The sequence below is a fragment of the Diachasmimorpha longicaudata genome, unplaced genomic scaffold, assembly GCF_034640455.1.
Source record: "Diachasmimorpha longicaudata isolate KC_UGA_2023 unplaced genomic scaffold, iyDiaLong2 ctg00000069.1, whole genome shotgun sequence".
NCBI lineage: Eukaryota > Metazoa > Arthropoda > Insecta > Hymenoptera > Braconidae > Diachasmimorpha > Diachasmimorpha longicaudata.
In genome coordinates, this window is record NW_026973900.1 from 761,963 (window position 1) to 834,051 (window position 72,089).

Sequence of the window (72,089 nt, forward strand, 5' to 3'; positions counted from 1 at the left end):
GTACACATTGTCGTAGGCCGATGAGACCGCGTGCAATGGCTTCGTCTCGTCGAACTACACGAGTGCAATGCGCTAAGTTTGCGTTTGAACGATTTGTCTTCGAGAAAAAGTCGATTATACATATCCGTTTTTACGACATCGTGGGAATCACTTTTTTTTGGCTGCACCTAGAGAAAATCTGGCATCATATTCGGTTTCAGCACGTCGAATAACCAAGGAAACTGATGCAACATCGTTTTCTTCGCGACCACAGCTCACGAAAAACTCAATCATAGAAGTTGATATTCGCGTTCGATATGATGGCATATAACTTGAGTACACATTGTCGTAGGCCGATGAAACCGCGTGCAATAGCTTCATCTCGTCGAACTACACGAGTGCAATGCGCTAAGTTTGCGTTTGAACGATTTGTCTTCGAGAAAAAGTCGATTATACATATGCGTTTTTACGACATCGTCGGAATCACTTTTTTTTGGCTGCACCTAGACAAAATCTGGCATCATATTCGGTTTCAGCACGTCGAATAACCAAGGAAACTGATGCAACATCGTTTTCTTCGCGACCACCGCTCACGAAAAACTCAATCATAGAAGTTGATATTCGCGTTCGATATGATGGCATATAACTTTAGTACACATTGTCGTAGGCCGATGAAACCGCGTGCAATAGCTTCGTCTCGTCGAACTACACGAGTGCAATGCGCTGAGTTTGCGTTTTAACGATTTGTCTTCAAGAAAAAGTCGATTATACATATCCGTTTTTACGACATCGTGGGAATCACTTTTTTTTTGGCTGCACCTAGACAAAATCTGACATCATATTCGGTTTCAGCACGTCGAATAACCAAGGAAACTGATGCAACATCGTTTTCTTCGCGACCACAGCTCACGAAAAACTCAATCATAGAAGTTGATATTCGTGTTCGATATGATGGCATATAACTTGAGTACACATTGTCGTAGGCCGATGAAACCGCGTGCAATGGCTTCGTCTCGTCGAACTACACGAGTGCAATGCGCTAAGTTTGCGTTTGAACGATTTGTCTTCGAGAAAAAGTCGATTATACATATGCGTTTTTACGACATCGTGGGAATCACTTTTTTTTGGCTGCACCTAGACAAAATCTGGCATCATATTCGGTTTCAGCACGTCGAATAACCAAGGAAACTGATGCAACATCGTTTTCTTCGCGACCACAGCTCACGAAAAACTCAATCATAGAAGTTGATATTCGTGTTCGATATGATGGCATATAACTTTAGTACACATTGTCGTAGGCCGATGAAACCGCGTGCAATAGCTTCGTCTCGTCGAACTACACGAGTGCAATGCGCTAAGTTTGCGTTTGAACGATTTGTCTTCGAGAAAAAGTCGATTATACATATGCGTTTTTACGACATCGTGGGAATCACTTTTTTTTGGCTGCACCTAGACAAAATCTGGCATCATATTCGGTTTCAGCACGTCTAATAACCAAGGAAGCTGATGCAACATCGTTTTCTTCGCGACCACAGCTCACGAAAAACTCAATCATAGAAGTTGATATTCGTGTTCGATATGATGGCATATAACTTGAGTACACATTGTCGTAGGCCGATGAGACCGCGTGCAATGGCTTCGTCTCGTCGAACTACACGAGTGCAATGCGCTAAGTTTGCGTTTGAACGATTTGTCTTCGAGAAAAAGTCGATTATACATATCCGTTTTTACGACATCGTGGGAATCACTTTTTTTTGGCTGCACCTAGACAAAATCTGGCATCATATTCGGTTTCAGCACGTCGAATAACCAAGGAAACTGATGCAACATCGTTTTCTTCGCGACCACAGCTCACGAAAAACTCAATCATAGAAGTTGATATTCGCGTTCGATATGATGGCATATAACTTGAGTACACATTGTCGTAGGCCGATGAAACCGCGTGCAATAGCTTCATCTCGTCGAACTACACGAGTGCAATGCGCTAAGTTTGCGTTTGAACGATTTGTCTTCGAGAAAAAGTCGATTATACATATGCGTTTTTACGACATCGTGGGAATCACTTTTTTTGGCTGCACCTAGACAAAATCTGGCATCATATTCGGTTTCAGCACGTCGAATAACCAAGGAAACTGATGCAACATCGTTTTCTTCGCGACCACAGCTCACGAAAAACTCAATCATAGAAGTTGATATTCGCGTTCGATATGATGGCATATAACTTTAGTACACATTGTCGTAGGCCGATGAAACCGCGTGCAATAGCTTCGTCTCGTCGAACTACACGAGTGCAATGCGCTAAGTTTGCGTTTGAACGATTTGTCTTCGAGAAAAAGTCGATTATACATATGCGTTTTTACGACATCGTGGGAATCACTTTTTTTTGGCTGCACCTAGACAAAATCTGGCATCATATTCGGTTTCAGCACGTCGAATAACCAAGGAAGCTGATGCAACATCGTTTTCTTCGCGACCACAGCTCACGAAAAACTCAATCATAGAAGTTGATATTCGTGTTCGATATGATGGCATATAACTTGAGTACACATTGTCGTAGGCCGATGAGACCGCGTGCAATGGCTTCGTCTCGTCGAACTACACGAGTGCAATGCGCTAAGTTTGCGTTTGAACGATTTGTCTTCGAGAAAAAGTCGATTATACATATCCGTTTTTACGACATCGTGGGAATCACTTTTTTTTGGCTGCACCTAGACAAAATCTGGCATCATATTCGGTTTCAGCACGTCGAATAACCAAGGAAACTGATGCAACATCGTTTTCTTCGCGACCACAGCTCACGAAAAACTCAATCATAGAAGTTGATATTCGCGTTCGATATGATGGCATATAACTTGAGTACACATTGTCGTAGGCCGATGAAACCGCGTGCAATAGCTTCATCTCGTCGAACTACACGAGTGCAATGCGCTAAGTTTGCGTTTGAACGATTTGTCTTCGAGAAAAAGTCGATTATACATATGCGTTTTTACGACATCGTGGGAATCACTTTTTTTTGGCTGCACCTAGACAAAATCTGGCATCATATTCGGTTTCAGCACGTCGAATAACCAAGGAAACTGATGCAACATCGTTTTCTTCGCGACCACAGCTCACGAAAAACTCAATCATAGAAGTTGATATTCGCGTTCGATATGATGGCATATAACTTTAGTACACATTGTCGTAGGCCGATGAAACCGCGTGCAATAGCTTCGTCTCGTCGAACTACACGAGTGCAATGCGCTGAGTTTGCGTTTTAACGATTTGTCTTCAAGAAAAAGGCGATTATACATATCCGTTTTTACGACATCGTGGAAATCACTTTTTTTTGGCTGCACCTAGACAAAATCTGGCATCATATTCGGTTTCAGCAAGTCGAATAACCAAGGAAACTGATGCAACATCGTTTTCTTCGCGACCACAGCTCACGAAAAACTCAATCATAGAAGTTGATATTCCTGTTCGATATGATGGCATATAACTTGAGTACACATTGTCGTAGGCCGATGAAACCGCGTGCAATAGTTTCGTCTCGTCGAACTACACGAGTGCAATGCGCTAAGTTTGCGTTTGAACGATTTGTCTTCGAGAAAAAGTCGATTATACATATGCGTTTGTACGACATCGTGGGAATCACTTTTTTTTGGCTGCACCTAGACATAATCTGGCATCATATTCGGTTTCAGCACGTCGAATAACCAAGGAAACTGATGCAACATCGTTTTCTTCGCGACCACAGCTCACGAAAAACTCAATCATAGAAGTTGATATTCGCGTTCGATATGATGGCATATAACTTTAGTACACATTGTCGTAGGCCGATGAAACCGCGTGCAATAGCTTCGTCTCGTCGAACTACACGAGTGCAATGCGCTGAGTTTGCGTTTGAACGATTTGTCTTCGAGAAAAAATCGATTATACAAATGCGTTTGTACGACATCGTGGGAATCACTTTTTTTTGGCTGCACCTAGACTAAATCTGACATCATATTCGGTTTCAGCACGTCGAATAACCATGGAAACTGATGCAACATCGTTTTCTTCGCGACGACAGCTCACGAAAAACTCAATCATAGAAGTTGATATTCGCGTTCGATATGATGGCATATAACTTTAGTACACATTGTCGTAGGCCGATGAAACCGCGTGCAATAGCTTCGTCTCGTCGAACTACACGAGTGCAATGCGCTAAGTTTGCGTTTGAACGATTTGTCTTCGAGAAAAAGTCGATTATACATATGCGTTTTTACGACATCGTGGGAATCACTTTTTTTTGGCTGCACCTAGACAAAATCTGGCATCATATTCGGTTTCAGGACGTCGAATAACCAAGGAAACTGATGCAACATCGTTTTCTTCGCGACCACAGCTCACGAAAAACTCAATCATAGAAGTTGATATTCGTGTTCGATATGATGGCATATAACTTGAGTACACATTGTCGTAGGCCGATGAAACCGCGTGCAATAGCTTCGTCTCGTCGAACTACACGAGTGCAATGCGCTAAGTTTGCGTTTGAACGATTTGTCTTCGAGAAAAAGTCGATTATACATATGCGTTTTTACGACATCGTGGGAATCACTTTTTTTTGGCTGCACCTAGACAAAATCTGGCATCATATTCGGTTTCAGCACGTCGAATAACCAAGGAAACTTATGCAACATCGTTTTCTTCGCGACCACAGCTCACGAAAAACTCAATCATAGAAGTTGATATTCGCGTTCGATATGATGGCATATAACTTGAGTACACATTGTCGTAGACCGATGAAACCGCGTGCAATAGCTTCGTCTCGTCGAACTACACGAGTGCAATGCGCTAAGTTTGCGTTTGACCGATTTGTCTTCGAGAAAAATTCGATTATACATATGCGTTTTTACGACATCGTGGGAATCACTTTTTTTTGGCTGCACCTAGACAAAATCTGGCATCATATTCGGTTTCAGCACGTCGAATAACCAAGGAAACTGATGCAACATCGTTTTCTTCGCGACCACAGCTCACGAAAAACTCAAACATAGAAGTTGATATCCGCGTTCGATATGATGGCATATAACTTGAGTACACATTGTCGTAGGCCGATGAAACCGCGTGCAATAGCTTCGTCTCGTCGAACTACACGAGTGCAATGCGCTAAGTTTGCGTTTGAACGATTTGTCTTCGAGAAAAAGTCGATTATACATATGCGTTTGTACGACATCGTGGGAATCACTTTTTTTTGGCTGCACCTAGACATAATCTGGCATCATATTCGGTTTCAGCACGTCGAATAACCAAGGAAACTGATGCAACATCGTTTTCTTCGCGACCACAGCTCACGAAAAACTCAATCATAGAAGTTGATATTCGCGTTCGATATGATGGCATATAACTTGAGTACACATTGTCGTAGACCGATGAAACCGCGTGCAATAGCTTCGTCTCGTCGAACTACACGAGTGCAATGCGCTAAGTTTGCGTTTGACCGATTTGTCTTCGAGAAAAATTGCATTATACATATGCGTTTGTACGACATCGTGGGAATCACTTTTTTTTGGCTGCACCTAGACTAAATCTGACATCATATTCGGTTTCAGCACGTCGAATAACCATGGAAACTGATGCAACATCGTTTTCTTCGCGACGACAGCTCACGAAAAACTCAATCATAGAAGTTGATATTCGTGTTCGATATGATGGCATATAACTTTAGTACACATTGTCGTAGGCCGATGAAACCGCGTGCAATAGCTTCGTCTCGTCGAACTACACGAGTGCAATGCGCTAAGTTTGCGTTTGAACGATTTGTCTTCGAGAAAAAGTCGATTATACATATGCGTTTTTACGACATCGTGGGAATCACTTTTTTTTGGCTGCACCTAGACAAAATCTGGCATCATATTCGGTTTCAGCACGTCGAATAACCAAGGAAACTGATGCAACATCGTTTTCTTCGCGACCACAGCTCACGAAAAACTCAATCATAGAAGTTGATATTCGCGTTCGATATGATGGCATATAACTTTAGTACACATTGTCGTAGGCCGATGAAACCGCGTGCAATAGCTTCGTCTCGTCGAACTACACGAGTGCAATGCGCTGAGTTTGCGTTTTAACGATTTGTCTTCAAGAAAAAGGCGATTATACATATCCGTTTTTACGACATCGTGGAAATCACTTTTTTTTGGCTGCACCTAGACAAAATCTGGCATCATATTCGGTTTCAGCAAGTCGAATAACCAAGGAAACTGATGCAACATCGTTTTCTTCGCGACCACAGCTCACGAAAAACTCAATCATAGAAGTTGATATTCGCGTTCGATATGATGGCATATAACTTTAGTACACATTGTCGTAGGCCGATGAAACCGCGTGCAATAGCTTCGTCTCGTCGAACTACACGAGTGCAATGCGCTAAGTTTGCGTTTGAACGATTTGTCTTCGAGAAAAAGTCGATTATACATATCCGTTTTTACGAGATCGTGGGAATCACTTTTTTTTGGCTGCACCTAGACAAAATCCGACATCATATTCGGTTTCAGCACGTCGAATAACCAAGGAAACTGATGCAACATCGTTTTCTTCGCGACCACAGCTCACGAAAAACTCAATCATAGAAGTTGATATTCGTGTTCGATATGATGGCATATAACTTTAGTACACATTGTCGTAGGCCGATGAAACCGCGTGCAATAGCTTCGTCTCGTCGAACTACACGAGTGCAATGCGCTAAGTTTGCGTTTGAACGATTTGTCTTCGAGAAAAAGTCGATTATACATATGCGTTTTTACGACATCGTGGGAATCACTTTTTTTTGGCTGCACCTAGACAAAATCTGGCATCATATTCGGTTTCAGCACGTCGAATAACCAAGGAAACTGATGCAACATCGTTTTCTTCGCGACCACAGCTCACGAAAAACTCAATCATAGAAGTTGATATTCGTGTTCGATATGATGGCATATAACTTGAGTACACATTGTCGTAGGCCGATGAAACCGCGTGCAATAGCTTCGTCTCGTCGAACTACACGAGTGCAATGCGCTAAGTTTGCGTTTTAACGATTTGTCTTCGAGAAAAAGTCGATTATACATATGCGTTTTTACGACATCGTGGGAATCACTTTTTTTTGGCTGCACCTAGACAAAATCTGGCATCATATTCGGTTTCAGCACGTCGAATAATCAAGGAAACTGATGCAACATTGTTTTCTTCGCGACCACAGCTCACGAAAAACTCAATCATAGAAGTTGATATTCGCGTTCGATATGATGGCATATAACTTTAGTACACATTGTCGTAGGCCGATGAAACCGCGTGCAATAGCTTCGTCTCGTCGAACTACACGAGTGCAATGCGCTGAGTTTGCGTTTTAACGATTTGTCTTCAAGAAAAAGGCGATTATACATATCCGTTTTTACGACATCGTGGAAATCACTTTTTTTTGGCTGCACCTAGACAAAATCTGGCATCATATTCGGTTTCAGCAAGTCGAATAACCAAGGAAACTGATGCAACATCGTTTTCTTCGCGACCACAGCTCACGAAAAACTCAATCATAGAAGTTGATATTCGCGTTCGATATGATGGCATATAACTTTAGTACACATTGTCGTAGGCCGATGAAACCGCGTGCAATAGCTTCGTCTCGTCGAACTACACGAGTGCAATGCGCTAAGTTTGCGTTTGAACGATTTGTCTTCGAGAAAAAGTCGATTATACATATCCGTTTTTACGACATCGTGGGAATCACTTTTTTTTGGCTGCACCTAGACAAAATCCGACATCATATTCGGTTTCAGCACGTCGAATAACCAAGGAAACTGATGCAACATCGTTTTCTTCGCGACCACAGCTCACGAAAAACTCAATCATAGAAGTTGATATTCGTGTTCGATATGATGGCATATAACTTTAGTACACATTGTCGTAGGCCGATGAAACCGCGTGCAATAGCTTCGTCTCGTCGAACTACACGAGTGCAATGCGCTAAGTTTGCGTTTGAACGAATTGTCTTCGAGAAAAAGTCGATTATACATATGCGTTTTTACGACATCGTGGGAATCACTTTTTTTTGGCTGCACCTAGACAAAATCTGGCATCATATTCGGTTTCAGCACGTCGAATAACCAAGGAAACTGATGCAACATCGTTTTCTTCGCGACCACAGCTCACGAAAAACTCAATCATAGAAGTTGATATTCGTGTTCGATATGATGGCATATAACTTGAGTACACATTGTCGTAGGCCGATGAGACCGCGTGCAATGGCTTCGACTCGTCGAACTACACGAGTGCAATGCGCTAAGTTTGCGTTTGAACGATTTGTCTTCGAGAAAAAGTCGATTATACATATCCGTTTTTACGACATCGTGGGAATCACTTTTTTTTGGCTGCACCTAGACAAAATGTGGCATCATATTCGGTTTCAGCACGTCGAATAACCAAGGAAACTGATGCAACATCGTTTTCTTCGCGACCACAGCTCACGAAAAACTCAATCATAGAAGTTGATATTCGCGTTCGATATGATGGCATATAACTTGAGTACACATTGTCGTAGGCCGATGAAACCGCGTGCAATAGCTTCATCTCGTCGAACTACACGAGTGCAATGCGCTAAGTTTGCGTTTGAACGATTTGTCTTCGAGAAAAATTCGATTATACATATGCGTTTTTACGACATCGTGGGAATCACTTTTTTTTGGGTGCACCTAGACAAAATCTGGCATCATATTCGGTTTCAGCACGTCGAATAACCAAGGAAACTGATGCAACATCGTTTTCTTCGCGACCACAGCTCACGAAAAACTCAATCATAGAAGTTGATATTCGCGTTCGATATGATGGCATATAACTTTAGTACACATTGTCTCAGGCCGATGAAACCGCGTGCAATAGCTTCGTCTCGTCGAACTACACGAGTGCAATGCGCTGAGTTTGCGTTTTAACGATTTGTCTTCATGAAAAAGTCGATTATACATATCCGTTTTTACGACATCGTGGAAATCACTTTTTTTTGGCTGCACCTAGACAAAATCTGGCATCATATTCGGTTTCAGCAAGTCGAATAACCAAGGAAACTGATGCAACATCGTTTTCTTCGCGACCACAGCTCACGAAAAACTCAATCATAGAAGTTGATATTCGTGTTCGATATGATGGCATATAACTTGAGTACACATTGTCGTAGGCCGATGAAATCGCGTGCAATGGCTTCGTCTCGTCGAACTACACGAGTGCAATGCGCTAAGTTTGCGTTTGAACGATTTGTCTTCGAGAAAAAGTCGATTATACATATGCGTTTTTACGACATCGTGGGAATCCCTTTTTTTTGGCTGCACCTAGACAAAATCTGGCATCATATTCGGTTTCAGCACGTCGAATAACCAAGGAAACTGATGCAACATCGTTTTCTTCGCGACCACAGCTCACGAAAAACTCAATCATAGAAGTTGATATTCGTGTTCGATATGATGGCATATAACTTGAGTACACATTGTCGTAGGCCGATGAAACCGCGTGCAATAGCTTCGTCTCGTCGAACTACACGAGTGCAATGCGCTAAGTTTGCGTTTTAACGATTTGTCTTCGAGAAAAAGTCGATTATACATATGCGTTTTTACGACATCGTGGGAATCACTTTTTTTTGGCTGCACCTAGACAAAATCTGGCATCATATTCGGTTTCAGCACGTCGAATAATCAAGGAAACTGATGCAACATTGTTTTCTTCGCGACCACAGCTCACGAAAAACTCAATCATTGAAGTTGATATTCGCGTTCGATATGATGGCATATAACTTTAGTACACATTGTCGTAGGCCGATGAAACCGCGTGCAATAGCTTCGTCTCGTCGAACTACACGAGTGCAATGCGCTGAGTTTGCGTTTTAACGATTTGTCTTCAAGAAAAAGGCGATTATACATATCCGTTTTTACGACATCGTGGAAATCACTTTTTTTTGGCTGCACCTAGACAAAATCTGGCATCATATTCGGTTTCAGCAAGTCGAATAACCAAGGAAACTGATGCAACATCGTTTTCTTCGCGACCACAGCTCACGAAAAACTCAATCATAGAAGTTGATATTCGCGTTCGATATGATGGCATATAACTTTAGTACACATTGTCGTAGGCCGATGAAACCGCGTGCAATAGCTTCGTCTCGTCGAACTACACGAGTGCAATGCGCTAAGTTTGCGTTTGAACGATTTGTCTTCGAGAAAAAGTCGATTATACATATCCGTTTTTACGACATCGTGGGAATCACTTTTTTTTGGCTGCACCTAGACAAAATCCGACATCATATTCGGTTTCAGCACGTCGAATAACCAAGGAAACTGATGCAACATCGTTTTCTTCGCGACCACAGCTCACGAAAAACTCAATCATAGAAGTTGATATTCGTGTTCGATATGATGGCATATAACTTTAGTACACATTGTCGTAGGCCGATGAAACCGCGTGCAATAGCTTCGTCTCGTCGAACTACACGAGTGCAATGCGCTAAGTTTGCGTTTGAACGATTTGTCTTCGAGAAAAAGTCGATTATACATATGCGTTTTTACGACATCGTGGGAATCACTTTTTTTTGGCTGCACCTAGACAAAATCTGGCATCATATTCGGTTTCAGCACGTCGAATAACCAAGGAAACTGATGCAACATCGTTTTCTTCGCGACCACAGCTCACGAAAAACTCAATCATAGAAGTTGATATTCGTGTTCGATATGATGGCATATAACTTGAGTACACATTGTCGTAGGCCGATGAGACCGCGTGCAATGGCTTCGTCTCGTCGAACTACACGAGTGCAATGCGCTAAGTTTGCGTTTGAACGATTTGTCTTCGAGAAAAAGTCGATTATACATATCCGTTTTTACGACATCGTGGGAATCACTTTTTTTTGGCTGCACCTAGACAAAATGTGGCATCATATTCGGTTTCAGCACGTCGAATAACCAAGGAAACTGATGCAACATCGTTTTCTTCGCGACCACAGCTCACGAAAAACTCAATCATAGAAGTTGATATTCGCGTTCGATATGATGGCATATAACTTGAGTACACATTGTCGTAGGCCGATGAAACCGCGTGCAATAGCTTCATCTCGTCGAACTACACGAGTGCAATGCGCTAAGTTTGCGTTTGAACGATTTGTCTTCGAGAAAAATTCGATTATACATATGCGTTTTTACGACATCGTGGGAATCACTTTTTTTTGGGTGCACCTAGACAAAATCTGGCATCATATTCGGTTTCAGCACGTCGAATAACCAAGGAAACTGATGCAACATCGTTTTCTTCGCGACCACAGCTCACGAAAAACTCAATCATAGAAGTTGATATTCGCGTTCGATATGATGGCATATAACTTTAGTACACATTGTCTCAGGCCGATGAAACCGCGTGCAATAGCTTCGTCTCGTCGAACTACACGAGTGCAATGCGCTGAGTTTGCGTTTTAACGATTTGTCTTCATGAAAAAGTCGATTATACATATCCGTTTTTACGACATCGTGGAAATCACTTTTTTTTGGCTGCACCTAGACAAAATCTGGCATCATATTCGGTTTCAGCAAGTCGAATAACCAAGGAAACTGATGCAACATCGTTTTCTTCGCGACCACAGCTCACGAAAAACTCAATCATAGAAGTTGATATTCGTGTTCGATATGATGGCATATAACTTGAGTACACATTGTCGTAGGCCGATGAAATCGCGTGCAATGGCTTCGTCTCGTCGAACTACACGAGTGCAATGCGCTAAGTTTGCGTTTGAACGATTTGTCTTCGAGAAAAAGTCGATTATACATATGCGTTTTTACGACATCGTGGGAATCCCTTTTTTTTGGCTGCACCTAGACAAAATCTGGCATCATATTCGGTTTCAGCACGTCGAATAACCAAGGAAACTGATGCAACATCGTTTTCTTCGCGACCACAGCTCACGAAAAACTCAATCATAGAAGTTGATATTCGTGTTCGATATGATGGCATATAACTTGAGTACACATTGTCGTAGGCCGATGAGACCGCGTGCAATGGCTTCGTCTCGTCGAACTACACGAGTGCAATGCGCTAAGTTTGCGTTTGAACGATTTGTCTTCGAGAAAAAGTCGATTATACATATCCGTTTTTACGACATCGTGGGAATCACTTTTTTTTGGCTGCACCTAGACAAAATCTGGCATCATATTCGGTTTCAGCACGTCGAATAACCAAGGAAACTGATGCAACATCGTTTTCTTCGCGACCACAGCTCACGAAAAACTCAATCATAGAAGTTGATATTCGCGTTCGATATGATGGCATATAACTTGAGTACACATTGTGGTAGGCCGATGAAACCGCGTGCAATAGCTTCGTCTCGTCGAACTACACGAGTGCAATGCACTAAGTTTGCGTTTGAACGATTTGTCTTCGAGAAAAAGTCGATTATACATATGCGTTTTTACGACATCGTGGGAATCACTTTTTTTTGGCTGCACCTAGACAAAATCTGGCATCATATTCGGTTTCAGCACGTCGAATAACCAAGGAAACTGATGCAACATCGTTTTCTTCGCGACCACAGCTCACGAAAAACTCAATCATAGAAGTTGATATTCGTGTTCGATATGATGGCATATAACTTGAGTACACATTGTCGTAGGCCGATGAGACCGCGTGCAATGGCTTCGTCTCGTCGAACTACACGAGTGCAATGCGCTAAGTTTGCGTTTGAACGATTTGTCTTCGAGAAAAAGTCGATTATACATATCCGTTTTTACGACATCGTGGGAATCACTTTTTTTTGGCTGCACCTAGACAAAATCTGGCATCATATTCGGTTTCAGCACGTCGAATAACCAAGGAAACTGATGCAACATCGTTTTCTTCGCGACCACAGCTCACGAAAAACTCAATCATAGAAGTTGATATTCGCGTTCGATATGATGGCATATAACTTGAGTACACATTGTGGTAGGCCGATGAAACCGCGTGCAATAGCTTCGTCTCGTCGAACTACACGAGTGCAATGCACTAAGTTTGCGTTTGAACGATTTGTCTTCGAGAAAAAGTCGATTATACATATGCGTTTTTACGACATCGTGGGAATCACTTTTTTTTGGCTGCACCTAGACAAGATCTGGCATCATATTCGGTTTCAGCACGTCGAATAACCAAGGAAACTGATGCAACATCGTTTTCTTCGCGACCACAGCTCACGAAAAACTCAATCATAGAAGTTGATATTCGTGTTCGATATGATGGCATATAACTTGAGTACACATTGTCGTAGGCCGATGAGACCGCGTGCAATGGCTTCGTCTCGTCGAACTACACGAGTGCAATGCGCTAAGTTTGCGTTTGAACGATTTGTCTTCGAGAAAAAGTCGATTATACATATCCGTTTTTACGACATCGTGGGAATCACTTTTTTTTGGCTGCACCTAGACAAAATCTGGCATCATATTCGGTTTCAGCACGTCGAATAACCAAGGAAACTGATGCAACATCGTTTTCTTCGCGACCACAGCTCACGAAAAACTCAATCATAGAAGTTGATATTCGCGTTCGATATGATGGCATATAACTTGAGTACACATTGTCGTAGGCCGATGAAACCGCGTGCAATAGCTTCATCTCGTCGAACTACACGAGTGCAATGCGCTAAGTTTGCGTTTGAACGATTTGTCTTCGAGAAAAAGTCGATTATACATATGCGTTTTTACGACATCGTGGGAATCACTTTTTTTTGGGTGCACCTAGACAAAATCTGGCATCATATTCGGTTTCAGCACGTCGAATAACCAAGGAAACTGATGCAACATCGTTTTCTTCGCGACCACAGCTCACGAAAAACTCAATCATAGAAGTTGATATTCGCGTTCGATATGATGGCATATAACTTTAGTACACATTGTCTCAGGCCGATGAAACCGCGTGCAATAGCTTCGTCTCGTCGAACTACACGAGTGCAATGCGCTGAGTTTGCGTTTTAACGATTTGTCTTCATGAAAAAGTCGATTATACATATCCGTTTTTACGACATCGTGGAAATCACTTTTTTTTGGCTGCACCTAGACAAAATCTGGCATCATATTCGGTTTCAGCAAGTCGAATAACCAAGGAAACTGATGCAACATCGTTTTCTTCGCGACCACAGCTCACGAAAAACTCAATCATAGAAGTTGATATTCGTGTTCGATATGATGGCATATAACTTGAGTACACATTGTCGTAGGCCGATGAAATCGCGTGCAATGGCTTCGTCTCGTCGAACTACACGAGTGCAATGCGCTAAGTTTGCGTTTGAACGATTTGTCTTCGAGAAAAAGTCGATTATACATATGCGTTTTTACGACATCGTGGGAATCCCTTTTTTTTGGCTGCACCTAGACAAAATCTGGCATCATATTCGGTTTCAGCACGTCGAATAACCAAGGAAACTGATGCAACATCGTTTTCTTCGCGACCACAGCTCACGAAAAACTCAATCATAGAAGTTGATATTCGTGTTCGATATGATGGCATATAACTTGAGTACACATTGTCGTAGGCCGATGAGACCGCGTGCAATGGCTTCGTCTCGTCGAACTACACGAGTGCAATGCGCTAAGTTTGCGTTTGAACGATTTGTCTTCGAGAAAAAGTCGATTATACATATCCGTTTTTACGACATCGTGGGAATCACTTTTTTTTGGCTGCACCTAGACAAAATCTGGCATCATATTCGGTTTCAGCACGTCGAATAACCAAGGAAACTGATGCAACATCGTTTTCTTCGCGACCACAGCTCACGAAAAACTCAATCATAGAAGTTGATATTCGCGTTCGATATGATGGCATATAACTTGAGTACACATTGTCGTAGGCCGATGAAACCGCGTGCAATAGCTTCATCTCGTCGAACTACACGAGTGCAATGCGCTAAGTTTGCGTTAGAACGATTTGTCTTCGAGAAAAAGTCGATTATACATATGCGTTTTTACGACATCGTGGGAATCACTTTTTTTTGGGTGCACCCAGACAAAATCTGGCATCATATTCGGTTTCAGCACGTCGAATAACCAAGGAAACTGATGCAACATCGTTTTCTTCGCGACCACAGCTCACGAAAAACTCAATCATAGAAGTTGATATTCGCGTTCGATATGATGGCATATAACTTTAGTACACATTGTCTCAGGCCGATGAAACCGCGTGCAATAGCTTCGTCTCGTCGAACTACACGAGTGCAATGCGCTGAGTTTGCGTTTTAACGATTTGTCTTCATGAAAAAGTCGATTATACATATCCGTTTTTACGACATCGTGGAAATCACTTTTTTTTGGCTGCACCTAGACAAAATCTGGCATCATATTCGGTTTCAGCAAGTCGAATAACCAAGGAAACTGATGCAACATCGTTTTCTTCGCGACCACAGCTCACGAAAAACTCAATCATAGAAGTTGATATTCCTGTTCGATATGATGGCATATAACTTGAGTACACATTGTCGTAGGCCGATGAAACCGCGTGCAATAGCTTCGTCTCGTCGAACTACACGAGTGCAATGCGCTAAGTTTGCGTTTGAACGATTTGTCTTCGAGAAAAATTCGATTATACATATCCGTTTTTACGACATCGTGGGAATCACTTTTTTTTTGGCTGCACCTAGACAAAATCTGACATCATATTCGGTTTCAGCACGTCGAATAACCAAGGAAACTGATGCAACATCGTTTTCTTCGCGACCACAGCTCACGAAAAACTCAATCATAGAAGTTGATATTCGTGTTCGATATGATGGCATATAACTTGAGTACACATTGTCGTAGGCCGATGAAACCGCGTGCAATGGCTTCGTCTCGTCGAACTACACGAGTGCAATGCGCTAAGTTTGCGTTTGAACGATTTGTCTTCGAGAAAAAGTCGATTATACATATGCGTTTTTACGACATCGTGGGAATCACTTTTTTTTGGCTGCACCTAGACAAAATCTGGCATCATATTCGGTTTCAGCACGTCGAATAACCAAGGAAACTGATGCAACATCGTTTTCTTCGCGACCATAGCTCACGAAAAACTCAATCATAGAAGTTGATATTCGTGTTCGATATGATGGCATATAACTTTAGTACACATTGTCGTAGGCCGATGAAACCGCGTGCAATAGCTTCGTCTCGTCGAACTACACGAGTGCAATGCGCTAAGTTTGCGTTTTAACGATTTGTCTTCGAGAAAAAGTCGATTATACATATGCGTTTTTACGACATCGTGGGAATCACTTTTTTTTGGCTGCACCTAGACAAAATCTGGCATCATATTCGGTTTCAGCACGTCGAATAACCAAGGAAACTGATGCAACATCGTTTTCTTCGCGACCACAGCTCACGAAAAACTCAATCATAGAAGTTGATATTCGCGTTCGATATGATGGCATATAACTTTAGTACACATTGTCGTAGGCCGATGAAACCGCGTGCAATAGCTTCGTCTCGTCGAACTACACGAGTGCAATGCGCTGAGTTTGCGTTTTAACGATTTGTCTTCAAGAAAAAGGCGATTATACATATCCGTTTTTACGACATCGTGGAAATCACTTTTTTTTGGCTGCACCTAGACAAAATCTGGCATCATATTCGGTTTCAGCAAGTCGAATAACCAAGGAAACTGATGCAACATCGTTTTCTTCGCGACCACAGCTCACGAAAAACTCAATCATAGAAGTTGATATTCCTGTTCGATATGATGGCATATAACTTGAGTACACATTGTCGTAGGCCGATGAAACCGCGTGCAATAGCTTCGTCTCGTCGAACTACACGAGTGCAATGCGCTAAGTTTGCGTTTGAACGATTTGTCTTCGAGAAAAATTCGATTATACATATCCGTTTTTACGACATCGTGGGAATCACTTTTTTTTTGGCTGCACCTAGACAAAATCTGACATCATATTCGGTTTCAGCACGTCGAATAACCAAGGAAACTGATGCAACATCGTTTTCTTCGCGACCACAGCTCACGAAAAACTCAATCATAGAAGTTGATATTCGTGTTCGATATGATGGCATATAACTTGAGTACACATTGTCGTAGGCCGATGAAACCGCGTGCAATAGCTTCGTCTCGTAGAACTACACGAGTGCAATGCGCTAAGTTTGCGTTTGAACGATTTGTCTTCGAGAAAAATTCGATTATACATATCCGTTTTTACGACATCGTGGGAATCACTTTTTTTTTGGCTGCACCTAGACAAAATCTGACATCATATTCGGTTTCAGCACGTCGAATAACCAAGGAAACTGATGCAACATCGTTTTCTTCGCGACCACAGCTCACGAAAAACTCAATCATAGAAGTTGATATTCGTGTTCGATATGATGGCATATAACTTGAGTACACATTGTCGTAGGCCGATGAAACCGCGTGCAATAGCTTCGTCTCGTCGAACTACACGAGTGCAATGCGCTAAGTTTGCGTTTTAACGATTTGTCTTCGAGAAAAAGTCGATTATACATATCCGTTTTTACGACATCGTGGGAATCACTTTTTTTTGGCTGCACCTAGACAAAATCTTGCATCATATTCGGTCTCATCACGTCGAATAACCAAGGAAACTGATGCAACATCGTTTTCTTCGCGACCACAGCTCACGAAAAACTCAATCATAGAAGTTGATATTCGTGTTCGATATGATGGCATATAACTTGAGTACACATTGTCGTAGGCCGATGAAACCGCGTGCAATAGCTTCGTCTCGTCGAACTACACGAGTGCAATGCGCTAAGTTTGCGTTTTAACGATTTGTCTTCAAGAAAAAGTCGATTATACATATCCGTTTTTACGACATCGTGGGAATCACTTTTTTTTGGCTGCACCTAGACTAAATCTGGCATCATATTCGGTTTCAGCACGTCGAATAACCAAGGAAACTGATGCAACATCGTTTTCTTCGCGACCACAGCTCACGAAAAACTCAATCATAGAAGTTGATATTCGCGTTCGATATGATGGCATATAACTTTAGTACACATTGTCGTAGGCCGATGAAACCGCGTGCAATAGCTTCGTCTCGTCGAACTACACGAGTGCAATGCGCTGAGTTTGCGTTTTAACGATTTGTCTTCAAGAAAAAGGCGATTATACATATCCGTTTTTACGACATCGTGGAAATCACTTTTTTTTGGCTGCACCTAGACAAAATCTGGCATCATATTCGGTTTCAGCAAGTCGAATAACCAAGGAAACTGATGCAACATCGTTTTCTTCGCGACCACAGCTCACGAAAAACTCAATCATAGAAGTTGATATTCGCGTTCGATATGATGGCATATAACTTGAGTACACATTGTCGTAGACCGATGAAACCGCGTGCAATAGCTTCGTCTCGTCGAACTACACGAGTGCAATGCGCTAAGTTTGCGTTTGAACGATTTGTCTTCGAGAAAAAGTCGATTATACATATGCGTTTTTACGACATCGTGGGAATCACTTTTTTTGGCTGCACCTAGACAAAATCTGAAATCATATTCGGTTTCAGCAAGTCGAATAACCAAGGAAACTGATGCAACATCGTTTTCTTCGCGACCACAGCTCACGAAAAACTCAATCATAGAAGTTGATATTCGCGTTCGATATGATGGCATATAACTTGAGTACACATTGTCGTAGACCGATGAAACCGCGTGCAATAGCTTCGTCTCGTCGAACTACACGAGTGCAATGCGCTAAGTTTGCGTTTGACCGATTTGTCTTCGAGAAAAATTCGATTATACATATGCGTTTTTACGACATCGTGGGAATCACTTTTTTTTGGCTGCACCTAGACAAAATCTGGCATCATATTCGGTTTCAGCACGTCGAATAACCGAGGAAACTGATGCAACATCGTTTTCTTCGCGACCACAGCTCACGAAAAACTCAATCATAGAAGTTGATATTCGCGTTCGATATGATGGCATATAACTTTAGTACACATTGTCGTAGGCCGATGAAACCGCGTGCAATAGCTTCGTCTCGTCGAACTACACGAGTGCAATGCGCTGAGTTTGCGTTTTAACGATTTGTCTTCAAGAAAAAGGCGATTATACATATCCGTTTTTACGACATCGTGGAAATCACTTTTTTTTGGCTGCACCTAGACAAAATCTGGCATCATATTCGGTTTCAGCAAGTCGAATAACCAAGGAAACTGATGCAACATCGTTTTCTTCGCGACCACAGCTCACGAAAAACTCAATCATAGAAGTTGATATTCGCGTTCGATATGATGGCATATAACTTGAGTACACATTGTCGTAGACCGATGAAACCGCGTGCAATAGCTTCGTCTCGTCGAACTACACGAGTGCAATGCGCTAAGTTTGCGTTTGAACGATTTGTCTTCGAGAAAAAGTCGATTATACATATGCGTTTTTACGACATCGTGGGAATCACTTTTTTTGGCTGCACCTAGACAAAATCTGAAATCATATTCGGTTTCAGCAAGTCGAATAACCAAGGAAACTGATGCAACATCGTTTTCTTCGCGACCACAGCTCACGAAAAACTCAATCATAGAAGTTGATATTCGCGTTCGATATGATGGCATATAACTTGAGTACACATTGTCGTAGACCGATGAAACCGCGTGCAATAGCTTCGTCTCGTCGAACTACACGAGTGCAATGCGCTAAGTTTGCGTTTGACCGATTTGTCTTCGAGAAAAATTCGATTATACATATGCGTTTTTACGACATCGTGGGAATCACTTTTTTTTGGCTGCACCTAGACAAAATCTGGCATCATATTCGGTTTCAGCACGTCGAATAACCGAGGAAACTGATGCAACATCGTTTTCTTCGCGACCACAGCTCACGAAAAACTCAATCATAGAAGTTGATATTCGCGTTCGATATGATGGCATATAACTTTAGTACACATTGTCGTAGGCCGATGAAACCGCGTGCAATAGCTTCGTCTCGTCGAACTACACGAGTGCAATGCGCTAAGTTTGCGTTTGAACGATTTGTCTTCGAGAAAAAGTCGATTATACATATGCGTTTTTACGACATCGTGGGAATCACTTTTTTTTGGCTGCACCTAGACAAAATCTGGCATCATATTCGGTTTCAGGACGTCGAATAACCAAGGAAACTGATGCAACATCGTTTTCTTCGCGACCACAGCTCACGAAAAACTCAATCATAGAAGTTGATATTCGTGTTCGATATGATGGCATATAACTTGAGTACACATTGTCGTAGGCCGATGAAACCGCGTGCAATAGCTTCGTCTCGTCGAACTACACGAGTGCAATGCGCTAAGTTTGCGTTTGAACGATTTGTCTTCGAGAAAAAGTCGATTATACATATGCGTTTTTACGACATCGTGGGAATCACTTTTTTTTGGCTGCACCTAGACAAAATCTGGCATCATATTCGGTTTCAGCACGTCGAATAACCAAGGAAACTGATGCAACATCGTTTTCTTCGCGACCACAGCTCACGAAAAACTCAATCATAGAAGTTGATATTCGCGTTCGATATGATGGCATATAACTTGAGTACACATTGTGGTAGGCCGATGAAACCGCGTGCAATAGCTTCGTCTCGTCGAACTACACGAGTGCAATGCGCTAAGTTTGCGTTTGAACGATTTGTCTTCGAGAAAAAGTCGATTATACATATGCGTTTTTACGACATCGTGGGAATCACTTTTTTTTGGCTGCACCTAGACAAAATCTGGCATCATATTCGGTTTCAGCACGTCGAATAACCAAGGAAACTGATGCAACATCGTTTTCTTCGCGACCACAGCTCACGAAAACTCAATCATAGAAGTTGATATTCGCGTTCGATATGATGGCATATAACTTTAGTACACATTGTCGTAGGCCGATGAAACCGCGTGCAATAGCTTCGTCTCGTCGAACTACACGAGTGCAATGCGCTAAGTTTGCGTTTGAACGATTTGTCTTCGAGAAAAAGTCGATTATACATATGCGTTTTTACGACATCGTGGGAATCACTTTTTTTTGGCTGCACCTAGACAAAATCTGGCATCATATTCGGTCTCAGGACGTCGAATAACCAAGGAAACTGATGCAACATCGTTTTCTTCGCGACCACAGCTCACGAAAAACTCAATCATAGAAGTTGATATTCGTGTTCGATATGATGGCATATAACTTGAGTACACATTGTCGTAGGCCGATGAAACCGCGTGCAATAGCTTCGTCTCGTCGAACTACACGAGTGAAATGCGCTAAGTTTGCGTTTGAACGATTTGTCTTCGAGAAAAAGTCGATTATACATATGTGTTTTTACGACATCGTGGGAATCACTTTTTTTTGGCTGCACCTAGACTAAATCTGGCATCATATTCGGTTTCAGCAAGTCGAATAACCAAGGAAACTGATGCAACATCGTTTTCTTCGCGACCACAGCTCACGAAAAACTCAATCATAGAAGTTGATATTCGCGTTCGATATGATGGCATATAACTTTAGTACACATTGTCGTAGGCCGATGAAACCGCGTGCAATAGCTTCGTCTCGTCGAACTACACGAGTGCACTGCGCTAAGTTTGCGTTTGAACGATTTGTCTTCGAGAAAAAGTCGATTATACATATCCGTTTTTACGAGATCGTGGGAATCACTTTTTTTTGGCTGCACCTAGACAAAATCCGACATCATATTCGGTTTCAGCACGTCGAATAACCAAGGAAACTGATGCAACATCGTTTTCTTCGCGACCACAGCTCACGAAAAACTCAATCATAGAAGTTGATATTCGTGTTCGATATGATGGCATATAACTTTAGTACACATTGTCGTAGGCCGATGAAACCGCGTGCAATAGCTTCGTCTCGTCGAACTACACGAGTGCAATGCGCTAAGTTTGCGTTTGAACGATTTGTCTTCGAGAAAAAGTCGATTATACATATGCGTTTTTACGACATCGTGGGAATCACTTTTTTTTGGCTGCACCTAGACAAAATCTGGCATCATATTCGGTTTCAGCACGTCGAATAACCAAGGAAACTGATGCAACATCGTTTTCTTCGCGACCACAGCTCACGAAAAACTCAATCATAGAAGTTGATATTCGTGTTCGATATGATGGCATATAACTTGACTACACATTGTCGTAGGCCGATGAAACCGCGTGCAATAGCTTCGTCTCGTCGAACTACACGAGTGCAATGCGCTAAGTTTGCGTTTTAACGATTTGTCTTCGAGAAAAAGTCGATTATACATATGCGTTTTTACGACATCGTGGGAATCACTTTTTTTTGGCTGCACCTAGACAAAATCTGGCATCATATTCGGTTTCAGCACGTCGAATAACCAAGGAAACTGATGCAACATCGTTTTCTTCGCGACCACAGCTCACGAAAAACTCAATCATAGAAGTTGATATTCGCGTTCGATATGATGGCATATAACTTTAGTACACATTGTCGTAGGCCGATGAAACCGCGTGCAATAGCTTCGTCTCGTCGAACTACACGAGTGCAATGCGCTGAGTTTGCGTTTTAACGATTTGTCTTCAAGAAAAAGGCGATTATACATATCCGTTTTTACGACATCGTGGAAATCACTTTTTTTTGGCTGCACCTAGACAAAATCTGGCATCATATTCGGTTTCAGCAAGTCGAATAACCAAGGAAACTGATGCAACATCGTTTTCTTCGCGACCACAGCTCACGAAAAACTCAATCATAGAAGTTGATATTCGCGTTCGATATGATGGCATATAACTTTAGTACACATTGTCGTAGGCCGATGAAACCGCGTGCAATAGCTTCGTCTCGTCGAACTACACGAGTGCAATGCGCTAAGTTTGCGTTTGAACGATTTGTCTTCGAGAAAAAGTCGATTATACATATCCGTTTTTACGACATCGTGGGAATCACTTTTTTTTGGCTGCACCTAGACAAAATCCGACATCATATTCGGTTTCAGCACGTCGAATAACCAAGGAAACTGATGCAACATCGTTTTCTTCGCGACCACAGCTCACGAAAAACTCAATCATAGAAGTTGATATTCGTGTTCGATATGATGGCATATAACTTTAGTACACATTGTCGTAGGCCGATGAAACCGCGTGCAATAGCTTCGTCTCGTCGAACTACACGAGTGCAATGCGCTAAGTTTGCGTTTGAACGATTTGTCTTCGAGAAAAAGTCGATTATACATATGCGTTTTTACGACATCGTGGGAATCACTTTTTTTTGGCTGCACCTAGACAAAATCTGGCATCATATTCGGTTTCAGCACGTCGAATAACCAAGGAAACTGATGCAACATCGTTTTCTTCGCGACCACAGCTCACGAAAAACTCAATCATAGAAGTTGATATTCGCGTTCGATATGATGGCATATAACTTTAGTACACATTGTCGTAGGCCGATGAAACCGCGTGCAATAGCTTCGTCTCGTCGAACTACACGAGTGCAATGCGCTAAGTTTGCGTTTGAATGATTTGTCTTCGAGAAAAAGTCGATTATACATATGCGTTTTTACGACATCGTGGGAATCACTTTTTTTTGGCTGCACCTAGACAAAATCTGGCATCATATTCGGTTTCAGCACGTCGAATAACCAAGGAAACTGATGCAACATCGTTTTCTTCGCGACCACAGCTCACGAAAAACTCAATCATAGAAGTTGATATTCGTGTTCGATATGATGGCATATAACTTGAGTACACATTGTCGTAGGCCGATGAAACCGCGTGCAATAGCTTCGTCTCGTCGAACTACACGAGTGCAATGCGCTAAGTTTGCGTTTTAACGATTTGTCTTCGAGAAAAAGTCGATTATACATATGCGTTTTTACGACATCGTGGGAATCACTTTTTTTTGGCTGCACCTAGACAAAATCTGGCATCATATTCGGTTTCAGCACGTCGAATAACCAAGGAAACTGATGCAACATCGTTTTCTTCGCGACCACAGCTCACGAAAAACTCAATCATAGAAGTTGATATTCGCGTTCGATATGATGGCATATAACTTTAGTACACATTGTCGTAGGCCGATGAAACCGCGTGCAATAGCTTCGTCTCGTCGAACTACACGAGTGCAATGCGCTAAGTTTGCGTTTGAACGATTTGTCTTCGAGAAAAAGTCGATTATACATATGCGTTTTTACGACATCGTGGGAATCACTTTTTTTTGGCTGCACCTAGACAAAATCTGGCATCATATTCGGTTTCAGCACGTCGAATAACCAAGGAAACTGATGCAACATCGTTTTCTTCGCGACCACAGCTCACGAAAAACTCAATCATAGAAGTTGATATTCGCGTTCGATATGATGGCATATAACTTGAGTACACATTGTGGTAGGCCGATGAAACCGCGTGCAATAGCTTCGTCTCGTCGAACTACACGAGTGCAATGCGCTAAGTTTGCGTTTGAACGATTTGTCTTCGAGAAAAAGTCGATTATACATATGCGTTTTTACGACATCGTGGGAATCACTTTTTTTTGGCTGCACCTAGACAAAATCTGGCATCATATTCGGTTTCAGCACGTCGAATAACCAAGGAAACTGATGCAACATCGTTTTCTTCGCGACCACAGCTCACGAAAAACTCAATCATAGAAGTTGATATTCGCGTTCGATATGATGGCATATAACTTTAGTACACATTGTCGTAGGCCGATGAAACCGCGTGCAATAGCTTCGTCTCGTCGAACTACACGAGTGCAATGCGCTAAGTTTGCGTTTGAACGATTTGTCTTCGAGAAAAAGTCGATTATACATATGCGTTTTTACGACATCGTGGGAATCACTTTTTTTTGGCTGCACCTAGACAAAATCTGGCATCATATTCGGTTTCAGCACGTCGAATAACCAAGGAAACTGATGCAACATCGTTTTCTTCGCGACCACAGCTCACGAAAAACTCAATCATAGAAGTTGATATTCGCGTTCGATATGATGGCATATAACTTGAGTACACATTGTGGTAGGCCAATGAAACCGCGTGCATTAGCTTCGTCTCGCCGAAATACACGAGTGCAATGCGCTAAGTTTGCGTTTGAACGATTTGTCTTCGAGAAAAAGTCGATTATACATATGCGTTTTTACGACATCGTGGGAATCACTTTTTTTTGGCTGCACCTAGACAAAATCTGGCATCATATTCGGTTTCAGCACGTCGAATAACCAAGGAAACTGATGCAACATCGTTTTCTTCGCGACCACAGCTCACGAAAAACTCAATCATAGAAGTTGATATTCGTGTTCGATATGATGGCATATAACTTGCGTACACATTGTCGTAGGCCGATGAGACCGCGTGCAATGGCTTCGTCTCGTCGAACTACACGAGTGCAATGCGCTAAGTTTGCGTTTGAACGATTTGTCTTCGAGAAAAAGTCGATTATACATATCCGTTTTTACGACATCGTGGGAATCACTTTTTTTTGGCTGCACCTAGACAAAATCTGGCATCATATTCGGTTTCAGCACGTCGAATAACCAAGGAAACTGATGCAACATCGTTTTCTTCGCGACCACAGCTCACGAAAAACTCAATCATAGAAGTTGATATTCGTGTTCGATATGATGGCATATAACTTTAGTACACATTGTCGTAGGCCGATGAAACCGCGTGCAATAGCTTCGTCTCGTCGAACTACACGAGTGCAATGCGCTAAGTTTGCGTTTTAACGATTTGTCTTCGAGAAAAAGTCGATTATACATATGCGTTTTTACGACATCGTGGGAATCACTTTTTTTTGGCTGCACCTAGACAAAATCTGGCATCATATTCGGTTTCAGCACGTCGAATAACCAAGGAAACTGATGCAACATCGTTTTCTTCGCGACCACAGCTCACGAAAAACTCAATCATAGAAGTTGATATTCGCGTTCGATATGATGGCATATAACTTTAGTACACATTGTCGTAGGCCGATGAAACCGCGTGCAATAGCTTCGTCTCGTCGAACTACACGAGTGCAATGCGCTGAGTTTGCGTTTTAACGATTTGTCTTCAAGAAAAAGGCGATTATACATATCCGTTTTTACGACATCGTGGAAATCACTTTTTTTTGGCTGCACCTAGACAAAATCTGGCATCATATTCGGTTTCAGCAAGTCGAATAACCAAGGAAACTGATGCAACATCGTTTTCTTCGCGACCACAGCTCACGAAAAACTCAATCATAGAAGTTGATATTCCTGTTCGATATGATGGCATATAACTTGAGTACACATTGTCGTAGGCCGATGAAACCGCGTGCAATAGCTTCGTCTCGTCGAACTACACGAGTGCAATGCGCTAAGTTTGCGTTTGAACGATTTGTCTTCGAGAAAAATTCGATTATACATATCCGTTTTTACGACATCGTGGGAATCACTTTTTTTTTGGCTGCACCTAGACAAAATCTGACATCATATTCGGTTTCAGCACGTCGAATAACCAAGGAAACTGATGCAACATTGTTTTCTTCGCGACCACAGCTCACGAAAAACTCAATCATAGAAGTTGATATTCGTGTTCGATATGATGGCATATAACTTGAGTACACATTGTCGTAGGCCGATTAAACCGCGTGCAATAGCTTCGTCTCGTCGAACTACACGAGTGCAATGCGCTAAGTTTGCGTTTGAACGATTTGTCTTCGAGAAAAAGTCGATTATACATATGCGTTTTTACGACATCGTGGGAATCACTTTCTTTTGGCTGCACCTAGACAAAATCTGGCATCATATTCGGTTTCAGCACGTCGAATAACCAAGGAAACTGATGCAACATCGTTTTCTTCGCGACCACAGCTCACGAAAAACTCAATCATAGAAGTTGATATTCGTGTTCGATATGATGGCATATAACTTGAGTACACATTGTCGTAGGCCGATGAAACCGCGTGCAATAGCTTCGTCTCGTCGAACTACACGAGTGCAATGCGCTGAGTTTGCGTTTTAACGATTTGTCTTCAAGAAAAAGGCGATTATACATATCCGTTTTTACGACATCGTGGAAATCACTTTTTTTTGGCTGCACCTAGACAAAATCTGGCATCATATTCGGTTTCAGCAAGTCGAATAACCAAGGAAACTGATGCAACATCGTTTTCTTCGCGACCACAGCTCACGAAAAACTCAATCATAGAAGTTGATATTCCTGTTCGATATGATGGCATATAACTTGAGTACACATTGTCGTAGGCCGATGAAACCGCGTGCAATAGCTTCGTCTCGTCGAACTACACGAGTGCAATGCGCTAAGTTTGCGTTTGAACGATTTGTCTTCGAGAAAAATTCGATTATACATATCCGTTTTTACGACATCGTGGAAATCACTTTTTTTTGGCTGCACCTAGACAAAATCTGGCATCATATTCGGTTTCAGCAAGTCGAATAACCAAGGAAACTGATGCAACATCGTTTTCTTCGCGACCACAGCTCACGAAAAACTCAATCATAGAAGTTGATATTCGTGTTCGATATGATGGCATATAACTTGAGTACACATTGTCGTAGGCCGATGAAACCGCGTGCAATAGCTTCGTCTCGTCGAACTACACGAGTGCAATGCGCTAAGTTTGCGTTTGAACGATTTGTCTTCGAGAAAAAGTCGATTATACATATGCGTTTTTACGACATCGTGGGAATCACTTTTTTTTGGCTGCACCTAGACAAAATCTGGCATCATATTCGGTTTCAGCACGTCGAATAACCAAGGAAACTGATGCAACATCGTTTTCTTCGCGACCACAGCTCACGAAAAACTCAATCATAGAAGTTGATATTCGTGTTCGATATGATGGCATATAACTTGAGTACACATTGTCGTAGGCCGATGAAACCGCGTGCAATAGCTTCGTCTCGTCGAACTACACGAGTGCAATGCGCTGAGTTTGCGTTTTAACGATTTGTCTTCAAGAAAAAGGCGATTATACATATCCGTTTTTACGACATCGTGGAAATCACTTTTTTTTGGCTGCACCAAGACAAAATCTGGCATCATATTCGGTTTCAGCAAGTCGAATAACCAAGGAAACTGATGCAACATCGTTTTCTTCGCGACCACAGCTCACGAAAAACTCAATCATAGAAGTTGATATTCGCGTTCGATATGATGGCATATAACTTTAGTACACATTGTCGTAGGCCGATGAAACCGCGTGCAATAGCTTCGTCTCGTCGAACTACACGAGTGCAATGCGCTAAGTTTGCGTTTGAACGATTTGTCTTCGAGAAAAAGTCGATTATACATATCCGTTTTTACGACATCGTGGGAATCACTTTTTTTTGGCTGCACCTAGACAAAATCCGACATCATATTCGGTTTCAGCACGTCGAATAACCAAGGAAACTGATGCAACATCGTTTTCTTCGCGACCACAGCTCACGAAAAACTCAATCATAGAAGTTGATATTCGTGTTCGATATGATGGCATATAACTTTAGTACACATTGTCGTAGGCCGATGAAACCGCGTGCAATAGCTTCGTCTCGTCGAACTACACGAGTGCAATGCGCTAAGTTTGCGTTTGAACGATTTGTCTTCGAGAAAAAGTCGATTATACATATGCGTTTTTACGACATCGTGGGAATCACTTTTTTTTGGCTGCACCTAGACAAAATCTGGCATCATATTCGGTTTCAGCACGTCGAATAACCAAGGAAACTGATGCAACATCGTTTTCTTCGCGACCACAGCTCACGAAAAACTCAATCATAGAAGTTGATATTCGTGTTCGATATGATGGCATATAACTTGAGTACACATTGTCGTAGGCCGATGAGACCGCGTGCAATGGCTTCGTCTCGTCGAACTACACGAGTGCAATGCGCTAAGTTTGCGTTTGAACGATTTGTCTTCGAGAAAAAGTCGATTATACATATCCGTTTTTACGACATCGTGGGAATCACTTTTTTTTGGCTGCACCTAGACAAAATCTGGCATCATATTCGGTTTCAGCACGTCGAATAACCAAGGAAACTGATGCAACATCGTTTTCTTCGCGACCACAGCTCACGAAAAACTCAATCATAGAAGTTGATATTCGCGTTCGATATGATGGCATATAACTTGAGTACACATTGTCGTAGGCCGATGAAACCGCGTGCAATAGCTTCATCTCGTCGAACTACACGAGTGCAATGCGCTAAGTTTGCGTTTGAACGATTTGTCTTCGAGAAAAAGTCGATTATACATATGCGTTTTTACGACATCGTGGGAATCACTTTTTTTTGGGTGCACCTAGACAAAATCTGGCATCATATTCGGTTTCAGCACGTCGAATAACCAAGGAAACTGATGCAACATCGTTTTCTTCGCGACCACAGCTCACGAAAAACTCAATCATAGAAGTTGATATTCGCGTTCGATATGATGGCATATAACTTTAGTACACATTGTCTCAGGCCGATGAAACAGCGTGCAATAGCTTCGTCTCGTCGAACTACACGAGTGCAATGCGCTGAGTTTGCGTTTTAACGATTTGTCTTCATGAAAAAGTCGATTATACATATCCGTTTTTACGACATCGTGGAAATCACTTTTTTTTGGCTGCACCTAGACAAAATCTGGCATCATATTCGGTTTCAGCAAGTCGAATAACCTAGGAAACTGATGCAACATCGTTTTCTTCGCGACAACAGCTCACGAAAAACTCAATCATAGAAGTTGATATTCGTGTTCGATATGATGGCATATAACTTGAGTACACATTGTCGTAGGCCGATGAAATCGCGTGCAATGGCTTCGTCTCGTCGAACTACACGAGTGCAATGCGCTAAGTTTGCGTTTGAACGATTTGTCTTCGAGAAAAAGTCGATTATACATATGCGTTTTTACGACATCGTGGGAATCCCTTTTTTTTGGCTGCACCTAGACAAAATCTGGCATCATATTCGGTTTCAGCACGTCGAATAACCAAGGAAACTGATGCAACATCGTTTTCTTCGCGACCACAGCTCACGAAAAACTCAATCATAGAAGTTGATATTCGTGTTCGATATGATGGCATATAACTTGAGTACACATTGTCGTAGGCCGATGAAACCGCGTGCAATAGCTTCGTCTCGTCGAACTACACGAGTGCAATGCGCTAAGTTTGCGTTTGAACGATTTGTCTTCGAGAAAAAGTCGATTATACATATGCGTTTTTACGACATCGTGGGAATCACTTTCTTTTGGCTGCACCTAGACAAAATGTGGCATCATATTCGGTTTCAGCACGTCGAATAACCAAGGAAACTGATGCAACATCGTTTTCTTCGCGACCACAGCTCACGAAAAACTCAATCATAGAAGTTGATATTCGTGTTCGATATGATGGCATATAACTTGAGTACACATTGTCGTAGGCCGATGAAACCGCGTGCAATAGCTTCGTCTCGTCGAACTACACGAGTGCAATGCGCTGAGTTTGCGTTTTAACGATTTGTCTTCAAGAAAAAGGCGATTATACATATCCGTTTTTACGTCATCGTGGAAATCACTTTTTTTTGGCTGCACCTAGACAAAATCTGGCATCATATTCGGTTTCAGCAAGTCGAATAACCAAGGAAACTGATGCAACATCGTTTTCTTCGCGACCACAGCTCACGAAAAACTCAATCATAGAAGTTGATATTCCTGTTCGATATGATGGCATATAACTTGAGTACACATTGTCGTAGGCCCATGAAACCGCGTGCAATAGCTTCGTCTCGTCGAACTACACGAGTGCAATGCGCTAAGTTTGCGTTTGAACGATTTGTCTTCGAGAAAAATTCGATTATACATATCCGTTTTTACGACATCGTGGGAATCACTTTTTTTTTGGCTGCACCTAGACAAAATCTGACATCATATTCGGTTTCAGCACGTCGAATAACCAAGGAAACTGATGCAACATCGTTTTCTTCGCGACCACAGCTCACGAAAAACTCAATCATAGAAGTTGATATTCGTGTTCGATATGATGGCATATAACTTGAGTACACATTGTCGTAGGCCGATGAAACCGCGTGCAATAGCTTCGTCTCGTCGAACTACACGAGTGCAATGCGCTAAGTTTGCGTTTGAACGATTTGTCTTCGAGAAAAAGTCGATTATACATATGCGTTTTTACGACATCGTGGGAATCACTTTTTTTTGGCTGCACCTAGACAAAATCTGGCATCATATTCGGTTTCAGCACGTCGAATAACCAAGGAAACTGATGCAACATCGTTTTCTTCGCGACCACAGCTCACGAAAAACTCAATCATAGAAGTTGATATTCGTGTTCGATATGATGGCATATAACTTGAGTACACATTGTCGTAGGCCGATGAAACCGCGTGCAATAGCTTCGTCTCGTCGAACTACACGAGTGCAATGCGCTGAGTTTGCGTTTTAACGATTTGTCTTCAAGAAAAAGGCGATTATACATATCCGTTTTTACGACATCGTGGAAATCACTTTTTTTTGGCTGCACCTAGACAAAATCTGGCATCATATTCGGTTTCAGCAAGTCGAATAACCAAGGAAACTGATGCAACATCGTTTTCTTCGCGACCACAGCTCACGAAAAACTCAATCATAGAAGTTGATATTCGCGTTCGATATGATGGCATATAACTTTAGTACACATTGTCGTAGGCCGATGAAACCGCGTGAAATAGCTTCGTCTCGTCGAACTACACGAGTGCAATGCGCTAAGTTTGCGTTTGAACGATTTGTCTTCGAGAAAAAGTCGATTATACATATCCGTTTTTACGACATCGTGGGAATCACTTTTTTTTGGCTGCACCTAGACAAAATCCGACATCATATTCGGTTTCAGCACGTCGAATAACCAAGGAAACTGATGCAACATCGTTTTCTTCGCGACCACAGCTCACGAAAAACTCAATCATAGAAGTTGATATTCGTGTTCGATATGATGGCATATAACTTTAGTACACATTGTCGTAGGCCGATGAAACCGCGTGCAATAGCTTCGTCTCGTCGAACTACACGAGTGCAATGCGCTAAGTTTGCGTTTGAACGATTTGTCTTCGAGAAAAAGTCGATTATACATATGCGTTTTTACGACATCGTGGGAATCACTTTTTTTTGGCTGCACCTAGACAAAATCTGGCATCATATTCGGTTTCAGCACGTCGAATAACCAAGGAAACTGATGCAACATCGTTTTCTTCGCGACCACAGCTCACGAAAAACTCAATCATAGAAGTTGATATTCGTGTTCGATATGATGGCATATAACTTGAGTACACATTGTCGTAGGCCGATGAAACCGCGTGCAATAGCTTCGTCTCGTCGAACTACACGAGTGCAATGCGCTAAGTTTGCGTTTTAACGATTTGTCTTCGAGAAAAAGTCGATTATACATATGCGTTTTTACGACATCGTGGGAATCACTTTTTTTTGGCTGCACCTAGACAAAATCTGGCATCATATTCGGTTTCAGCACGTCGAATAACCAAGGAAACTGATGCAACATCGTTTTCTTCGCGACCACAGCTCACGAAAAACTCAATCATAGAAGTTGATATTCGCGTTCGATATGATGGCATATAACTTTAGTACACATTGTCGTAGGCCGATGAAACCGCGTGCAATAGCTTCGTCTCGTCGAACTACACGAGTGCAATGCGCTAAGTTTGCGTTTGAACGATTTGTCTTCGAGAAAAAGTCGATTATACATATCCGTTTTTACGACATCGTGGGAATCACTTTTTTTTGGCTGCACCTAGACAAAATCCGACATCATATTCGGTTTCAGCACGTCGAATAACCAAGGAAACTGATGCAACATCGTTTTCTTCGCGACCACAGCTCACGAAAAACTCAATCATAGAAGTTGATATTCGTGTTCGATATGATGGCATATAACTTTAGTACACATTGTCGTAGGCCGATGAAACCGCGTGCAATAGCTTCGTCTCGTCGAACTACACGAGTGCAATGCGCTAAGTTTGCGTTTGAACGATTTGTCTTCGAGAAAAAGTCGATTATACATATGCGTTTTTACGACATCGTGGGAATCACTTTTTTTTGGCTGCACCTAGACAAAATCTGGCATCATATTCGGTTTCAGCACGTCGAATAACCAAGGAAACTGATGCAACATCGTTTTCTTCGCGACCACAGCTCACGAAAAACTCAATCATAGATGTTGATATTCGCGTTCGATATGATGGCATATAACTTGAGTACACATTGTGGTAGGCCGATGAAACCGCGTGCAATAGCTTCGTCTCGTCGAACTACACGAGTGCAATGCGCTAAGTTTGCGTTTGAACGATTTTTCTTCGAGAAAAAGTCGATTATACATATGCGTTTTTACGACATCGTGGGAATCACTTTTTTTTGGCTGCACCTAGACAAAATCTGGCATCATATTCGGTTTCAGCACGTCGAATAACCAAGGAAACTGATGCAACATCTTTTTCTTCGCGACCACAGCTCACGAAAAACTCAATCATAGAAGTTGATATTCGCGTTCGATATGATGGCATATAACTTTAGTACACATTGTCTCAGGCCGATGAAACCGCGTGCAATAGCTTCGTCTCGTCGAACTACACGAGTGCAATGCGCTGAGTTTGCGTTTTAACGATTTGTCTTCATGAAAAAGTCGATTATACATATCCGTTTTTACGACATCGTGGAAATCACTTTTTTTTGGCTGCACCTAGACAAAATCTGGCATCATATTCGGTTTCAGCAAGTCGAATAACCAAGGAAACTGATGCAACATCGTTTTCTTCGCGACCACAGCTCACGAAAAACTCAATCATAGAAGTTGATATTCGTGTTCGATATGATGGCATATAACTTGAGTACACATTGTCGTAGGCCGATGAAATCGCGTGCAATGGCTTCGTCTCGTCGAACTACACGAGTGCAATGCGCTAAGTTTGCGTTTGAACGATTTGTCTTCGAGAAAAAGTCGATTATACATATGCGTTTTTACGACATCGTGGGAATCCCTTTTTTTTGGCTGCACCTAGACAAAATCTGGCATCATATTCGGTTTCAGCACGTCGAATAACCAAGGAAACTGATGCAACATCGTTTTCTTCGCGACCACAGCTCACGAAAAACTCAATCATAGAAGTTGATATTCGTGTTCGATATGATGGCATATAACTTGAGTACACATTGTCGTAGGCCGATGAGACCGCGTGCAATGGCTTCGTCTCGTCGAACTACACGAGTGCAATGCGCTAAGTTTGCGTTTGAACGATTTGTCTTCGAGAAAAAGTCGATTATACATATCCGTTTTTACGACATCGTGGGAATCACTTTTTTTTGGCTGCACCTAGACAAAATCTGGCATCATATTCGGTTTCAGCACGTCGAATAACCAAGGAAACTGATGCAACATCGTTTTCTTCGCGACCACAGCTCACGAAAAACTCAATCATAGAAGTTGATATTCGCGTTCGATATGATGGCATATAACTTGAGTACACATTGTCGTAGGCCGATGAAACCGCGTGCAATAGCTTCATCTCGTCGAACTACACGAGTGCAATGCGCTAAGTTTGCGTTAGAACGATTTGTCTTCGAGAAAAAGTCGATTATACATATGCGTTTTTACGACATCGTGGGAATCACTTTTTTTTGGGTGCACCTAGACAAAATCTGGCATCATATTCGGTTTCAGCACGTCGAATAACCAAGGAAACTGATGCAACATCGTTTTCTTCGCGACCACAGCTCACGAAAAACTCAATCATAGAAGTTGATATTCGCGTTCGATATGATGGCATATAACTTTAGTACACATTGTCTCAGGCCGATGAAACCGCGTGCAATAGCTTCGTCTCGTCGAACTACACGAGTGCAATGCGCTGAGTTTGCGTTTTAACGATTTGTCTTCATGAAAAAGTCGATTATACATATCCGTTTTTACGACATCGTGGAAATCACTTTTTTTTGTCTGCACCTAGACAAAATCTGGCATCATATTCGGTTTCAGCAAGTCGAATAACCAAGGAAACTGATGCAACATCGTTTTCTTCGCGACCACAGCTCACGAAAAACTCAATCATAGAAGTTGATATTCGTGTTCGATATGATGGCATATAACTTGAGTACACATTGTCGTAGGCCGATGAAATCGCGTGCAATGGCTTCGTCTCGTCGAACTACACGAGTGCAATGCGCTAAGTTTGCGTTTGAACGATTTGTCTTCGAGAAAAAGTCGATTATACATATGCGTTTTTACGACATCGTGGGAATCCCTTTTTTTTGGCTGCACCTAGACAAAATCTGGCATCATATTCGGTTTCAGCACGTCGAATAACCAAGGAAACTGATGCAACATCGTTTTCTTCGCGACCACAGCTCACGAAAAACTCAATCATAGAAGTTGATATTCGTGTTCGATATGATGGCATATAACTTGAGTACACATTGTCGTAGGCCGATGAAACCGCGTGCAATAGCTTCGTCTCGTCGAACTACACGAGTGCAATGCGCTAAGTTTGCGTTTTAACGATTTGTCTTCGAGAAAAAGTCGATTATACATATGCGTTTTTACGACATCGTGGGAATCACTTTTTTTTGGCTGCACCTAGACAAAATCTGACATCATATTCGGTTTCAGCACGTCGAATAACCAAGGAAACTGATGCAACATCGTTTTCTTCGCGACCACAGCTCACGAAAAACTCAATCATAGAAGTTGATATTCGCGTTCGATATGATGGCATATAACTTTAGTACACATTGTCGTAGGCCGATGAAACCGCGTGCAATAGCTTCGTCTCGTCGAACTACACGAGTGCAATGCGCTGAGTTTGCGTTTTAACGATTTGTCTTCAAGAAAAAGGCGATAATACATATCCGTTTTTACGACATCGTGGAAATCACTTTTTTTTGGCTGCACCTAGACAAAATCTGGCATCATATTCGGTTTCAGCAAGTCGAATAACCAAGGAAACTGATGCAACATCGTTTTCTTCGCGACCACAGCTCACGAAAAACTCAATCATAGACGTTGATATTCCTGTTCGATATGATGGCATATAACTTGAGTACACATTGTCGTAGGCCGATGAAACCGCGTGCAATAGCTTCGTCTCGTCAAACTACACGAGTGCAATGCGCTAAGTTTGCGTTTGAACGATTTGTCTTCGAGAAAAATTCGATTATACATATCCGTTTTTACGACATCGTGGGAATCACTTTTTTTTGGCTGCACCTAGACAAAATCTGACATCATATTCGGTTTCAGCACGTCGAATAACCAAGGAAACTGATGCAACATCGTTTTCTTCGCGACCACAGCTCACGAAAAACTCAATCATAGAAGTTGATATTCGTGTTCGATATGATGGCATATAACTTGAGTACACATTGTCGTAGGCCGATGAAACCGCGTGCAATGGCTTCGTCTCGTCGAACTACACGAGTGCAATGCGCAAAGTTTGCGTTTGAACGATTTGTCTTCGAGAAAAAGTCGATTATACATATGCGTTTTTACGACATCGTGGGAATCACTTTTTTTTGGCTGCACCTAGACAAAATCTGGCGTCATATTCGGTTTCAGCACGTCGAATAACCAAGGAAACTGATGCAACATCGTTTTCTTCGCGACCATAGCTCACGAAAAACTCAATCATAGAAGTTGATATTCGTGTTCGATATGATGGCATATAACTTTAGTACACATTGTCGTAGGCCGATGAAACCGCGTGCAATAGCTTCGTCTCGTCGAACTACACGAGTGCAATGCGCTAAGTTTGCGTTTTAACGATTTGTCTTCGAGAAAAAGTCGATTATACATATGCGTTTTTACGACATCGTGGGAATCACTTTTTTTTGGCTGCACCTAGACAAAATCTGGCATCATATTCGGTTTCAGCACGTCGAATAACCAAGGAAACTGATGCAACATCGTTTTCTTCGCGACCACAGCTCACGAAAAACTCAATCATAGAAGTTGATATTCGCGTTCGATATGATGGCATATAACTTTAGTACACATTGTCGTAGGCCGATGAAACCGCGTGCAATACCTTCGTCTCGTCGAACTACACGAGTGCAATGCGCTGAGTTTGCGTTTTAACGATTTGTCTTCAAGAAAAAGGCGATTATACATATCCGTTTTTACGACATCGTGGAAATCACTTTTTTTTGGCTGCACCTAGACAAAATCTGGCATCATATTCGGTTTCAGCAAGTCGAATAACCAAGGAAACTGATGCAACATCGTTTTCTTCGCGACCACAGCTCACGAAAAACTCAATCATAGAAGTTGATATTCCTGTTCGATATGATGGCATATAACTTGAGTACACATTGTCGTAGGCCGATGAAACCGCGTGCAATAGCTTCGTCTCGTCGAACTACACGAGTGCAATGCGCTAAGTTTGCGTTTGAACGATTTGTCTTCGAGAAAAATTCGATTATACATATCCGTTTTTACGACATCGTGGGAATCACTTTTTTTTTGGCTGCACCTAGACAAAATCTGACATCATATTCGGTTTCAGCACGTCGAATAACCAAGGAAACTGATGCAACATCGTTTTCTTCGCGACCACAGCTCACGAAAAACTCAATCATAGAAGTTGATATTCGCGTTCGATATGATGGCATATAACTTTAGTACACATTGTCGTAGGCCGATGAAACCGCGTGCAATAGCTTCGTCTCGTCGAACTACACGAGTGCAATGCGCTAAGTTTGCGTTTGAACGATTTGTCTTCGAGAAAAATTCGATTATACATATCCGTTTTTACGACATCGTGGGAATCACTTTTTTTTTGGCTGCACCTAGACAAAATCTGACATCATATTCGGTTTCAGCACGTCGAATAACCAAGGAAACTGATGCAACATCGTTTTCTTCGCGACCACAGCTCACGAAAAACTCAATCATAGAAGTTGATATTCGTGTTCGATATGATGGCATATAACTTGAGTACACATTGTCGTAGGCCGATGAAACCGCGTGCAATAGCTTCGTCTCGTCGAACTACACGAGTGCAATGCGCTAAGTTTGCGTTTGAACGATTTGTCTTCGAGAAAAAGTCGATTATACATATGCGTTTTTACGACATCGTGGGAATCACTTTTTTTTGGCTGCACCTAGACTAAATCTGGCATCATATTCGGTTTCAGCACGTCGAATAACCAAGGAAACTGATGCAACATCGTTTTCTTCGCGACCACAGCTCACGAAAAACTCAATCATAGAAGTTGATATTCGTGTTCGATATGATGGCATATAACTTGAGTACACATTGTCGTAGGCCGATGAAACCGCGTGCAATAGCTTCGTCTCGTCCAACTACACGAGTGCAATGCGCAAAGTTTGCGTTTTAACGATTTGTCTTCGAGAAAAAGTCGATTATACATATCCGTTTTTACGACATCGTGGGAATCACTTTTTTTTGGCTGCACCTAGACAAAATCTGGCATCATATTCGGTCTCATCACGTCGAATAACCAAGGAAACTGATGCAACATCGTTTTCTTCGCGACCACAGCTCACGAAAAACTCAATCATAGAAGTTGATATTCGTGTTCGATATGATGGCATATAACTTGAGTACACATTGTCGTAGGCCGATGAAACCGCGTGCAATAGCTTCGTCTCGTCGAACTACACGAGTGCAATGCGCTAAGTTTGCGTTTTAACGATTTGTCTTCAAGAAAAAGTCGATTATACATATGCGTTTTTACGACATCGTGGGAATCACTTTTTTTTGGCTGCACCTAGACAAAATCTGGCATCATATTCGGTTTCAGCACGTCGAATAACCAAGGAAACTGATGCAACATCGTTTTCTTCGCGACCACAGCTCACGAAAAACTCAATCATAGAAGTTGATATTCGCGTTCGATATGATGGCATATAACTTGAGTACACATTGTCGTAGGCCGATGAAACCGCGTGCAATAGCTTCGTCTCGTCGAACGAGACGAGTGCAATGCGCTAAGTTTGCGTTTGAACGATTTGTCTTCGAGAAAAATTCGATTATACATATCCGTTTTTACGACATCGTGGGAATCACTTTTTTTTTGGCTGCACCTAGACAAAATCTGACATCATATTCGGTTTCAGCACGTCGAATAACCAAGGAAACTGATGCAACATCGTTTTCTTCGCGACCACAGCTCACGAAAAACTCAATCATAGAAGTTGATATTCGTGTTCGATATGATGGCATATAACTTGAGTACACATTGTCGTAGGCCGATGAAACCGCGTGCAATGGCTTCGTCTCGTCGAACTACACGAGTGCAATGCGCTGAGTTTGCGTTTTAACGATTTGTCTTCAAGAAAAAGGCGATTATACATATCCGTTTTTACGACATCGTGGAAATCACTTTTTTTTGGCTGCACCTAGACAAAATCTGGCATCATATTCGGTTTCAGCAAGTCGAATAACCAAGGAAACTGATGCAACATCGTTTTCTTCGCGACCACAGCTCACGAAAAACTCAATCATAGAAGTTGATATTCCTGTTCGATATGATGGCATATAACTTGAGTACACATTGTCGTAGGCCGATGAAACCGCGTGCAATAGCTTCGTCTCGTCGAACTACACGAGTGCAATGCGCTAAGTTTGCGTTTGAACGATTTGTCTTCGAGAAAAATTCGATTATACATATCCGTTTTTACGACATCGTGGGAATCACTTTTTTTTTGGCTGCACCTAGACAAAATCTGACATCATATTCGGTTTCAGCACGTCGAATAACCAAGGAAACTGATGCAACATCGTTTTCTTCGCGACCACAGCTCACGAAAAACTCAATCATAGAAGTTGATATTCGTGTTCGATATGATGGCATATAACTTGAGTACACATTGTCGTAGGCCGATGAAACCGCGTGCAATAGCTTCGTCTCGTCGAACTACACGAGTGCAATGCGCTAAGTTTGCGTTTGAACGATTTGTCTTCGAGAAAAAGTCGATTATACATATGCGTTTTTACGACATCGTGGGAATCACTTTTTTTTGGCTGCACCTAGACTAAATCTGGCATCATATTCGGTTTCAGCACGTCGAATAACCAAGGAAACTGATGCAACATCGTTTTCTTCGCGACCACAGCTCACGAAAAACTCAATCATAGAAGTTGATATTCGTGTTCGATATGATGGCATATAACTTGAGTACACATTGTCGTAGGCCGATGAAACCGCGTGCAATAGCTTCGTCTCGTCGAACTACACGAGTGCAATGCGCAAAGTTTGCGTTTTAACGATTTGTCTTCGAGAAAAAGTCGATTATACATATCCGTTTTTACGACATCGTGGGAATCACTTTTTTTTGGCTGCACCTAGACAAAATCTGGCATCATATTCGGTCTCATCACGTCGAATAACCAAGGAAACTGATGCAACATCGTTTTCTTCGCGACCACAGCTCACGAAAAACTCAATCATAGAAGTTGATATTCGTGTTCGATATGATGGCATATAACTTGAGTACACATTGTCGTAGGCCGATGAAACCGCGTGCAATAGCTTCGTCTCGTCGAACTACACGAGTGCAATGCGCTAAGTTTGCGTTTTAACGATTTGTCTTCAAGAAAAAGTCGATTATACATATGCGTTTTTACGACATCGTGGGAATCACTTTTTTTTGGCTGCACCTAGACAAAATCTGGCATCATATTCGGTTTCAGCACGTCGAATAACCAAGGAAACTGATGCAACATCGTTTTCTTCGCGACCACAGCTCACGAAAAACTCAATCATAGAAGTTGATATTCGCGTTCGATATGATGGCATATAACTTGAGTACACATTGTCGTAGGCCGATGAAACCGCGTGCAATAGCTTCGTCTCGTCGAACGAGACGAGTGCAATGCACTAAGTTTGCGTTTGAACGATTTGTCTTCGAGAAAAAGTCGAATATACATATCCGTTTTTACGACATCGTGGGAATCACTTTTTTTTGGGTGCACCTAGACCAAATCTGACATCATATTCGATTTCAGCACGTCGAATAACCAAGGAAACTAATGCAACATCGTTTTCTTCGCGACCACAGCTCACGAAAAACTCAATCATAGAAGTTGATATTCGTGTTCGATATGATGGCATATAACTTGAGTACACATTGTCGTAGGCCGATGAAACCGCGTGCAATAGCTTCGTCTCGTCGAACTACACGAGTGCAATGCGCTAAGTTTGCGTTTGAACGATTTGTCTTCGAGAAAAAGTCGATTATACATATGCGTTTTTACGACATCGTGGGAATCACTTTTTTTTGGCTGCACCTAGACAAAATCTGGCATCATATTCGGTTTCAGCACGTCGAATAACCAAGGAAACTGATGCAACATCGTTTTCTTCGCGACCACAGCTCACGAAAAACTCAATCATAGAAGTTGATATTCGTGTTCGATATGATGGCATATAACTTGAGTACACATTGTCGTAGGCCGATGAAACCGCGTGCAATAGCTTCGTCTCGTCGAACTACACGAGTGCAATGCGCTAAGTTTGCGTTTTAACGATTTGTCTTCGAGAAAAAGTCGATTATACATATGCGTTTTTACGACATCGTGGGAATCACTTTTTTTTGGCTGCACCTAGACAAAATCTGGCATCATATTCGGTTTCAGCACGTCGAATAACCAAGGAAACTGATGCAACATCGTTTTCTTCGCGACCACAGCTCACGAAAAACTCAATCATAGAAGTTGATATTCGCGTTCGATATGATGGCATATAACTTTAGTACACATTGTCGTAGGCCGATGAAACCGCGTGCAATAGCTTCGTCTCGTCGAACTACACGAGTGCAATGCGCTAAGTTTGCGTTTGAACGATTTGTCTTCGAGAAAAAGTCGATTATACATATCCGTTTTTACGACATCGTGGGAATCCCTTTTTTTTGGCTGCACCTAGACAAAATCTGGCATCATATTCGGTTTCAGCACGTCGAATAACCAAGGAAACTGATGCAACATCGTTTTCTTCGCGACCACAGCTCACGAAAAACTCAATCATAGAAGTTGATATTCGTGTTCGATATGATGGCATATAACTTGAGTACACATTGTCGTAGGCCGATGAGACCGCGTGCAATGGCTTCGTCTCGTCGAACTACACGAGTGCAATGCGCTAAGTTTGCGTTTGAACGATTTGTCTTCGAGAAAAAGTCGATTATACATATCCGTTTTTACGACATCGTGGGAATCACTTTTTTTTGGCTGCACCTAGACAAAATCTGGCATCATATTCGGTTTCAGCACGTCGAATAACCAAGGAAACTGATGCAACATCGTTTTCTTCGCGACCACAGCTCACGAAAAACTCAATCATAGAAGTTGATATTCGCGTTCGATATGATGGCATATAACTTGAGTACACATTGTCGTAGGCCGATGAAACCGCGTGCAATAGCTTCATCTCGTCGAACTACACGAGTGCAATGCGCTAAGTTTGCGTTAGAACGATTTGTCTTCGAGAAAAAGTCGATTATACATATGCGTTTTTACGACATCGTGGGAATCACTTTTTTTTGGGTGCACCTAGACAAAATCTGGCATCATATTCGGTTTCAGCACGTCGAATAACCAAGGAAACTGATGCAACATCGTTTTCTTCGCGACCACAGCTCACGAAAAACTCAATCATAGAAGTTGATATTCGCGTTCGATATGATGGCATATAACTTTAGTACACATTGTCTCAGGCCGATGAAACCGCGTGCAATAGCTTCGTCTCGTCGAACTACACGAGTGCAATGCGCTGAGTTTGCGTTTTAACGATTTGTCTTCATGAAAAAGTCGATTATACATATCCGTTTTTACGACATCGTGGAAATCACTTTTTTTTGTCTGCACCTAGACAAAATCTGGCATCATATTCGGTTTCAGCAAGTCGAATAACCAAGGAAACTGATGCAACATCGTTTTCTTCGCGACCACAGCTCACGAAAAACTCAATCATAGAAGTTGATATTCGTGTTCGATATGATGGCATATAACTTGAGTACACATTGTCGTAGGCCGATGAAATCGCGTGCAATGGCTTCGTCTCGTCGAACTACACGAGTGCAATGCGCTAAGTTTGCGTTTGAACGATTTGTCTTCGAGAAAAAGTCGATTATACATATGCGTTTTTACGACATCGTGGGAATCCCTTTTTTTTGGCTGCACCTAGACAAAATCTGGCATCATATTCGGTTTCAGCACGTCGAATAACCAAGGAAACTGATGCAACATCGTTTTCTTCGCGACCACAGCTCACGAAAAACTCAATCATAGAAGTTGATATTCGTGTTCGATATGATGGCATATAACTTGAGTACACATTGTCGTAGGCCGATGAAACCGCGTGCAATAGCTTCGTCTCGTCGAACTACACGAGTGCAATGCGCTAAGTTTGCGTTTTAACGATTTGTCTTCGAGAAAAAGTCGATTATACATATGCGTTTTTACGACATCGTGGGAATCACTTTTTTTTGGCTGCACCTAGACAAAATCTGACATCATATTCGGTTTCAGCACGTCGAATAACCAAGGAAACTGATGCAACATCGTTTTCTTCGCGACCACAGCTCACGAAAAACTCAATCATAGAAGTTGATATTCGCGTTCGATATGATGGCATATAACTTTAGTACACATTGTCGTAGGCCGATGAAACCGCGTGCAATAGCTTCGTCTCGTCGAACTACACGAGTGCAATGCGCTGAGTTTGCGTTTTAACGATTTGTCTTCAAGAAAAAGGCGATTATACATATCCGTTTTTACGACATCGTGGAAATCACTTTTTTTTGGCTGCACCTAGACAAAATCTGGCATCATATTCGGTTTCAGCAAGTCGAATAACCAAGGAAACTGATGCAACATCGTTTTCTTCGCGACCACAGCTCACGAAAAACTCAATCATAGACGTTGATATTCCTGTTCGATATGATGGCATATAACTTGAGTACACATTGTCGTAGGCCGATGAAACCGCGTGCAATAGCTTCGTCTCGTCAAACTACACGAGTGCAATGCGCTAAGTTTGCGTTTGAACGATTTGTCTTCGAGAAAAATTCGATTATACATATCCGTTTTTACGACATCGTGGGAATCACTTTTTTTTGGCTGCACCTAGACAAAATCTGACATCATATTCGGTTTCAGCACGTCGAATAACCAAGGAAACTGATGCAACATCGTTTTCTTCGCGACCACAGCTCACGAAAAACTCAATCATAGAAGTTGATATTCGTGTTCGATATGATGGCATATAACTTGAGTACACATTGTCGTAGGCCGATGAAACCGCGTGCAATGGCTTCGTCTCGTCGAACTACACGAGTGCAATGCGCAAAGTTTGCGTTTGAACGATTTGTCTTCGAGAAAAAGTCGATTATACATATGCGTTTTTACGACATCGTGGGAATCACTTTTTTTTGGCTGCACCTAGACAAAATCTGGCGTCATATTCGGTTTCAGCACGTCGAATAACCAAGGAAACTGATGCAACATCGTTTTCTTCGCGACCATAGCTCACGAAAAACTCAATCATAGAAGTTGATATTCGTGTTCGATATGATGGCATATAACTTTAGTACACATTGTCGTAGGCCGATGAAACCGCGTGCAATAGCTTCGTCTCGTCGAACTACACGAGTGCAATGCGCTAAGTTTGCGTTTTAACGATTTGTCTTCGAGAAAAAGTCGATTATACATATGCGTTTTTACGACATCGTGGGAATCACTTTTTTTTGGCTGCACCTAGACAAAATCTGGCATCATATTCGGTTTCAGCACGTCGAATAACCAAGGAAACTGATGCAACATCGTTTTCTTCGCGACCACAGCTCACGAAAAACTCAATCATAGAAGTTGATATTCGCGTTCGATATGATGGCATATAACTTGAGTACACATTGTCGTAGGCCGATGAAACCGCGTGCAATAGCTTCGTCTCGTCGAACGAGACGAGTGCAATGCGCTAAGTTTGCGTTTGAACGATTTGTCTTCGAGAAAAATTCGATTATACATATCCGTTTTTACGACATCGTGGGAATCACTTTTTTTTTGGCTGCACCTAGACAAAATCTGACATCATATTCGGTTTCAGCACGTCGAATAACCAAGGAAACTGATGCAACATCGTTTTCTTCGCGACCACAGCTCACGAAAAACTCAATCATAGAAGTTGATATTCGTGTTCGATATGATGGCATATAACTTGAGTACACATTGTCGTAGGCCGATGAAACCGCGTGCAATGGCTTCGTCTCGTCGAACTACACGAGTGCAATGCGCTAAGTTTGCGTTTGAACGATTTGTCTTCGAGAAAAAGTCGATTATACATATGCGTTTTTACGACATCGTGGGAATCACTTTTTTTTGGCTGCACCTAGACAAATTCTGGCGTCATATTCGGTTTCAGCACGTCGAATAACCAAGGAAACTGATGCAACATCGTTTTCTTCGCGACCATAGCTCACGAAAAACTCAATCATAGAAGTTGATATTCGTGTTCGATATGATGGCATATAACTTTAGTACACATTGTCGTAGGCCGATGAAACCGCGTGCAATAGCTTCGTCTCGTCGAACTACACGAGTGCAATGCGCTAAGTTTGCGTTTTAACGATTTGTCTTCGAGAAAAAGTCGATTATACATATGCGTTTTTACGACATCGTGGGAATCACTTTTTTTTGGCTGCACCTAGACAAAATCTGGCATCATATTCGGTTTCAGCACGTCGAATAACCAAGGAAACTGATGCAACATCGTTTTCTTCGCGACCACAGCTCACGAAAAACTCAATCATAGAAGTTGATATTCGCGTTCGATATGATGGCATATAACTTTAGTACACATTGTCGTAGGCCGATGAAACCGCGTGCAATAGCTTCGTCTCGTCGAACTACACGAGTGCAATGCGCTGAGTTTGCGTTTTAACGATTTGTCTTCAAGAAAAAGGCGATTATACATATCCGTTTTTACGACATCGTGGAAATCACTTTTTTTTGGCTGCACCTAGACAAAATCTGGCATCATATTCGGTTTCAGCAAGTCGAATAACCAAGGAAACTGATGCAACATCGTTTTCTTCGCGACCACAGCTCACGAAAAACTCAATCATAGAAGTTGATATTCCTGTTCGATATGATGGCATATAACTTGAGTACACATTGTCGTAGGCCGATGAAACCGCGTGCAATAGCTTCGTCTCGTCGAACTACACGAGTGCAATGCGCTAAGTTTGCGTTTGAACGATTTGTCTTCGAGAAAAATTCGATTATACATATCCGTTTTTACGACATCGTGGGAATCACTTTTTTTTTGGCTGCACCTAGACAAAATCTGACATCATATTCGGTTTCAGCACGTCGAATAACCAAGGAAACTGATGCAACATCGTTTTCTTCGCGACCACAGCTCACGAAAAACTCAATCATAGAAGTTGATATTCGTGTTCGATATGATGGCATATAACTTGAGTACACATTGTCGTAGGCCGATGAAACCGCGTGCAATAGCTTCGTCTCGTCGAACTACACGAGTGCAATGCGCTAAGTTTGCGTTTGAACGATTTGTCTTCGAGAAAAAGTCGATTATACATATGCGTTTTTACGACATCGTGGGAATCACTTTTTTTTGGCTGCACCTAGACTAAATCTGGCATCATATTCGGTTTCAGCACGTCGAATAACCAAGGAAACTGATGCAACATCGTTTTCTTCGCGACCACAGCTCACGAAAAACTCAATCATAGAAGTTGATATTCGTGTTCGATATGATGGCATATAACTTGAGTACACATTGTCGTAGGCCGATGAAACCGCGTGCAATAGCTTCGTCTCGTCGAACTACACGAGTGCAATGCGCAAAGTTTGCGTTTTAACGATTTGTCTTCGAGAAAAAGTCGATTATACATATCCGTTTTTACGACATCGTGGGAATCACTTTTTTTTGGCTGCACCTAGACAAAATCTGGCATCATATTCGGTCTCATCACGTCGAATAACCAAGGAAACTGATGCAACATCGTTTTCTTCGCGACCACAGCTCACGAAAAACTCAATCATAGAAGTTGATATTCGTGTTCGATATGATGGCATATAACTTGAGTACACATTGTCGTAGGCCGATGAAACCGCGTGCAATAGCTTCGTCTCGTCGAACTACACGAGTGCAATGCGCTAAGTTTGCGTTTTAACGATTTGTCTTCAAGAAAAAGTCGATTATACATATGCGTTTTTACGACATCGTGGGAATCACTTTTTTTTGGCTGCACCTAGACAAAATCTGGCATCATATTCGGTTTCAGCACGTCGAATAACCAAGGAAACTGATGCAACATCGTTTTCTTCGCGACCACAGCTCACGAAAAACTCAATCATAGAAGTTGATATTCGCGTTCGATATGATGGCATATAACTTGAGTACACATTGTCGTAGGCCGATGAAACCGCGTGCAATAGCTTCGTCTCGTCGAACGAGACGAGTGCAATGCACTAAGTTTGCGTTTGAACGATTTGTCTTCGAGAAAAAGTCGAATATACATATCCGTTTTTACGACATCGTGGGAATCACTTTTTTTTGGGTGCACCTAGACCAAATCTGACATCATATTCGATTTCAGCACGTCGAATAACCAAGGAAACTAATGCAACATCGTTTTCTTCGCGACCACAGCTCACGAAAAACTCAATCATAGAAGTTGATATTCGTGTTCGATATGATGGCATATAACTTGAGTACACATTGTCGTAGGCCGATGAAACCGCGTGCAATAGCTTCGTCTCGTCGAACTACACGAGTGCAATGCGCTAAGTTTGCGTTTGAACGATTTGTCTTCGAGAAAAAGTCGATTATACATATGCGTTTTTACGACATCGTGGGAATCACTTTTTTTTGGCTGCACCTAGACAAAATCTGGCATCATATTCGGTTTCAGCACGTCGAATAACCAAGGAAACTGATGCAACATCGTTTTCTTCGCGACCACAGCTCACGAAAAACTCAATCATAGAAGTTGATATTCGTGTTCGATATGATGGCATATAACTTGAGTACACATTGTCGTAGGCCGATGAAACCGCGTGCAATAGCTTCGTCTCGTCGAACTACACGAGTGCAATGCGCTAAGTTTGCGTTTTAACGATTTGTCTTCGAGAAAAAGTCGATTATACATATGCGTTTTTACGACATCGTGGGAATCACTTTTTTTTGGCTGCACCTAGACAAAATCTGGCATCATATTCGGTTTCAGCACGTCGAATAACCAAGGAAACTGATGCAACATCGTTTTCTTCGCGACCACAGCTCACGAAAAACTCAATCATAGAAGTTGATATTCGCGTTCGATATGATGGCATATAACTTTAGTACACATTGTCGTAGGCGGATGAAACCGCGTGCAATAGCTTCGTCTCGTCGAACTACACGAGTGCAATGCGCTAAGTTTGCGTTTGAACGATTTGTCTTCGAGAAAAAGTCGATTATACATATCCGTTTTTACGACATCGTGGGAATCCCTTTTTTTTGGCTGCACCTAGACAAAATCTGGCATCATATTCGGTTTCAGCACGTCGAATAACCAAGGAAACTGATGCAACATCGTTTTCTTCGCGACCACAGCTCACGAAAAACTCAATCATAGAAGTTGATATTCGTGTTCGATATGATGGCATATAACTTGAGTACACATTGTCGTAGGCCGATGAGACCGCGTGCAATGGCTTCGTCTCGTCGAACTACACGAGTGCAATGCGCTAAGTTTGCGTTTGAACGATTTGTCTTCGAGAAAAAGTCGATTATACATATCCGTTTTTACGACATCGTGGGAATCACTTTTTTTTGGCTGCACCTAGACAAAATCTGGCATCATATTCGGTTTCAGCACGTCGAATAACCAAGGAAACTGATGCAACATCGTTTTCTTCGCGACCACAGCTCACGAAAAACTCAATCATAGAAGTTGATATTCGCGTTCGATATGATGGCATATAACTTGAGTACACATTGTCGTAGGCCGATGAAACCGCGTGCAATAGCTTCATCTCGTCGAACTACACGAGTGCAATGCGCTAAGTTTGCGTTAGAACGATTTGTCTTCGAGAAAAAGTCGATTATACATATGCGTTTTTACGACATCGTGGGAATCACTTTTTTTTGGGTGCACCTAGACAAAATCTGGCATCATATTCGGTTTCAGCACGTCGAATAACCAAGGAAACTGATGCAACATCGTTTTCTTCGCGACCACAGCTCACGAAAAACTCAATCATAGAAGTTGATATTCGCGTTCGATATGATGGCATATAACTTTAGTACACATTGTCTCAGGCCGATGAAACCGCGTGCAATAGCTTCGTCTCGTCGAACTACACGAGTGCAATGCGCTGAGTTTGCGTTTTAACGATTTGTCTTCATGAAAAAGTCGATTATACATATCCGTTTTTACGACATCGTGGAAATCACTTTTTTTTGTCTGCACCTAGACAAAATCTGGCATCATATTCGGTTTCAGCAAGTCGAATAACCAAGGAAACTGATGCAACATCGTTTTCTTCGCGACCACAGCTCACGAAAAACTCAATCATAGAAGTTGATATTCGTGTTCGATATGATGGCATATAACTTGAGTACACATTGTCGTAGGCCGATGAAATCGCGTGCAATGGCTTCGTCTCGTCGAACTACACGAGTGCAATGCGCTAAGTTTGCGTTTGAACGATTTGTCTTCGAGAAAATGTCGATTATACATATGCGTTTTTACGACATCGTGGGAATCCCTTTTTTTTGGCTGCACCTAGACAAAATCTGGCATCATATTCGGTTTCAGCACGTCGAATAACCAAGGAAACTGATGCAACATCGTTTTCTTCGCGACCACAGCTCACGAAAAACTCAATCATAGAAGTTGATATTCGTGTTCGATATGATGGCATATAACTTGAGTACACATTGTCGTAGGCCGATGAAACCGCGTGCAATAGCTTCGTCTCGTCGAACTACACGAGTGCAATGCGCTAAGTTTGCGTTTTAACGATTTGTCTTCGAGAAAAAGTCGATTATACATATGCGTTTTTACGACATCGTGGGAATCACTTTTTTTTGGCTGCACCTAGACAAAATCTGACATCATATTCGGTTTCAGCACGTCGAATAACCAAGGAAACTGATGCAACATCGTTTTCTTCGCGACCACAGCTCACGAAAAACTCAATCATAGAAGTTGATATTCGCGTTCGATATGATGGCATATAACTTTAGTACACATTGTCGTAGGCCGATGAAACCGCGTGCAATAGCTTCGTCTCGTCGAACTACACGAGTGCAATGCGCTGAGTTTGCGTTTTAACGATTTGTCTTCAAGAAAAAGGCGATTATACATATCCGTTTTTACGACATCGTGGAAATCACTTTTTTTTGGCTGCACCTAGACAAAATCTGGCATCATATTCGGTTTCAGCAAGTCGAATAACCAAGGAAACTGATGCAACATCGTTTTCTTCGCGACCACAGCTCACGAAAAACTCAATCATAGACGTTGATATTCCTGTTCGATATGATGGCATATAACTTGAGTACACATTGTCGTAGGCCGATGAAACCGCGTGCAATAGCTTCGTCTCGTCAAACTACACGAGTGCAATGCGCTAAGTTTGCGTTTGAACGATTTGTCTTCGAGAAAAATTCGATTATACATATCCGTTTTTACGACATCGTGGGAATCACTTTTTTTTGGCTGCACCTAGACAAAATCTGACATCATATTCGGTTTCAGCACGTCGAATAACCAAGGAAACTGATGCAACATCGTTTTCTTCGCGACCACAGCTCACGAAAAACTCAATCATAGAAGTTGATATTCGTGTTCGATATGATGGCATATAACTTGAGTACACATTGTCGTAGGCCGATGAAACCGCGTGCAATGGCTTCGTCTCGTCGAACTACACGAGTGCAATGCGCAAAGTTTGCGTTTGAACGATTTGTCTTCGAGAAAAAGTCGATTATACATATGCGTTTTTACGACATCGTGGGAATCACTTTTTTTTGGCTGCACCTAGACAAAATCTGGCGTCATATTCGGTTTCAGCACGTCGAATAACCAAGGAAACTGATGCAACATCGTTTTCTTCGCGACCATAGCTCACGAAAAACTCAATCATAGAAGTTGATATTCGTGTTCGATATGATGGCATATAACTTTAGTACACATTGTCGTAGGCCGATGAAACCGCGTGCAATAGCTTCGTCTCGTCGAACTACACGAGTGCAATGCGCTAAGTTTGCGTTTTAACGATTTGTCTTCGAGAAAAAGTCGATTATACATATGCGTTTTTACGACATCGTGGGAATCACTTTTTTTTGGCTGCACCTAGACAAAATCTGGCATCATATTCGGTTTCAGCACGTCGAATAACCAAGGAAACTGATGCAACATCGTTTTCTTCGCGACCACAGCTCACGAAAAACTCAATCATAGAAGTTGATATTCGCGTTCGATATGATGGCATATAACTTTAGTACACATTGTCGTAGGCCGATGAAACCGCGTGCAATACCTTCGTCTCGTCGAACTACACGAGTGCAATGCGCTGAGTTTGCGTTTTAACGATTTGTCTTCAAGAAAAAGGCGATTATACATATCCGTTTTTACGACATCGTGGAAATCACTTTTTTTTGGCTGCACCTAGACAAAATCTGGCATCATATTCGGTTTCAGCAAGTCGAATAACCAAGGAAACTGATGCAACATCGTTTTCTTCGCGACCACAGCTCACGAAAAACTCAATCATAGAAGTTGATATTCCTGTTCGATATGATGGCATATAACTTGAGTACACATTGTCGTAGGCCGATGAAACCGCGTGCAATAGCTTCGTCTCGTCGAACTACACGAGTGCAATGCGCTAAGTTTGCGTTTGAACGATTTGTCTTCGAGAAAAATTCGATTATACATATCCGTTTTTACGACATCGTGGGAATCACTTTTTTTTTGGCTGCACCTAGACAAAATCTGACATCATATTCGGTTTCAGCACGTCGAATAACCAAGGAAACTGATGCAACATCGTTTTCTTCGCGACCACAGCTCACGAAAAACTCAATCATAGAAGTTGATATTCGCGTTCGATATGATGGCATATAACTTTAGTACACATTGTCGTAGGCCGATGAAACCGCGTGCAATAGCTTCGTCTCGTCGAACTACACGAGTGCAATGCGCTGAGTTTGCGTTTTAACGATTTGTCTTCAAGAAAAAGGCGATTATACATATCCGTTTTTACGACATCGTGGAAATCACTTTTTTTTGGCTGCACCTAGACAAAATCTGGCATCATATTCGGTTTCAGCAAGTCGAATAACCAAGGAAACTGATGCAACATCGTTTTCTTCGCGACCACAGCTCACGAAAAACTCAATCATAGAAGTTGATATTCCTGTTCGATATGATGGCATATAACTTGAGTACACATTGTCGTAGGCCGATGAAACCGCGTGCAATAGCTTCGTCTCGTCGAACTACACGAGTGCAATGCGCTAAGTTTGCGTTTGAACGATTTGTCTTCGAGAAAAATTCGATTATACATATCCGTTTTTACGACATCGTGGGAATCACTTTTTTTTTGGCTGCACCTAGACAAAATCTGACATCATATTCGGTTTCAGCACGTCGAATAACCAAGGAAACTGATGCAACATCGTTTTCTTCGCGACCACAGCTCACGAAAAACTCAATCATAGAAGTTGATATTCGTGTTCGATATGATGGCATATAACTTGAGTACACATTGTCGTAGGCCGATGAAACCGCGTGCAATAGCTTCGTCTCGTCGAACTACACGAGTGCAATGCGCTAAGTTTGCGTTTGAACGATTTGTCTTCGAGAAAAAGTCGATTATACATATGCGTTTTTACGACATCGTGGGAATCACTTTTTTTTGGCTGCACCTAGACTAAATCTGGCATCATATTCGGTTTCAGCACGTCGAATAACCAAGGAAACTGATGCAACATCGTTTTCTTCGCGACCACAGCTCACGAAAAACTCAATCATAGAAGTTGATATTCGTGTTCGATATGATGGCATATAACTTGAGTACACATTGTCGTAGGCCGATGAAACCGCGTGCAATAGCTTCGTCTCGTCCAACTACACGAGTGCAATGCGCAAAGTTTGCGTTTTAACGATTTGTCTTCGAGAAAAAGTCGATTATACATATCCGTTTTTACGACATCGTGGGAATCACTTTTTTTTGGCTGCACCTAGACAAAATCTGGCATCATATTCGGTCTCATCACGTCGAATAACCAAGGAAACTGATGCAACATCGTTTTCTTCGCGACCACAGCTCACGAAAAACTCAATCATAGAAGTTGATATTCGTGTTCGATATGATGGCATATAACTTGAGTACACATTGTCGTAGGCCGATGAAACCGCGTGCAATAGCTTCGTCTCGTCGAACTACACGAGTGCAATGCGCTAAGTTTGCGTTTTAACGATTTGTCTTCAAGAAAAAGTCGATTATACATATGCGTTTTTACGACATCGTGGGAATCACTTTTTTTTGGCTGCACCTAGACAAAATCTGGCATCATATTCGGTTTCAGCACGTCGAATAACCAAGGAAACTGATGCAACATCGTTTTCTTCGCGACCACAGCTCACGAAAAACTCAATCATAGAAGTTGATATTCGCGTTCGATATGATGGCATATAACTTGAGTACACATTGTCGTAGGCCGATGAAACCGCGTGCAATAGCTTCGTCTCGTCGAACGAGACGAGTGCAATGCGCTAAGTTTGCGTTTGAACGATTTGTCTTCGAGAAAAATTCGATTATACATATCCGTTTTTACGACATCGTGGGAATCACTTTTTTTTTGGCTGCACCTAGACAAAATCTGACATCATATTCGGTTTCAGCACGTCGAATAACCAAGGAAACTGATGCAACATCGTTTTCTTCGCGACCACAGCTCACGAAAAACTCAATCATAGAAGTTGATATTCGTGTTCGATATGATGGCATATAACTTGAGTACACATTGTCGTAGGCCGATGAAACCGCGTGCAATGGCTTCGTCTCGTCGAACTACACGAGTGCAATGCGCTAAGTTTGCGTTTGAACGATTTGTCTTCGAGAAAAAGTCGATTATACATATGCGTTTTTACGACATCGTGGGAATCACTTTTTTTTGGCTGCACCTAGACAAAATCTGGCGTCATATTCGGTTTCAGCACGTCGAATAACCAAGGAAACTGATGCAACATCGTTTTCTTCGCGACCATAGCTCACGAAAAACTCAATCATAGAAGTTGATATTCGTGTTCGATATGATGGCATATAACTTTAGTACACATTGTCGTAGGCCGATGAAACCGCGTGCAATAGCTTCGTCTCGTCGAACTACACGAGTGCAATGCGCTAAGTTTGCGTTTTAACGATTTGTCTTCGAGAAAAAGTCGATTATACATATGCGTTTTTACGACATCGTGGGAATCACTTTTTTTTGGCTGCACCTAGACAAAATCTGGCATCATATTCGGTTTCAGCACGTCGAATAACCAAGGAAACTGATGCAACATCGTTTTCTTCGCGACCACAGCTCACGAAAAACTCAATCATAGAAGTTGATATTCGCGTTCGATATGATGGCATATAACTTTAGTACACATTGTCGTAGGCCGATGAAACCGCGTGCAATAGCTTCGTCTCGTCGAACTACACGAGTGCAATGCGCTGAGTTTGCGTTTTAACGATTTGTCTTCAAGAAAAAGGCGATTATACATATCCGTTTTTACGACATCGTGGAAATCACTTTTTTTTGGCTGCACCTAGACAAAATCTGGCATCATATTCGGTTTCAGCAAGTCGAATAACCAAGGAAACTGATGCAACATCGTTTTCTTCGCGACCACAGCTCACGAAAAACTCAATCATAGAAGTTGATATTCCTGTTCGATATGATGGCATATAACTTGAGTACACATTGTCGTAGGCCGATGAAACCGCGTGCAATAGCTTCGTCTCGTCGAACTACACGAGTGCAATGCGCTAAGTTTGCGTTTGAACGATTTGTCTTCGAGAAAAATTCGATTATACATATCCGTTTTTACGACATCGTGGGAATCACTTTTTTTTTGGCTGCACCTAGACAAAATCTGACATCATATTCGGTTTCAGCACGTCGAATAACCAAGGAAACTGATGCAACATCGTTTTCTTCGCGACCACAGCTCACGAAAAACTCAATCATAGAAGTTGATATTCGTGTTCGATATGATGGCATATAACTTGAGTACACATTGTCGTAGGCCGATGAAACCGCGTGCAATAGCTTCGTCTCGTCGAACTACACGAGTGCAATGCGCTAAGTTTGCGTTTGAACGATTTGTCTTCGAGAAAAAGTCGATTATACATATGCGTTTTTACGACATCGTGGGAATCACTTTTTTTTGGCTGCACCTAGACTAAATCTGGCATCATATTCGGTTTCAGCACGTCGAATAACCAAGGAAACTGATGCAACATCGTTTTCTTCGCGACCACAGCTCACGAAAAACTCAATCATAGAAGTTGATATTCGTGTTCGATATGATGGCATATAACTTGAGTACACATTGTCGTAGGCCGATGAAACCGCGTGCAATAGCTTCGTCTCGTCGAACTACACGAGTGCAATGCGCAAAGTTTGCGTTTTAACGATTTGTCTTCGAGAAAAAGTCGATTATACATATCCGTTTTTACGACATCGTGGGAATCACTTTTTTTTGGCTGCACCTAGACAAAATCTGGCATCATATTCGGTCTCATCACGTCGAATAACCAAGGAAACTGATGCAACATCGTTTTCTTCGCGACCACAGCTCACGAAAAACTCAATCATAGAAGTTGATATTCGTGTTCGATATGATGGCATATAACTTGAGTACACATTGTCGTAGGCCGATGAAACCGCGTGCAATAGCTTCGTCTCGTCGAACTACACGAGTGCAATGCGCTAAGTTTGCGTTTTAACGATTTGTCTTCAAGAAAAAGTCGATTATACATATGCGTTTTTACGACATCGTGGGAATCACTTTTTTTTGGCTGCACCTAGACAAAATCTGGCATCATATTCGGTTTCAGCACGTCGAATAACCAAGGAAACTGATGCAACATCGTTTTCTTCGCGACCACAGCTCACGAAAAACTCAATCATAGAAGTTGATATTCGCGTTCGATATGATGGCATATAACTTTAGTACACATTGTCGTAGGCCGATGAAACCGCGTGCAATAGCTTCGTCTCGTCGAACTACACGAGTGCAATGCGCTAAGTTTGCGTTTGAACGATTTGTCTTCGAGAAAAAGTCGATTATACATATGCGTTTTTACGACATCGTGGGAATCACTTTTTTTTGGCTGCACCTAGACAAAATCTGGCATCATATTCGGTTTCAGCACGTCGAATAACCAAGGAAACTGATGCAACATCGTTTTCTTCGCGACCACAGCTCACGAAAAACTCAATCATAGAAGTTGATATTCGCGTTCGATATGATGGCATATAACTTGAGTACACATTGTGGTAGGCCGATGAAACCGCGTGCAATAGCTTCGTCTCGTCGAACTACACGAGTGCAATGCGCTAAGTTTGCGTTTGAACGATTTGTCTTCGAGAAAAAGTCGATTATACATATGCGTTTTTACGACATCGTGGGAATCACTTTTTTTTGGCTGCACCTAGACAAAATCTGGCATCATATTCGGTTTCAGCACGTCGAATAACCAAGGAAACTGATGCAACATCGTTTTCTTCGCGACCACAGCTCACGAAAACTCAATCATAGAAGTTGATATTCGCGTTCGATATGATGGCATATAACTTTAGTACACATTGTCGTAGGCCGATGAAACCGCGTGCAATAGCTTCGTCTCGTCGAACTACACGAGTGCAATGCGCTAAGTTTGCGTTTGAACGATTTGTCTTCGAGAAAAAGTCGATTATACATATGCGTTTTTACGACATCGTGGGAATCACTTTTTTTTGGCTGCACCTAGACAAAATCTGGCATCATATTCGGTTTCAGGACGTCGAATAACCAAGGAAACTGATGCAACATCGTTTTCTTCGCGACCACAGCTCACGAAAAACTCAATCATAGAAGTTGATATTCGTGTTCGATATGATGGCATATAACTTGAGTACACATTGTCGTAGGCCGATGAAACCACGTGCAATAGCTTCGTCTCGTCGAACTACACGAGTGAAATGCGCTAAGTTTGCGTTTGAACGATTTGTCTTCGAGAAAAAGTCGATTATACATATGTGTTTTTACGACATCGTGGGAATCACTTTTTTTTGGCTGCACCTAGACTAAATCTGACATCATATTCGGTTTCAGCACGTCGAATAACCATGGAAACTGATGCAACATCGTTTTCTTCGCGACGACAGCTCACGAAAAACTCAATCATAGAAGTTGATATTCGCGTTCGATATGATGGCATATAACTTTAGTACACATTGTCGTAGGCCGATGAAACCGCGTGCAATAGCTTCGTCTCGTCGAACTACACGAGTGCAATGCGCTAAGTTTGGGTTTGAACGATTTGTCTTCGAGAAAAAGTCGATTATACATATGCGTTTTTACGACATCGTGGGAATCACTTTTTTTTGGCTGCACCTAGACAAAATCTGGCATCATATTCGGTTTCAGCACGTCGAATAACGAAGGAAACTGATGCAACATCGTTTTCTTCGCGACCACAGCTCACGAAAAACTCAAACATAGGAGTTGATATCCGCGTTCGATATGATGGCATATAACTTGAGTACACATTGTCGTAGGCCGATGAAACCGCGTGCAATAGCTTCGTCTCGTCGAACTACACGAGTGCAATGCGCTAAGTTTGCGTTTGAACGATTTGTCTTCGAGAAAAAGTCGATTATACATATGCGTTTGTATGACATCGTGGGAATCACTTTTTTTTGGCTGCACCTAGACAAAATCTGGCATCATATTCGGTTTCAGCACGTCGAATAACCAAGGAAACTGATGCAACATCGTTTTCTTCGCGACCACAGCTCACGAAAAACTCAATCATAGAAGTTGATATTCGTGTTCGATATGATGGCACATAACTTGAGTACACATTGTCGTAGGCCGATGAAACCGCGTGCAATAGCTTCGTCTCGTCGAACTACACGAGTGCAATGCGCTAAGTTTGCGTTTGAACGATTTGTCTTCGAGAAAAAGTCGATTATACATATCCGTTTTTACGACATCGTGGGAATCACTTTTTTTTGGCTGCGCCTAGACAAAATCTGGCATCATATTCGGTTTCAGCACGTCGAATAACCAAGGAAACTGATGCAACATCGTTTTCTTCACGACCACAGCTCACGAAAAACTCAATCATAGAAGTTGATATTCGTGTTCGATATGATGGCATATAACTTGAGTACACATTGTCGTAGGCCGATGAAACCGCGTGCAATAGCTTCGTCTCCTCGAACTACACGAGTGCAATGCGCTAAGTTTGCGTTTGAACGATTTGTCTTCGAGAAAAAGTCGATAATACATATCCGTTTTTACGACATCGTGGGAATCACTTTTTTTTGGCTGCACCTAGACAAAATCTGACATCATATTCGGTTTCAGCACGTCGAATAACCAAGGAAACTGATGCAACATCGTTTTCTTCGCGACCACAGCTCACGAAAAACTCAATCATAGAAGTTGATATTCGTGTTCGATATGATGGCATATAACTTGAGTACACATTGTCGTAGGCCGATGAAACCGCGTGCAATAGCTTCGTCTCGTCGAACTACACGAGTGCAATGCGCTAAGTTTGCGTTTGAACGATTTGTCTTCGAGAAAAAGTCGATTATACATATCCGTTTTTACGACATCGTGGGAATCACTTTTTTTTGGCTGCACCTAGACAAAATCTGGCATCATATTCGGTTTCAGCACGTCGAATAACCAAGGAAACTGATGCAACATCGTTTTCTTCGCGACCACAGCTCACGAAAAACTCAATCATAGAAGTTGATATTCGTGTTCGATATGATGGCATATAACTTGAGTACACATTGTCGTAGGCCGATGAAACCGCGTGCAATAGCTTCGTCTCGTCGAACTACACGAGTGCAATGCGCTAAGTTTGCGTTTGAACGATTTGTCTTCGAGAAAAAGTCGATTATACATATCCGTTTTTACGACATCGTGGGAATCACTTTTTTTTGGCTGCACCTAGACAAAATCTGACATCATATTCGGTTTCAGCACGTCGAATAACCAAGGAAACTGATGCAACATCGTTTTCTTCGCGACCACAGCTCACGAAAAACTCAATCATAGAAGTTGATATTCGTGTTCGATATGATGGCATATAACTTTAGTACACATTGTCGTAGGCCGATGAAACCGCGTGCAATAGCTTCGTCTCGTCGAACTACACGAGTGCAATGCGATAAGTTTGCGTTTGAACGATTTGTCTTCGAGAAAAAGTCGATTATACATATGCGTTTTTACGACATCGTGGGAATCACTTTTTTTTGGCTGCACCTAGACAAAATCTGGCATCATATTGGGTTTCAGCACGTCGAATAACCAAGGAAACTGATGCAACATCGTTTTCTTCGCGACCACAGCTCACGAAAAACTCAATCATAGAAGTTGATATTCGCGTTCGATATGATGGCATATAACTTGAGTACACATTGTGGTAGGCCGATGAAACCGCGTGCAATAGCTTCGTCTCGTCGAACTACACGAGTGCAATGCGCTAAGTTTGCGTTTGAACGATTTGTCTTCGAGAAAAAGTCGATTATACATATGCGTTTTTACGACATCGTGGGAATCACTTTTTTTTGGCTGCACCTAGACAAAATCTGGCATCATATTCGGTTTCAGCACGTCGAATAACCAAGGAAACTGATGCAACATCGTTTTCTTCGCGACCACAGCTCACGAAAAACTCAATCATAGAAGTTGATATTCGTGTTCGATATGATGGCATATAACTTTAGTACACATTGTCGTAGGCCGATGAAACCGCGTGCAATAGCTTCGTCTCGTCGAACTACACGAGTGCAATGCGCTAAGTTTGCGTTTGAACGATTTGTCTTCGAGAAAAAGTCGATTATACATATGCGTTTTTACGACATCGTGGGAATCACTTTTTTTTGGCTGCACCTAGACAAAATCTGGCATTATATTCGGTTTCAGCACGTCGAATAACCAAGGAAACTGATGCAACATCGTTTTCTTCGCGACCACAGCTCACGAAAAACTCAAACATAGAAGTTGATATCCGCGTTCGATATGATGGCATATAACTTGAGTACACATTGTCGTAGGCCGATGAAACCGCGTGCAATAGCTTCGTCTCGTCGAACTACACGAGTGCAATGCGCTAAGTTTGCGTTTGAACGATTTGTCTTCGAGAAAAAGTCGATTATACATATGCGTTTGTACGACATCGTGGGAATCACTTTTTTTTGGCTGCACCTAGACAAAATCTGGCATCATATTCGGTTTCAGCACGTCGAATAACCAAGGAAACTGATGCAACATCGTTTTCTTCGCGACCACAGCTCACGAAAAACTCAATCATAGAAGTTGATATTCGTGTTCGATATGATGGCATATAACTTGAGTACACATTGTCGTAGGCCGATGAAACCGCGTGCAATAGCTTCGTCTCGTCGAACTACACGAGTGCAATGCGCTAAGTTTGCGTTTGAACGATTTGTCTTCGAGAAAAAGTCGATTATACATATCCGTTTTTACGACATCGTGGGAATCACTTTTTTTTGGCTGCACCTAGACAAAATCTGGCATCATATTCGGTTTCAGCACGTCGAATAACCAAGGAAACTGATGCAACATCGTTTTCTTCGCGACCACAGCTCACGAAAAACTCAATCATAGAAGTTGATATTCGTGTTCGATATGATGGCATATAACTTGAGTACACATTGGCGTAGGCCGATGAAACCGCGTGCAATAGCTTCGTCTCGTCGAACTACACGAGTGCAATGCGCTAAGTTTGCGTTTGAACGATTTGTCTTCGAGAACAAGTCGATTATACATATCCGTTTTTACGACATCGTGGGAATCACTTTTTTTTGGCTGCACCTAGACAAAATCTGACATCATATTCGGTTTCAGCACGTCGAATAACCAAGGAAACTGATGCAACATCGTTTTCTTCGCGACCACAGCTCACGAAAAACTCAATCATAGAAGTTGATATTCGTGTTCGATATGATGGCATATAACTTTAGTACACGTTGTCGTAGGCCGATGAAACCGCGTGCAATAGCTTCGTCTCGTCGAACTACACGAGTGCAATGCGATAAGTTTGCGTTTGAACGATTTGTCTTCGAGAAAAAGTCGATTATACATATGCGTTTTTACGACATCGTGGGAATCACTTTTTTTTGGCTGCACCTAGAAAAAATCTGGCATCATATTCGGTTTCAGCACGTCGAATAACCAAGGAAACTGATGCAACATCGTTTTCTTCGCGACCACAGCTCACGAAAAACTCAATCATAGAAGTTGATATTCGCGTTCGATATGATGGCATATAACTTGAGTACACATTGTGGTAGGCCGATGAAACCGCGTGCAATAGCTTCGTCTCGTCGAACTACACGAGTGCAATGCGCTAAGTTTGCGTTTGAACGATTTGTCTTCGAGAAAAAGTCGATTATACATATGCGTTTTTACGACATCGTGGGAATCACTTTTTTTTGGCTGCACCTAGACAAAATCTGGCATCATATTCGGTTTCAGCACGTCGAATAACCAAGGAAACTGATGCAACATCGTTTTCTTCGCGACCACAGCTCACGAAAAACTCAATCATAGAAGTTGATATTCGTGTTCGATATGATGGCATATAACTTGAGTACACATTGTCGTAGGCCGATGAAACCGCGTGCAATAGCTTCGTCTCGTCGAACTACACGAGTGCAATGCGCTAAGTTTGCGTTTGAACGATTTGTCTTCGAGAAAAAGTCGATTATACATATGCGTTTTTACGACATCGTGGGAATCACTTTTTTTTGGCTGCACCTAGACAAAATCTGGCATCATATTCGGTTTCAGCACGTCGAATAACCAAGGAAACTGATGCAACATCGTTTTCTTCGCGACCACAGCTCACGAAAAACTCAATCATAGAAGTTGATATTCGCGTTCGATATGATGGCATATAACTTGAGTACACATTGTGATAGGCCGATGAAACCGCGTGCAATAGCTTCGTCTCGTCGAACTACACGAGTGCAATGCGCTAAGTTTGCGTTTGAACGATTTGTCTTCGAGAAAAAGTCGATTATACATATGCGTTTTTACGACATCGTGGGAATCACTTTTTTTTGGCTGCACCTAGACAAAATCTGGCATCATATTCGGTTTCAGCACGTCGAATAACCAAGGAAACTGATGCAACATCGTTTTCTTCGCGACCACAGCTCACGAAAAACTCAATCATAGAAGTTGATATTCGTGTTCGATATGATGGCATATAACTTGAGTACACATTGTCGTAGGCCGATGAAACCGCGTGCAATAGCTTCGTCTCGTCGAACTACACGAGTGCAATGCGCTAAGTTTGCGTTTTAACGATTTGTCTTCGAGAAAAAGTCGATTATACATATCCGTTTTTACGACATCGTGGGAATCACTTTTTTTTGGCTGCACCTAGACAAAATCTGGCATCATATTCGGTCTCAGCACGTCGAATAACCAAGGAAACTGATGCAACATCGTTTTCTTCGCGACCACAGCTCACGAAAACTCAATCATAGAAGTTGATATTCGTGTTCGATATGATGGCATATAACTTTAGTACACATTGTCGTAGGCCGATGAAACCGCGTGCAATAGCTTCGTCTCGTCGAACTACACGAGTGAAATGCGCTAAGTTTGCGTTTGAACGATTTGTCTTCGAGAAAAAGTCGATTATACATATGTGTTTTTACGACATCGTGGGAATCACTTTTTTTTGGCTGCACCTAGACTAAATCTGACATCATATTCGGTTTCAGCACGTCGAATAACCATGGAAACTGATGCAACATCGTTTTCTTCGCGACGGCAGCTCACGAAAAACTCAATCATAGAAGTTGATATTCGCGTTCGATATGATGGCATATAACTTTAGTACACATTGTCGTAGGCCGATGAAACCGCGTGCAATAGCTTCGTCTCGTCGAACTACACGAGTGCAATGCGCTAAGTTTGGGTTTGAACGATTTGTCTTCGAGAAAAAGTCGATTATACATATGCGTTTTTACGACATCGTGGGAATCACTTTTTTTTGGCTGCACCTAAACAAAATCTGGCATCATATTCGGTTTCAGAACGTCGAATAACGAAGGAAACTGATGCAACATCGTTTTCTTCGCGACCACAGCTCACGAAAAACTCAAACATAGAAGTTGATATCCGCGTTCGATATGATGGCATATAACTTGAGTACACATTGTCGTAGGCCGATGAAACCGCGTGCAATAGCTTTGTCTCGTCGAACTACACGAGTGCAATGCGCTAAGTTTGCGTTTGAACGATTTGTCTTCGAGAAAAAGTCGATTATACATATGCGTTTGTCCGACATCGTGGGAATCACTTTTTTTTGGCTGCACCTAGACAAAATCTGGCATCATATTCGGTTTCAGCACGTCGAATAACCAAGGAAACTGATGCAACATCGTTTTCTTCGCGACCACAGCTCACGAAAAACTCAATCATAGAAGTTGATATTCGTGTTCGATATGATGGCATATAACTTGAGTACACATTGTCGTAGGCCGATGAAACCGCGTGCAATAGCTTCGTCTCGTCGAACTACACGAGTGCAATGCGCTAAGTTTGCGTTTGAACGATTTGTCTTCGAGAAAAAGTCGATTATACATATCCGTTTTTACGACATCGTGGGAATCACTTTTTTTTGGCTGCACCTAGACAAAATCTGTCATCATATTCGGTTTCAGCACGTCGAATAACCAAGGAAACTGATGCAACATCGTTTTCTTCGCGACCACAGCTCACGAAAAACTCAATCATAGAAGTTGATATTCGTGTTCGATATGATGGCATATAACTTGAGTACACATTGTCGTAGGCCGATGAAACCGCGTGCAATAGCTTCGTCTCGTCGAACTACACGAGTGCAATTCGCTAAGTTTGCGTTTGAACGATTTGTCTTCGAGAAAAAGTCGATTATACATATCCGTTTTTACGACATCGTGGGAATCACTTTTTTTTGGCTGCACCTAGACAAAATCTGACATCTTATTCGGTTTCAGCACGTCGAATAACCAAGGAAACTGATGCAACATCGTTTTCTTCGCGACCACAGCTCACGAAAAACTCAATCATAGAAGTTGATATTCGTGTTCGATATGATGGCATATAACTTTAGTACACATTGTCGTAGGCCGATGAAACCGCGTGCAATAGCTTCGTCTCGTCGAACTACACGAGTGCAATGCGCTAAGTTTGCGTTTGAACGATTTGTCTTCGAGAAAAAGTCGATTATACATATCCGTTTTTACGACATCGTGGGAATCACTTTTTTTTGGCTGCACCTAGACAAAATCTGACATCATATTCGGTTTCAGCACGTCGAATAACCAAGGAAACTGATGCAACATCGTTTTCTTCGCGACCACAGCTCACGAAAAACTCAATCATAGAAGTTGATATTCGTGTTCGATATGATGGCATATAACTTGAGTACACATTGTCGTAGGCCGATGAAACCGCGTGCAATAGCTTCGTCTCGTCGAACTACACGAGTGCAATGCGCTAAGTTCACGTTTGAACGATTTTTCTTCGAGAAAAAGTCGATTATACATATCCGTTTTTACGACATCGTGGGAATCACTTTTTTTTGGCTGCACCTAGACAAAATCTGACATCTTATTCGGTTTCAGCACGTCGAATAACCAAGGAAACTGATGCAACATCGTTTTCTTCGCGACCACAGCTCACGAAAAACTCAATCATAGAAGTTGATATTCGTGTTCGATATGATGGCATATAACTTTAGTACACATTGTCGTAGGCCGATGAAACCGCGTGCAATAGCTTCGTCTCGTCGAACTACACGAGTGCAATGCGCTAAGTTTGCGTTTGAACGATTTGTCTTCGAGAAAAAGTCGATTATACATATCCGTTTTTACGACATCGTGGGAATCACTTTTTTTTGGCTGCACCTAGACAAAATCTGACATCATATTCGGTTTCAGCACGTCGAATAACCAAGGAAACTGATGCAACATCGTTTTCTTCGCGATCACAGCTCACGAAAAACTCAATCATAGAAGTTGATATTCCTGTTCGATATGATGGCATATAACTTGAGTACACATTGTCGTAGGCCGATGAAACCGCGTGCAATAGCTTCGTCTCGTCGAACTACACGAGTGCAATGCGCTAAGTTTGCGTTTGAACCATTTGTCTTCGAGAAAAATTCGATTATACATATCCGTTTTTACGACATCGTGGGAATCACTTTTTTTTTGGCTGCACCTAGACAAAATCTGACATCATATTCGGTTTCAGCACGTCGAATAACCAAGGAAACTGATGCAACATCGTTTTCTTCGCGACCACAGCTCACGAAAAACTCAATCATAGAAGTTGATATTCGCGTTCGATATGATGGCATATAACTTGAGTACACATTGTCGTAGGCCGATGAAACCGCGTGCAATAGTTTCGTCTCGTCGAACTACACGAGTGCAATGCGCTAAGTTTGCGTTTGACCGATTTGTCTTCGAGAAAAATTCGATTATACATATGCGTTTTTACGACATCGTGGGAATCACTTTTTTTTGGCTGCACCTAGACAAAATCTGGCATCATATTCGGTTTCAGCACGTCGAATAACCGAGGAAACTGATGCAACATCGTTTTCTTCGCGACCACAGCTCACGAAAAACTCAATCATAGAAGTTGATATTCGCGTTCGATATGATGGCATATAACTTTAGTACACATTGTCGTAGGCCGATGAAACCGCGTGCAATAGCTTCGTCTCGTCGAACTACACGAGTGCAATGCGCTAAGTTTGCGTTTGAACGATTTGTCTTCGAGAAAAAGTCGATTATACATATGCGTTTTTACGACATCGTGGGAATCACTTTTTTTTGGCTGCACCTAGACAAAATCTGGCATCATATTCGGTTTCAGGACGTCGAATAACCAAGGAAACTGATGCAACATCGTTTTCTACGCGACCACAGCTCACGAAAAACTCAATCATAGAAGTTGATATTCGTGTTCGATATGATGGCATATAACTTGAGTACACATTGTCGTAGGCCGATGAAACCGCGTGCAATAGCTTCGTCTCGTCGAACTACACGAGTGCAATGCGCTAAGTTTGCGTATGAACGATTTGTCTTCGAGAAAAAGTCGATTATACATATGCGTTTTTACGACATCGTGGGAATCACTTTTTTTTGGCTGCACCTAGACAAAATCTGGCATCATATTCGGTTTCAGCACGTCGAATAACCAAGGAAACTGATGCAACATCGTTTTCTTCGCGACCACAGCTCACGAAAAACTCAATCATAGAAGTTGATATTCGCGTTCGATATGATGGCATATAACTTGAGTACACATTGTGGTAGGCCGATGAAACCGCGTGCAATAGCTTCGTCTCGTCGAACTACACGAGTGCAATGCGCTAAGTTTGCGTTTGAACGATTTGTCTTCGAGAAAAAGTCGATTATACATATGCGTTTTTACGACATCGTGGGAATCACTTTTTTTTGGCTGCACCTAGACAAAATCTGGCATCATATTCGGTTTCAGCACGTCGAATAACCAAGGAAACTGATGCAACATCGTTTTCTTCGCGACCACAGCTCACGAAAACTCAATCATAGAAGTTGATATTCGCGTTCGATATGATGGCATATAACTTTAGTACACATTGTCGTAGGCCGATGAAACCGCGTGCAATAGCTTCGTCTCGTCGAACTACACGAGTGCAATGCGCTAAGTTTGCGTTTGAACGATTTGTCTTCGAGAAAAAGTCGATTATACATATGCGTTTTTACGACATCGTGGGAATCACTGTTTTTTGGCTGCACCTAGACAAAATCTGGCATCATATTCGGTTTCAGGACGTCGAATAACCAAGGAAACTGATGCAACATCGTTTTCTTCGCGACCACAGCTCACGAAAAACTCAATCATAGAAGTTGATATTCGTGTTCGATATGATGGCATATAACTTGAGTACACATTGTCGTAGGCCGATGAAACCGCGTGCAATAGCTTCGTCTCGTCGAACTACACGAGTGAAATGCGCTAAGTTTGCGTTTGAACGATTTGTCTTCGAGAAAAAGTCGATTATACATATGTGTTTTTACGACATCGTGGGAATCACTTTTTTTTGGCTGCACCTAGACTAAATCTGACATCATATTCGGTTTCAGCACGTCGAATAACCATGGAAACTGATGCAACATCGTTTTCTTCGCGACGACAGCTCACGAAAAACTCAATCATAGAAGTTGATATTCGCGTTCGATATGATGGCATATAACTTTAGTACACATTGTCGTAGGCCGATGAAACCGCGTGCAATAGCTTCGTCTCGTCGAACTACACGAGTGCAATGCGCTAAGTTTGCGTTTGAACGATTTGTCTTCGAGAAAAAGTCGATAATACATATCCGTTTTTACGACATCGTGGGAATCACTTTTTTTTGGCTGCACCTAGACAAAATCTGACATCATATTCGGTTTCAGCACGTCGAATAACCAAGGAAACTGATGCAACATCGTTTTCTTCGCGACCACAGCTCACGAAAAACTCAATCATAGAAGTTGATATTCGTGTTCGATATGATGGCATATAACTTTAGTACACATTGTCTTCGGCCGATGAAACCGCGTGCAATAGCTTCGTCTCGTCGAACTACACGAGTGCAATGCGCTAAGTTTGCGTTTGAACGATTTGTCTTCGAGAAAAAGTCGATTATACATATCCGTTTTTACGACATCGTGGGAATCACTTTTTTTTTGCTGCACCTAGACAAAATCTGACATCATATTCGGTTTCAGCACGTCGAATAACCATGGAAACTGATGCAACATCGTTTTCTTCGCGACGACAGCTCACGAAAAACTCAATCATAGAAGTTGATATTCGCGTTCGATATGATGGCATATAACTTTAGTACACATTGTCGTAGGCCGATGAAACCGCGTGCAATAGCTTCGTCTCGTCGAACTACACGAGTGCAATGCGCTAAGTTTGCGTTTTAACGATTTGTCTTCAAGAAAATGTCGATTATACATATGCGTTTTTACGACATCGTGGGAATCACTTTTTTTTGGCTGCACCTAGACAAAATCTGGCATCATATTCGGTTTCAGCACGTCGAATAACCAAGGAAACTGATGCAACATCGTTTTCTTCGCGACCACAGCTCACGAAAAACTCAATCATAGAAGTTGATATTCGCGTTCGATATGATGGCATATAACTTGAGTACACATTGTCGTAGGCCGATGAAACCGCGTGCAATAGTTTCGTCTCGTCGAACTACACGAGTGCAATGCGCTAAGTTTGCGTTTGAACGATTTGTCTTCGAGAAAAAGTCGATTATACATATGCGTTTGTACGACATCGTGGGAATCACTTTTTTTTGGCTGCACCTAGACATAATCTGGCATCATATTCGGTTTCAGCACGTCGAATAACCAAGGAAACTGATGCAACATCGTTTTCTTCGCGACCACAGCTCACGAAAAACTCAATCATAGAAGTTGATATTCGCGTTCGATATGATGGCATATAACTTGAGTACACATTGTCGTAGACCGATGAAACCGCGTGCAATAGCTTCGTCTCGTCGAACTACACGAGTGCAATGCGCTAAGTTTGCGTTTGAACGATTTGTCTTCGAGAAAAAGTCGATTATACATATGCGTTTTTACGACATCGTGGGAATCACTTTTTTTGGCTGCACCTAGACAAAATCTGAAATCATATTCGGTTTCAGCAAGTCGAATAACCAAGGAAACTGATGCAACATCGTTTTCTTCGCGACCACAGCTCACGAAAAACTCAATCATAGAAGTTGATATTCGCGTTCGATATGATGGCATATAACTTGAGTACACATTGTCGTAGACCGATGAAACCGCGTGCAATAGCTTCGTCTCGTCGAACTACACGAGTGCAATGCGCTAAGTTTGCGTTTGACCGATTTGTCTTCGAGAAAAATTCGATTATACATATGCGTTTTTACGACATCGTGGGAATCACTTTTTTTTGGCTGCACCTAGACAAAATCTGGCATCATATTCGGTTTCAGCACGTCGAATAACCGAGGAAACTGATGCAACATCGTTTTCTTCGCGACCACAGCTCACGAAAAACTCAATCATAGAAGTTGATATTCGCGTTCGATATGATGGCATATAACTTTAGTATACATTGTCGTAGGCCGATGAAACCGCGTGCAATAGCTTCGTCTCGTCGAACTACACGAGTGCAATGCGCTAAGTTTGCGTTTGAACGATTTGTCTTCGAGAAAAAGTCGATTATACATATGCGTTTTTACGACATCGTGGGAATCACTTTTTTTTGGCTGCACCTAGACAAAATCTGGCATCATATTCGGTTTCAGGACGTCGAATAACCAAGGAAACTGATGCAACATCGTTTTCTTCGCGACCACAGCTCACGAAAAACTCAATCATAGAAGTTGATATTCGTGTTCGATATGATGGCATATAACTTGAGTACACATTGTCGTAGGCCGATGAAACCGCGTGCAATAGCTTCGTCTCGTCGAACTACACGAGTGCAATGCGCTAAGTTTGCGTATGAACGATTTGTCTTCGAGAAAAAGTCGATTATACATATGCGTTTTTACGACATCGTGGGAATCACTTTTTTTTGGCTGCACCTAGACAAAATCTGGCATCATATTCGGTTTCAGCACGTCGAATAACCAAGGAAACTGATGCAACATCGTTTTCTTCGCGACCACAGCTCACGAAAAACTCAATCATAGAAGTTGATATTCGCGTTCGATATGATGGCATATAACTTGAGTACACATTGTGGTAGGCCGATGAAACCGCGTGCAATAGCTTCGTCTCGTCGAACTACACGAGTGCAATGCGCTAAGTTTGCGTTTGAACGATTTGTCTTCGAGAAAAAGTCGATTATACATATGCGTTTTTACGACATCGTGGGAATCACTTTTTTTTGGCTGCACCTAGACAAAATCTGGCATCATATTCGGTTTCAGCACGTCGAATAACCAAGGAAACTGATGCAACATCGTTTTCTTCGCGACCACAGCTCACGAAAACTCAATCATAGAAGTTGATATTCGCGTTCGATATGATGGCATATAACTTTAGTACACATTGTCGTAGGCCGATGAAACCGCGTGCAATAGCTTCGTCTCGTCGAACTACACGAGTGCAATGCGCTAAGTTTGCGTTTGAACGATTTGTCTTCGAGAAAAAGTCGATTATACATATGCGTTTTTACGACATCGTGGGAATCACTTTTTTTTGGCTGCACCTAGACAAAATCTGGCATCATATTCGGTTTCAGGACGTCGAATAACCAAGGAAACTGATGCAACATCGTTTTCTTCGCGACCACAGCTCACGAAAAACTCAATCATAGAAGTTGATATTCGTGTTCGATATGATGGCATATAACTTGAGTACACATTGTCGTAGGCCGATGAAACCGCGTGCAATAGCTTCGTCTCGTCGAACTACACGAGTGAAATGCGCTAAGTTTGCGTTTGAACGATTTGTCTTCGAGAAAAAGTCGATTATACATATGTGTTTTTACGACATCGTGGGAATCACTTTTTTTTGGCTGCACCTAGACTAAATCTGACATCATATTCGGTTTCAGCACGTCGAATAACCATGGAAACTGATGCAACATCGTTTTCTTCGCGACGACAGCTCACGAAAAACTCAATCATAGAAGTTGATATTCGCGTTCGATATGATGGCATATAACTTTAGTACACATTGTCGTAGGCCGATGAAACCGCGTGCAATAGCTTCGTCTCGTCGAACTACACGAGTGCAATGCGCTAAGTTTGGGTTTGAACGATTTGTCTTCGAGAAAAAGTCGATTATACATATGCGTTTTTACGACATCGTGGGAATCACTTTTTTTTGGCTGCACCTAGACAAAATCTGGCATCATATTCGGTTTCAGCACGTCGAATAACGAAGGAAACTGATGCAACATCGTTTTCTTCGCGACCACAGCTCACGAAAAACTCAAACATAGGAGTTGATATCCGCGTTCGATATGATGGCATATAACTTGAGTACACATTGTCGTAGGCCGATGAAACCGCGTGCAATAGCTTCGTCTCGTCGAACTACACGAGTGCAATGCGCTAAGTTTGCGTTTGAACGATTTGTCTTCGAGAAAAAGTCGATTATACATATGCGTTTGTACGACATCGTGGGAATCACTTTTTTTTGGCTGCACCTAGACAAAATCTGGCATCATATTCGGTTTCAGCACGTCGAATAACCAAGGAAACTGATGCAACATCGTTTTCTTCGCGACCACAGCTCACGAAAAACTCAATCATAGAAGTTGATATTCGTGTTCGATATGATGGCACATAACTTGAGTACACATTGTCGTAGGCCGATGAAACCGCGTGCAATAGCTTCGTCTCGTCGAACTACACGAGTGCAATGCGCTAAGTTTGCGTTTGAACGATTTGTCTTCGAGAAAAAGTCGATTATACATATCCGTTTTTACGACATCGTGGGAATCACTTTTTTTTGGCTGCGCCTAGACAAAATCTGGCATCATATTCGGTTTCAGCACGTCGAATAACCAAGGAAACTGATGCAACATCGTTTTCTTCACGACCACAGCTCACGAAACACTCAATCATAGAAGTTGATATTCGTGTTCGATATGATGGCATATAACTTGAGTACACATTGTCGTAGGCCGATGAAACCGCGTGCAATAGCTTCGTCTCGTCGAACTACACGAGTGCAATGCGCTAAGTTTGCGTTTGAACGATTTGTCTTCGAGAAAAAGTCGATAATACATATCCGTTTTTACGACATCGTGGGAATCACTTTTTTTTGGCTGCACCTAGACAAAATCTGACATCATATTCGGTTTCAGCACGTCGAATAACCAAGGAAACTGATGCAACATCGTTTTCTTCGCGACCACAGCTCACGAA